At 41.7% G+C, this 72,089-nt stretch overlaps 1 long non-coding RNA gene across 1 annotated transcript; it reads right to left on the minus strand.

The window, feature by feature from the left end:
- Positions 1-25,480: 25,480 nt before the first annotated feature.
- Positions 25,481-55,616, minus strand: LOC134807380 (uncharacterized). The gene is made up of 3 exons (XR_010147676.1): positions 55,197-55,616; positions 53,463-53,570; positions 25,481-27,951 (listed from the first exon to the last, which is right to left on the minus strand). It is a non-coding gene; the product is annotated as an uncharacterized LOC134807380 (long non-coding RNA).
- Positions 55,617-72,089: the final 16,473 nt, after the last annotated feature.

The raw sequence follows: 72,089 nt of genomic DNA on the forward strand, positions 1-72,089 counted from the left end.
AGGTCCTAGCCTCTCAGATGCCACAGTCACTGGTGCGGGACTCTGGGGTCCTGCTCTCCTGCTACTTGTCCCCAGGACCCCTCATTATCGCTACCATTATGAGGAAAGCAGGAGGGGGTCCCCTTACTGCCCCACCAAGCCAACCGTATTCTCTAGAAGAGCAGGGCTTGCGATCCTAATGATAATCTCCATCCACATGTGTTCCCTGCTGAACAGTTTTCAAAGTGCTGCTTTTCCAAGCATTAGAAGGAATAAGTTCCTCCTTATGCTCACTCCAGCCTTGTGAGTACATGACTCTATATTCCTGTAGTGCAGCTAAGGAAATGGAGTCCCAGAGGTGACCTGCCTTGCCTAAGTTCAAACCACAAAAACTGGCAGAGAAGGACTTCTCCTCCAGTGGTCTCTTTTCCACCATGCCTCCAGAGCTGTACGGCAGAGTGGGGGACCCGGATTCTCCCTGCAGGTGGAAAAACCAGCTGTGCACACTGGGCTTAATACCAAGAACTGCTCACCAGATCTGCAAATTCCTTTTCCTCCCCGGGAAGCCCAGACCGTGTGGGGGCTTAGAAACCAAGTTGAGAGATGTAAAGAAACCCAGGCAATGAGGTCTTAAAAAATAAACCCTTATTTTAAGTATCCATTTAAACAAATGGATGCTAAGTATCTTTCTATTTTTTTTTTTTTTTCCTCTTGCCATCCACAGGTGCAAGAGGAGGGGCGGGGATGAGGGGAGGAGGGAGGAGGACAAGAATGAATGAAAGGCAAACAAATTCCCCCACTCCAGGCAGCAGCATAAACCACTTATTATTAACAGAGGCCCCAAGAGAGTCTTGTTTTTAATATAATTTGGATTAAGCAGAGAAGGAACACGGGCTCCCACACACACCTTGGCATGATTAAATCAGCTACAAAGGCTGCTAGCCTCCCCTCCCCCAAGGGCTATCACTGGGGCTGGAAATAATTCCAGCTTCTAGACAAGGGATTTGGAGTCCAGGCCATCTCTGTGACCCAAGGAAGTCCAGCACATACACGCTTGGCCAGGGCCAGATAATGCCACCCTCCAAGCAGACCACCAATCACTTATCATGTCACTACCCAGGGATTCTACCTCAAAATCGGTTTTCTGTGTTCTCTGAAGACAATGAAGAGCACTTACCCAGAAATCAGTAAGCTTGCCATCAGGTCCTAGCTCTGTCACTCCACTAACAGTGTGAAATGACATTCCTTCTGTCTGAAAAGCTGGCCTGCAAGGGCACTAAAGCCTCACTCAATGCTGGCACTTCATGAGATAAGAAGTGTGCTTTTTCAAGTCCTGCTGTGCAATGTTATATTCCCACCCTCCCACCCCAAGGACCCACAGAGTGTCCACCACAGAAAGATATCTTTAAAATGTTTATTAAATGAATAAAGAAAGGAACTTCCCCTTTTATCCTGTAAGCTCAGCAGAAGATTTTTGTGTCTGAGCTCTATCACATTTCTTCTTCAGGGTTCTCTGTGGATATGGAAGATCCTAGCTATTGAACTATCCAGTCCCAGAGGAGGGACTGACATGCCAGGTTAGAAAAAGGGTAAATCTATAGCTTGCATTTATATATATTCAGGGGGTAGTGCTTAAAATACTTAAAAACTGGTATGGCACCGATAAATCAGGACAGATGCCTGTTTTGGCATCCAGTACTGCCTCACCAGGGATCTGTGAGTATATGGAACAACAGGCATGCATTTATACATGCTGGGTGCTTGGTCTTTGGGCTACTGTGAAGCATCTTAGAATACATTGCTGTCAAGCTGGCAAACCCCTAGAAAATAGGTTTGAATGTTGTCATTATCCGGAGATATCTCTGTGTCTCTCACTGTGCTTGACTGTATTACTGCTCAGCAAATGTTCATTCTTTTAAGCCCCCAACCCCCTGGGAAGAGGTGCCTCCCACACATCAGATATTGAGTTTGACCATGCCACTTGCTTTGGCCAATGGAATGTGAGTAGATACAGAATACAGACCCAAAGCTTCTAGAAGGGCTGTATGATTATGGTAGACCTCTTGACAGTCTGCTCTCTACCATAAAAAAATATATATATACTCCTTCAGCATAGTCCTGGAATGAGAACATACATAAAGCAGGCATGAACTTGACTCTCAGCCCAATACCAAGTATAGCCAGGCCCAGCAGAATGACAGCTGACCTGCAGAGCATAAGTAAAAACTATATGTTAATTGCTATGAACCATGAGGTTTAGAGATTGTTATCATAGCAAAAACCAACTCATATACTCACTTCCTTGATCCTTGGCAGGTCCATTCAAATGTGATCCAAATGTTATCATTCAGGTATCATGAAGTAAAGACATGGATGAGCTTTAGAGGCAGGTAGACCTGAGTGCTAATCCCAGCTCTGACATATACTAGATGTGTGATGTTAGGAAAGCTACTTTAGTCCTCGGAACCTCAATTTCTTCTTCTATAAAATGAGAGTGATGGAAAGCACCTCATAGGATTTTTATTAGCAGTATTACGAAAAATGTACACATGTGTATTTGGGGGACGTTTCCCTTATGTCTCTGAGCCTCAAGGTTGCCAATTGTTAAAAAAAAATAATAAAATGTAGCTATAAAGCTACACAGTCTCTAAGTTTCCCCCTTGCTCTAACAATTTCTGAGTCCAAGTGCATACACATTTGCTCATTCATTCATTCATTCACTTGCTCAACAGCTATACTTTGGGCAGCCTTTCTATGTAAGCACTGTGTTAATGCCATGGGAACACAACACTAAAGACCAACAGGTTCCCTGGCCTCATGGAACCCACCTGTACATCTCCTACCTCCAGCAAAACTCACTACCAAAGCTAAGAGCTTACACATTAGTGAAGGACGCAGGCATCCAGTATCTAATTGGCTTTCAATGTATGTATAGAGGGCTGCTGGAGCATGTAACAGGGAACCTGACTTGGTGTGGAGGCAGGGTAAGTGTCTCCAAAGAAGGAAATTAGAGACAAGCACTGAATGATGAAGAAATTAGCCAGGGCCAGGGCAGTTGAAGGAAGAGGGGTCCAGGCAGAAGGAATAGCATGTTCAAAATCCAGCCTGGTTGAAGAGTAAATAAAGGGAGTATTGTCTTGAGAGAGAAGAGGAGGAGACAGATCATATAGGTGCATTGCAAGCCATGTCAAAACTTTGGACTTTCATCCTAAAAAAAAAATCAGGGGCCTTGAGGATTTGAAGACAAAGAGAGATAAGATCAGGCTTGCCATTTGCAAAGATCACTCTGACACACCTAAAACAAAGTGATTCAAAAAGGGTGGAAGTGAAAGCATAGACCAGTTCCAGCTAAACCTGAGCTTTAACATATTTACCTCTGTTTCCTCCCAGATGTGACTAAAAAGGTGACAGTAAAAGGATGAAAAAAGGCATAAAACTACAACAAAGAGAATGGGAGATGAGATAAAAGTATGCAAGAGATGTAAACAAAATTTTCAAATTTGGGAGGAAAATGGAAAGAGCACAAATAAGTTTTGCAGACTAAAAAGAGCTGGGCCTAACTGCCTGCGTGAGTAGACTGGAGAAGGCGAGAAGCAAAATCTCAGAAGTCATCACTAAAGAACTTATCTGTGTAACCAAACACCACCTTTTCCCCAAAAACTATTGAAATAAAAAATAAATTTAAAAAAAAATTCAGAGATGATAATTCTCAAAATTTGATTCTCCACACACCCTTTCCACCCTTTCTCAGAAAGCCACGGGAAGATAGCTCTGCCAAAACAAGAGGAAACAAACAGAAAGCTCTGGGATCCAGAGGACACAGGAGTCAACAAATAAGAGAGCACAGGAGGTGCCTAGGGGAGTGAACAGAGCTCCCAGAGTGAGTCTGTACAACAGAATAGAAGGTGGCCCGTCTGGATTGGAGCAAAAGGCAGGGCCTCCAAAAGAATATCTTACTGGAGTTTTTTAATATCCCGAGAAAAGAATTATACTTTTGCCAGAGAGTTGGGGTAAATTAATGGTAAATACAGAGAAACTAGGCAAATGAAAACCAGAAAAAAAAGGAAAGAAAAGAAAAAACAAAGTTAGTAGTAACAAAATAGAAAAACAGAAAATTATACCTAAAAGGAATTCTAACTATGATTCAGCACATGGCTTAACTGTAAATAACATTCATATAATCATAATAATATAAACAATGAATAATTATTTAATCCAACAAACTGTGATGTAGCTATATTAGAAATGAGAGAGGAAATGGGAAGGAACAAAGTGAAAGAGCCAAGTCCACATTTTTTATTACGGAAACTCTATAAATAATATGCAACACTTTAAAACATTAAGAAAAAGCAATGCGAATGTGTTGTTTAGAAATTAAGAGAAAAATGCCAAAAAAGCTAAAGAAATTCAAAGTGGTTGCTTTGTCTGAAACTGAGGCTGGAAAGGACTGGGGAATTTTGCTTTTCAGTATTTTAAAATATAAATCTCTTAGGATGTTTGACATTTATGGCTGTACATTTATATTTATACACATGTGTTACTAATAAAAACAAAAACTAAGTGAAAGGGAAAAAAAACAACACAGTAAGTAGCTACACAGAGGAGCTTATGAATAGATACCTACAAGACAAATGGCTAAAACAGGGGAATGTTAAAGAAGGGGTATTTGCGGTTTGGAATGAGTTTTGCAGTGACGTTATTACACATACATGGATACAAAAATTGTGGTATCTCAACTTTTTGAAGGAAGTGAAGATGATGTGTTTTGGAAAATTGGGATAAATGACTCAGAATATTACCTCTAATGATGAGGAAGAAAAAACTAATGTTGAAAATGCATGAAAAGAGTTTAAACGAAAAGATTTCATGAAATCATGAGGGTGGGGGAAACTGCATTTCTAAGTTCACATGTGATTTTATATAATATATGACTTTAATAATGCATATGTAAGTGAACTAATTGATAAGCTAACTTTAAGTTGGAAAAATATGAGATTGAAATACACAGGAATATGAAGGAAAAGCAGGGTCAAAAACACACCATGCAAATGCATGTTTGAAGCTGAAATGCAGGGTAAAAAGTGTTAATCAAACCAAACAAAAAAGTGCCTTATGTAAAAGGTACAGTTCATGATGAAGGTCTAACATCCTTGAATATCTGTTCAATAATAATGTAACATCTCAATTCATAAAATAAAAACTAAAAATATTAATGAGAAATGGACACACATTTGTTGACTAATACCCACTATTGGCAAGGGTGTGGAACAACAGGCACTCACATTTTAGGGTTGACAGAGTAGGCATTCTATGAAGGGCAATTTAAAGTGTTTCTCTAATGTACCAGAATACAAATCTTTGGCCCAGAAAGTCTGTTCCTATAAATTTATCCTTCAGGATAGACTTGTACATTGTGAAAGGCCATTGCAGAAAACATTTATTACAGCATTGTTTATAATGAAAAAACGTTGAAAACAGTCTAAATCCTCTCTACTCAAAGGGTGGTCAAGAAACCAGAAGCACCAGCATCACATGAGAACTTGTCAAAAATGCAAACTCTTGGGTCCTACCCTACAGAATCAGCCTCTACATTTCTTTTTTTTTTTTTTTTTAAGTTCTGGGATACACGTGCAGAACGTGCAGGTTTGTTACACAGGTACATATGTGCCATGGTGGTTTGCTGTGCCTATCAACCAGTCATCTAGGTTTTAAGCCCCACATGAATTAGGTATTTGTCTTAATGCTCTCTCTTGCCTTGCCGCACACCCCCCGACAGGCCACAGTGTGTGATGTCCCCCTCCCTGTGTCCATTTGTTCTCCTATTCTTGCCCCAATTAAGTCAGTGTTTTTCCTCCTTCTCATTCCCTGGTGATCATGGTTGGCACTGACCATTTTCACCTCACTTAGCTCCTGGAGGAGGTAGTTAAAGAAAGGAGCTGGGAAAGAAGTTACTCCATAGTCCCTAGGTCCCACTAAAAAACAAATAAATAAATAAATAAATAAATAAATAAATAAATAAATATGCAGCCCAAAGCAGCCCTTACCTTGTCCATACTTCACAGCTTTGTCTGATCTGATGCCCACATAGGACATAGACATGGAATGATCTAATAGGTCAGAGTCCTCCCCAAACTCTCTCTCTCTCAAACATATATGCGCGCACACACACACACACACACACACACACACTTTGTGACATTTTCCATCCCTTCCCACCACCATTTATTCCCAGACTAATAGGTATCAGTGCCTCCCCACACCCAGACACAACTTATACACACAGGAGGCACAGCAGCCCTGCCAGATCCCCATAGAGGGCTGGATGTCAAAGTCAGCATTTGTCACTTGCAATTATCTTCTCCTGGGTCAATAAAATAACAATCATTTTGTAAATGACCAGGAGCTAACAGCCCCTAAGAGCTGGCTCAGAGGCAAGTATTGATTAGGCTCCAGGGCCCAAGTCTCTTCCCACAGGGCTCAGCGCTGAGCCCTGAGTCCTGGGAGCAGCCCCCTTCAGACAGTAGGAGGAAGGAAGAAGAGTAAAGAGTGATTAATGGCACAATTTACTTCTTCTTTTAGCCAAATGATTGACAGGAGGGAAAGGTAAAGTGGCCCAGCTGTCCCATGCAGGCCTAGCAATCGATCCCACAGGCCAATCTCTGCCTGCACCCCGGAAGCCTACGCCTTGTTATGAGTGATGAGGAATTAAATATTGGGAGTCTGAGAAAGTGATTTCACGTAACCTTTTAGTCCGGCATAATGTTCCAATTATCTGTTGCTGTGTAACAAACCACTCCAAACTAAGTGGCCTGATTTTATTATGCTCACAGCTTCTATGGATCAAGAATTTGGACAGGGGACAAGATGAAAAGTTTACCTCTTCTCCATAATGCCTGGCATGAGAAATTCAAACAGCTGGGGGCAATGTGAACAGCTGGGGGTTGAATCATCTGGAGGCTTCTTCACACTCATGTCTGGGACCTGGCCTGGGATGACTTGAAGGTTGGGCCCAGCTGGGACTGTTGCCCTGGTACCTACATGTGGTTTCTCCATCCGGCTTGGACTCCCCATAGCATGTTAACTGGGGTCCAAGAGGGAGCATCCCCAGAGAACGCACCCAGAGGGTAAAAGTTCCAAGACAGCCAGGCAGAAGCTGCATGCCCTTTCATGACCTACTCTCAGGTCTTCACTTCCTCTGTATTCCATTGGCCAAAGCAGTAACAACCCCAAACAAATTCAGACAGAAGGGGACATAGATGCCTCCTTTTAATGACAGTAGTGTCCAAGAATTTGAGGCCTTCATTTTTTAAATCATGGAACATGGGATCCTTTAAAATGGGGCCCTTCTAGAACAGCTATGTGAATTAGCTGAGACTAAAGAAATAAGGCAAGGAGCTAAAATATAAACCAAAGTTTTTAAAAGATTGAATCAGCCTAACCTTTCCTTGAAGCAATCACACCTTGATCTAAGCCCCCTCCATCTGTAAAAGGGAATAATAGCCCTTTCTCTACCTACCTAGGAGTAGGAATACATTGAAGCAAGTTAGAAATTCAGTCTAAGGCCAGCTCACCAGTGGAGTTCAAGCAAGCATGCTGGGCTCTGGTAGAGTCAACATGGCAGTGTGCAGCCTGGCTTTGCAGTATTAGACCAAATAAAGAAATAGATGAAGGCAAGCTGATCTGGTTTTTGGGGGTGGGGCCTTCAGACCCAACCACCACCACCACCTTCCCTATAACTCTTGCCTCTGCCATTTGGTTAGCAACTATTCTTTCAGATTGCTCTTTCCATTTTGACTAGCTCTCATTTAGAAGCTTTTGGACCACCCCACCTTTCACCGGGCCCATGGCAGAGTCAGAGAGCCTTCTGTACTTTTTTTTTTTTTTTTTTTTTTGAGACTCTGTCTCTCTCTGTTACCCAGGCTGGAGCACAGTAGTATGATATTGGCTCACTGCAACCTCCACCTCCCTGGTTCAAGCAATTCTCCTACCTCAGCCTCCCAAATAGCTGGGATTACAGGCGCCCACCACCATGCCTGGTTAATTTTTGTATTTTTAGTAGAGATGGGGTTTCACCATGTTGGCCAGGCTGGTCTCCAACTCCTGACCTCAGTTGATCCACCTGCCTCGGCCTCCCAAAGTGCTGGGATTACAAGTGTGAGCCACCGCGCCTGGCCCTTCTGTACTTTCATATCCACAGTGAATGCCAGCACTGAGCATTTTGGTTACTGTATTGCTTGTGACTCAACTAGGCCAGATGTTCCTCAGCAACAGGGATTGGTTCCTCATGGTGCACACAGCCCAGTACTTTTAAATATTTGTGTAATTTAGTGCACAAAACAAAAGATGTTTCTTTTTGGTCCAAGCTCCACTCTCTGGGAATATCCAGCATAAGCCTGACTCTTCTCCCGCTAAATGGGCCTTTGGGGAATGCACTTTCACTTCAAGCTAGCCAGTCCCTGTTCCTGAAACCCTGGCTTCAAGTCCTCTTCCCTCCTGATCTACCCCTACTTCAACCTATACAGCCATCCCATGCACTTGTTTCCACATAGTCCACTTGGGACCTCATTCATGTCTTGCCACACTCCAGATTCCCTCTACATGCAGCATTCCCATGGCCAACACCCCTAGTGACCTTAGCCCTCAACTGAAGCTGGACTAGGAAGCGTGATGCCATAGCAAGATGGATGAAGGGGAAACAGAAGACAATGATTACCTCTGGGACCTTGGATAAGTCACTTTGGCCCTTGGGACTCAACTTCCTAATCAAGAGCCCTTCTAGCTCTAAGGTTGAGTGAAGCCAATAAATATGAGACCTTCCCTCCATGTAACAAACTGTTATCATATGCAACATGCCAGGCTCTGGGCTGGGAGCTGAGACCTCATGGCAAACCAGAGACAGTTCATATAGGGAGAAGCATCCCATACCCCTTCCCACACTCCTGCCAGCCCATGAAATAGGAGCTGATACCTGCTTATAACTACTAAACAGAGACTGCTACTTCCTCTTCACTTTCCCTCACTTTTTCTGCCCTCAAAAAAAAGAGTGGCTATCCAATCATTTTGAGATTGGAAAAAGGGTCAAGCAGATATGTGATGGCCACATTTTGACTCACTTTTTTGGAATCGCCTGCTGGAGTCCAGACACATCCTTCCTTCCCATTTAGTAACGCCTCTGAGGCAGACTTTGCCCTGCACCTGAGGCCTGCAGTTTTCCTGCTGTGCTGCTGTGGCTAGGAGTCTAAACTCAATCCGGGAGGAAAGGAGTAGGAATCTCATTTTGTCTTTGGACCAAAGTCACTCTCTCCAACATAGTTCTATTAATAATAAAACTGGCATGGTACGGTGGCCCTATCCAACTCTGTGCTTATCTCCCAACTCAAAACTCACAGCTAGATGGCATGATTCATTATCATCTCCTCTTCCCCCTCAATTCCCAAAGCCTTAATTCTCATGGCAGGAAAGCCAGACCAGCCAAGGCAGCTGTAATCCAGCATAACCGATGTGCTGTTAGGGATCAGCCCACGCTGCTGTGAGAACACAGAAGGCTCACCCAGCCCAGTCCCGCAGGTCAGAGAAGGCTTCCTGGAGAAGCAGAGGTCCAAGAAACAAGACAGGGAGCAGGAGCTCAGCAGGTGACAAGGGAGCAGGGACTGTACCCAGAAGATGTGCATGGGATGGATGCATGGTGCCCACTCTGGATGGGTGCTCAAAAGAAACAGCAAGTGCTGCATCTGCTTGTAGGGTAGAGACAGGATCAGACGAGGGCAAGGCTGGGCACAGAGAGCCCATTCAGAAGCCACCACAATCACCTAGGTGGGAGCCGATGGTGGTGTGGACTCAGGCAATGATCATATGGAGGGAGAGCTGGGGAAGAAGTTGACACATAATCAGGAGGTTAATTTATGAGACTTGGTGACTGACATGCTGAAAAGGTGAGGGAGCAAGTGGAGCTGAACCACAGTGGGGTGGCAGGGCACATTTCTCCTTGAGCATCTGGCCGTCAGCCAGGCACCTCTGAGGGCAGCCTGTAGGGACCCAGGGATGCTCCATCCCTCAGCCACTGCCTGTTTCTGGCTTGAGTCTGCTCTTCCTGTTCTGGCTGGGGCTGAGAAGGGAAAAAGGGGGAGAGAGGAGGGTGCAGCACCCTGATACTGAAGGCACATTTTTATTACCTCACTAATGCTCCCCTAATTAGTATACCCAGAGGCTGCGCCTGCCACTTCACTACTTTCACTGCTGATTTGCCCCTTGAGACAAAAGGAAATTGGAATTAAGAGGAGACAATGGAATTGCCAGCAGGACTATTAGCTTCAATGAAGCTAATGAAGGGAGTGGGAGGGGGAGGAGAGGAGAGCCTAGGGGGCACTATGACTCACTCTAGGAGCTGCCAGATGGACAGATGGAGACTAGGGGAGGGCTGTGACTGGAAGGACTCTGCCTTTCTGGGCTCCAGAAGTCCTGGGGGTACCCCAAGGTCAGGGGTTCCCAAGGTCAGGAAGTGTGATCCGATGGGAAGAAAACAGGAATTAGAAGTTGGACAGGGACTTCCTCCAGCAAAGGGAGCACAGAAGGGTGACAGAAAGAATGCAGGAAGATATAGAGGGGCTGCTTCATCCCTGAGCCCCTGGAGAGCAGTCCAGGTATTGGGCAGTCCCCAGTACCCTCAGGCAGAAGCAGACCCCAGTCCTCTGCCCCTTTAGGGGCAGATAAAGGGGTTGCATTTCTCCAACAGGGGGCCCAGCTGAAACTCTACCTGCCCTCTGGTAGGTAGCAAGCTCAGTCTTCTACCCCAGGTACCTGTCCATAGACAGCCAGATTTCAGGACTCAGCTCAGGTCCCTAAAGCTCAAAGGATACAACGTGGATGGAAAAAGCAAAAATATTTGCAGCCCAAACCAAAAGAAAAAAGAGAAGCAACATTCAGGTCAGGGCACATCTGCAGGATTGTGTGCACACACACACACATATATACAGGCTCTCACACACTCGCTACATGCCCACACAGCTAATCCACCCACATGCACACATATACCCAAATTCAAATGCATGTAGGCACACACACGCACACCTGTGCACTCACACTTGCAGGCTCACCAATCTGTCTTAGGAGGGGCTATCACTAATTTGGTAATGACTGTCTCCTCTGCACATCTTTCACAGGCCAGCTCCCCTTCCCCACGGCTTCAGGCTGGGTTTGTTGCCCCAGACATCTGGCTGGTGTTCAGCCCTCCCTGCTTTCTGCATCACTGGACTACTTGGAGGAAAGGCAGAGGAAAATGGTCACTCCAGCAGTGCTGCCAGGACACCAGGACCCTGCTCCATACACCTAAACCTCAGCTTGCCTTTCCCGTGGAAGTAAGGAGATGAAGCACTCAGAAAACACAATGCAGTTTCATTTTCAGGGTGGGATTTTTTTCCTTCTATGTATCTCATGAGTCACTAGATTAGCACCTTTCCAATTACTGGGAGGCAAAAGCCCTATTATCATAGAAACCCTCCTGCAGAGTGACGGCTCTATTCTTTCTGACGGCAGCAGCCAGTCCCACAGAGAGCTGCAGAGCTCAGCAAGCTGGGAGCCTGAAGTTCCAGGTAACTTCATGTCCTCGTTTCAAAAGTGAACTTTAAAGAACTCACATCACAGCCTTAGCAGACTTCTCACACCCCACAGAACATGCCAGGACAGCCCAGGAAGGAAGGCTGAGGAAGGTTCAGGAGCACATCCCAGAGGCTGCACACAGGGCCCGGGGCTGCCTCGAACACACTCTGCAAGGGTCTGCAGCACTGAACGTTCTGTCTGAGCTGAGGGAGAACTGCATGACACAGAGAGCATGTGGCTCTAAACTATTCTGGGAAGAGTCACTGGAGATCCTCGAGAGGCCTCGAATTAAAGTAGTCGGCCTCACAATCAGGTGGCCCTGTCCAGAAGGGGTCAGATGAACAACTGGAGAGGCCAGACCTCAGTCAGGTTCAAGGCGTTATGCATCTTAAAGCCACACCATGGGCAATGTGCTGAGTAGAAACCTTGACCTGAAATCACCATTTCCTCATGACATGGTCTTGAACCACCAACGGCCCCTCTCTAAGCCTTCATTTCTCAATTACAAACAGGGAAAGATGTTGTATACTCTCTTCCTGCCATACTGTTCTCTTTTCTCAGTGGAGATTACATACGGATCCATTAAGACAGCCAGCTCTATCCAGCTGGTAGCTTCAGGCAGGGATGGACCTCTCAGCTGTGCAAGGAGCCTGGCTTCTTCCCCATTATCCTGATGCCCATGTCCCCAACACCCTTCTCCCATGATCAGCCCTGGACCCCAGTAGCGGGTGAACAAATGTATCTGGACAGTTTATTGTGTGCCAGATGTGATACAAGATGCCAGGTAGATGAGATGAATAACAGTAGCAATAGACACTCTATGTGGAGCACTTAACCTGAGCCAGGCATTGCATCTAGATTATTCCATTACCTCCTCCCACAGTCCTGGAAGGGGATGTTGTTATCTCCACCTTACAAACGAAGAAACTGTACCTCAGAGAGTTTAAGGAATTCGACCCGCAGGATTCAAACCCAGGAAGAGTTTGAATTAAAATCTGTGTTCTTACCTCTAAGATATGTCACTTTCCAATATATAAGTGCAGGAATTGGCCTCCCAAAATCTCAGATTGCTGGGCATCTTGACGGTAGCACCCTTCCTCAGACTGCTGTCCTTCTCAAGCTGTAGGTCATCCAGGTTGATAGGTGGTTAACCTGAGACCATGAACCTCCAGGGTGTAAGGGACTTCCTGCTCCATGGGTTTCTGGAGCCTGGGGAACCTCAGCCTCACTGAGGACATAGCCTTCGTAAAGAAGGGAACATCTGTATGAGAGGCAGGGACAGCTTGCTTCCTTGTCCTGTTTCCTCCCTTTTTCCCAAGGCTTAAAAGATGTGCAAGGTCAGCTCAAGAAGGGTAAAAGGACAACAGCCTGAGGCAGAGACACAACTAGGAGCCAGGAGAACTAGGAGGGGTCTGAGGCTTCGTGGCACTCATGAGCCACAGACCTTGATAGGCCCCTGTTTATCCCACATTCCCCCAGTTTATATGTTCCAAAGGGAGTTTTAGTAGCAATTTTAGTGCAGTGTTGTCCTTTTGCTTTGGGGCTTGGTGTTTGCCTGTTAACAACCTTCCTCCCACCCACCCTCTCCCCTTTTAATCCATAACTGAATTCCATGCTGGAATTAGGAGGCTCTGCCTCTTTCTGCTGTCACCAATGTCTTTGGGTGCTCTGTCTAGGTTTCTCACCAGCTCCAGGGCAGCAGGCCTGTATTGCTCAGTAGTTTGCTGTTCCCCAGCAAGACAGTCACTGCCACTCTCCAAACTCAGGTCAGAGATGGACATGGGGATACTAAGCTACTCAATACAGAAAGAGATCAATTTTTTTATTCTCTATGTAGTGATTTAGCAATGAAACTCCTCTTTTCAGAGACACAAATAAGACCCCAAATATGTACTGATGGCCACGGTTTCTAACATTTTTCAGAACTAGTTTTCCCTTATGCAAGAAGGCCATTTATTAGTAGTAACATTCAATTACTTTGTATAAATAGCCGACTCCATTAAGGAAATAAGAAATGGCAGCAGTGCCTACCACATTAATTGTTTTGGTTGGTTTTTGTTGTTTTTCGTTTTTTTTTCTCTCTGTCTCTCTCTCTCTTCCCCCCCCCCCCCCAGCTATAGCTTCTGTAGCTTAGTGGATGTTAATTGCATAATTAGAATTAGTTGCATTAATTAATTAGTTAGAACATTTAATATTCCCCCAATGGTTCCTCTGAAGTCATTTGTGCTTAAGTCTAACTCTATCAAGGAATAAAAGATCTCCATAAATATTGTGGTAAAAATTTTAATTATATTTCAATCACTCAGTATTTATTTGCATTAGTTACGAAAGCCTCCTATTCTTGACTGCCTATCTCAACTTCTCAGCTCTTTCTTAGACCATTCATTAGCCAAATAACCATGTTGCTACTTGACAGACTTTAGATTGCAGCTTCATGGAAGCCTGAAATGTCTCAGGGACAGGCCAAACCAGAGAGCAAGTGTTACACAATCGCTCCAGCTAAATTGGACAGTCTTCTCTTTCCACCACGTGATGGTTAATACTGAGTGTCAACTTGATTGGATTGAGGGACACAATGTATTAATCCTGGGTGTGTCTTTGTGGGTGTTGCCAAAAGAGATTAACATTTGAGTCAGTGCGCTGGGGAAGGCAAATTCACCCTTAATCTGGTGGGCACAATATAATCAGCTTCCAGCAAATATAAAGCAGGCACAAAAACGTGAAAAAAGAAAGATGGGCCCAGCCTCTCAGCCTACATCTTTCTCCTATGCTGAATGCTTCCTTCCCTCGAACATCAGACTCTGGGTTCTTCAGTTTTGGGACTCAGACTGGCTTTCAGCTTGCAGACAGCCTACTGTGGAACCTTGTGATCATGTAAGTTAATACTTAATAATTATATATATATATATATATGTCTATATATATAACCATGAATACTAATATATACTATTAGTGTGTGTGTATATATATACACACTAATATTTGGGGAATGCACTTTCACTTCAGGCTAGCCAGTCCCTGTTCCTGAAACCCTGGCTTCAAGTCCTCTTCCCTCCTGATCTACCCCTACTTCAACCTACACAGCCATCCCATGCACTTGTTTCCACATAGTCCACTTCGGATCTTGTTTATGTCTTGCTACACTCCAGATTCCCTCTATATGCAGCATGCCCATGGCCAACACCCTTAGTGACCTTAGTGTGTGTGTGTGTGTGTGTGTGTGTATATATATGTATATATATGTGTGTGTGTATATATATATATATACACACACTGTTAGTTCTGTCCCTCTAAGAGAACCCTGACTAATATAGATTTTGGTACCAGGAGTGGTTCTAGAGGAACAGTATATTAAGCATGGAGTTCTTTCATTGGTTTTGGGGTTTCTGGAGTTGGCTGCTTAATATGATTAGGCCCCAAAATGCTAAGGACTCTACTTCTAATAGTATGGAGAACACTGATAGTCCTTGGCTATCTGTGTGCCAGAGGATGGGAAATAAATCTGACTAAAATTCAGGGAACTTCTACCTCAGTAAAATTTCTAGGGGTCCTGTGGTATGGGGCCTGCCAAGATATTCCTTCTAAGGTGAAGGATAAGTTGCTGCATTTGGCCCCGCCTACAACCAAGAAAGAGGCACGATGCCTAGTGGGCTTATTTGGATTTTGGAGGCAACACATTCCTCATTTGTGTGTGTTATTCCAGCCCATTTATCAAGTGACCCAAAAGGCTGCCAGTTTTGAGTGGGGTCCAGAACAGGAGAAGGCTCTGCAACAGGTCCAGGCTGCTGTGCAAGCTGCTCTGCCACTTGGGCCATATGACCCAGCAGATCCAATGGTGCTTGAGGTGCCAGTAGTAGATAGGGATGCTATTTGGAGCCTTTGGCAGGCCCCTCTAGATGAATCACAGTGGAGGCCTCTAGGACTTTGGAGCAAGGCCCTGCCATCTTCTGCAGATAACTATTCTCCTTTTGAGAGACAGCTCTTGGCCTGTTACTGGGCTTTGGTGGAAACTGAACATTTGACTATGGGTCATCAAGTCACCATGCGACCTGAACTGCCTATCATAAACTGGGTGCTTTCTGAGTCATCAAGCCATAAAGTGGGTTGTGCACAGCAGCATTCCATCATCAAATGGAAGTGGTATATATGTAATGGGGCTCAAGCAGGCCGTGAAGGCACAAGTAAGTTATATGAGGAAGTGGCTCAAATGTCCATGGTCTGCACTCCCACCACCCTTCCTTCTCTCCCCCAGCCTGCATTGATGGCCTCACAGGGAGTCCCCTATGATCAGGTGAGAGAGGATGAGAAGACTAGGGCCTGGTTCACAGATGGCTCTGCACGATGTGCAGGCACCACCCGAAAGTGGACTGCTGCACCACTACAGCCGCTTTCTAGGACATCCCTGAAGGACAGCAGTGAAGGGAAATCTTCCTAGTGGGCAGAACTTCAAACAGTGCACCTGGCTGTGCACTTTGCATGGAAGGAGAAATGGCCAGATGTGCAATTATATACTGATTCATGGACTATAGGCAATGGTTTGGCTGGATGGTCAGGAACTTGGAAGAAGCATGATTGGAAAATTGGTGACAAAGACATTTGGGAAAGAGGTATGTGGATGGATGCCTCTGAGTGGAAAAAAAAAAAAACGTGAAGATATTTGTATCCCATGTGAGTGCTCACCAATGCGTGACCTCACCGGAGGAGAAGTTTAATAATCAAGTGGATAGGATGACCCATTCCGTGGACACCACTCAGCCTCTTTCTCCAGCCACTCCTGTCATTGCCCAATGGGCCCATGGTGGCAGGGATGGAGGTTACGCATGGGCTTCGCAACATAGACTTCCACTCACCAAGGCTGACCTAGCTACAGACACTGCTGAGTGCCCAATTTGCCAGCAGCAGAGACCAACACTGAGCCCTCGATATGGCACCATTCCTCAGGGTGATCAGCATGCTACCTGGTGGCATGGTGATTATATTAGACCACTTCCATCATGGAAAGGGCAGAGGTTGTCCTCACTGGAATAGACACTTACTCCGGATATGGGTTTGCCTATCCTGCACGTGGTGCTTCTGCCAAGACTACCATCATGGACTCACAGAATGCCTTATCCACCGTCATGGTATTCCACACAGCATTCCTCTGACCAAGGCACTCACTTTATGCTTAAAGAAGTGCGGCAGTGGGCTCATGCTCATGGAATTTACTGGTCTTATCATGTTCCCCACCATCCTGAAGCAGCTGGATTGATGGAACAGTGAAATGGCCTTTTGAAGTCACAATTACAACACCAACTAGGTGACAATACTTTGCAGGACTGGGGCAAACTTCTCTAGAAGGCTGTGTATGCTTTGAATCAGAGTCCAATATATGGTACTCTTTCTCCAACAGCCAGCATTCACCTGTCCAGGAATCAAGGGGTGGAAGTGAAAATGGCACACTCACCATCACCTCTAGTGATCCAGTAGCAAAATTTTTGCTTCCCTGTTCCCACTACATTACATTCTGCTGGCCTAGAGGTCTTAGTTCCAGAGGAAGGAACACTGCCACCAGGAGACACAACAATGATTCCATTAAACTGCAAGTTAAGATTGCCACCTGGACACTTTGGGCTTCTCCTATCTTTAAGTCAACATGCCAAGAAGGGAGTTACGGTGTTGGCTGGGGTGATTGACCCGGACTATCAAGATGAAATCAGTCTACTACTCTACAACGGAGATAAGAAAGAGTAAGTATGGAATACAGGAGATCCACTAGGGCGTCTCTTAGTATTACCATGCCCTGTGATTAAGGTCAATGGGAAACTACAATAGCCTAATCCAGGCAGGACTACAAATGACCCACACCTTTCAGGAATGAAGGTTTGGGTCACTCCACCAGGGGGGGAAAAAAAAAAAAAAACACAACCTGCTGAAGTGCTTGCTGAAGGCAAAGGTAATCTAGAATGGGTAGTAAAAGAAGGTAGGCATCAGTACCAGCTATGACCACGTGATCAGCTGCAGAAATGAGGACTGTAACTGTCATGAGTATTTCCTCCTTCTTTTGTTAAAAACAAAAGAATGTATACACTAGTACTAGAAAATATCTTCATTTTATTTCCTTTTCCTCTATCATGTGATATAAGATTTATTGACTTCACGTCAGCATTTAAGTATTGTTAACTTTATGTAATAGTATTTGATTTGGGGATTGGTGCATTTCTGGTTGTATGAAGGATAGTTGTATTATGTTAGTGTAATTATGACCTTATTATTGTCTTTATTTGAAGATTATATATGATCTCCGGAGATGTGTAGGGGTTCAAGTTGACAAGGGGTGGACTTGTGATGTCAACTTGATTGGATTGAGAGATACAAAGTATTAATCCTGGGTGTCTTTGTGGGTGCTGCCAAAAGACATTAACATTTGAGTCAGTGAGATGGGCAAGGTAGATCCACCCTTAATCTAGTGGGCACAATCTAATCAGCTTCCAGCAAATATAAAGCAGGCAAAAAAAAGGTGAAAAAAGACAGATGGGCCTAGCCTCTCCTACATCTTTCTCCCATGCTGGATTCTTCCTGCTCTTGAACATCAGACTCCAGGTTCTTCAGTTTTGGGATTCGGACTGGCTCTCCTTGCTCCTCAGCCTGCAGACAGCCTGGGATATGGGATATATATATCCCATATATATCATATATATATATGTATATCCTGTTAGTTCTGTCCTTCTAAGAGAACCCTGACTAATACACACCATATTTTCTGTGAACCAATAATAATAATAATAATAATAATATGAAATAACTATGTAATGCGGATATATAACTTACCGGGAACTATGCTGAGTGTGTTATATACATTATCTAATGTATTTCTCGCATCAACTCTGGGAGAAATGTATTATTATGGCAGTTTTACTGGTGACGAATCTGACCAGTAAAACTATGTATTTTAAGGCAAATTGTATCATTTGCCTTAAAATTATATCATTTGCCCTAAAATGCATAGCTAGTAAACAGCAGAGCTGAGATTCAAACCCAGGCTGGTCTTGTTCCAAAGTTTATTTACTTACCTATGCCCTTCCATCTTGCTTTCCAATCTACCACAACCTAGGCCTAGAAGGGATGGCATATTGGGTCAGACCATGGTTCTTCCCAGGAGGTTTCAAGTCTCTAAAGATCACCCCCAATGGTTATTTTCTGAAGAAGGTACTCTCATGGGGTGTATTCTCTAAGCAAAATGCATGGAGCCTGCTCTGTCACCACTTACCTCCCTTATCAGCCATTCCAGCCAGTCTGGCCTTCTCTCCGGGTCCACTGAAGCCAAGATGGCGCCACTGCACTCCAGCCTGGGCAACAGAGAGAGGCTCCACCTCGAAAAAAAAAAAAAAAAAGAGAGAGAGAGATTAGGGGTATATATTACAGGCAGAGAAAGACACTAGACACATGCACCCATAGAGAGATGACCAGTTGGGCATACACCAAGAAAGTGACCATCTGCAAGCCAAGGACAGAGGCCTCAGAAGAAACCAAACCTGACAACATTATGATCTTTGACTTCTAGCCTCCAGAACTATGAGCAAATAAATTTCTGCTGTTTAAACCACCCAGTCTGTGGTATTTTGTTATAGTAGCCCTAGCAAACTAACACGGTGCTCTTCTGTGGAAAAGGACTTGTTGAAGGTCTGGCATGATGGAGAGACCAGCTGGGACGCTCACATGCACAGATCAGATGCAGCTGCTACTACAAGTTATTTATTTATTCTTTCCTCCCCTTTACCCAGAAAGCTCCAGTGCTCCTGAGGGGGTTGCCTGGGGGTGAAGAGGAAGGGAGGTCTACAGGAATAAATAGAGAAGGCCAGCCTCCCTGTTTAAGGTGAGTGCAGGGTCAGCTCCTAGGAGATGAAATGGTATTTGCAGTGGAGAAGTTGTTTATCCTGAGGCACCAAATGTTGTACTAGGCTGAACCGGGCAGTGGCGCCTCCAGCCTATCTTACCTTGGCTCAGACCAACTTGGGTCTGGGAGCATAGGCCCATGCTGCCAGCTCCCTGCCCTCTCTGAGGCCCACATGCACAGCAGCAAAAGCAGGTAGACTAGAGGATAAAGCCCCAGCCAGGGACACCAATGATCAAAACATTCAGCTGGTTTCTTTTACATGATGTTGCCCAAGTGACTCACCTCTTTGTCATCATCTACTAAATGAGGTCCCCCTTCGTGCCTTCTTAGCTTGGTGTGAGGGTAAGCATGATCATATCTCTGCAAGTGCTTTCAGAGGGCACCCAAGGTCTCTGTAGTTCTGAGGACTATTGAAACTGTTGTGTTATTACTCTTTACAGGAAAGTGTGGTTGGAAAACTCAGAAAGATGACAGAAAAATCAAGAAGCAGACTGAGAAGACTTGGGGTCTTAGAGGCTGAAGAAACTCAGAAGGCCCAAAATGAAGTTGAACTTAGTTGTTATGGCCCAAGAACTGACTCTGGGTGGACAGAGGGGTCTCTACAGCCTTGAAATGTCATAGTCATTTACTCCTCCTCAATTCCCACCCTCCAAAGAGTTCAGAGCTCTGTAAAGAGGGTAGAGGTTCATCTTGATTAGTCTCTGATTTTTAGAGAAAATAATCATTATCATGCCATGTTCTCTGTGATGGCCACCTCAGATGGGATGCAGGTGGTGGAGTAGAGGCAGGCTGGTGTACAGGAGAAGTGGAAGATGGAGTGATGGATAATAGGTGGTTCTAAAGGCTGGATCCAAGACTAGCTTAGGATGCAACCACCATACAATACTGTTCTCCATCCAGAAACCTACCAGGGCCATCAAGCAAAACCTTTGGAAAAGAGAAGGCACAGACAGAACAGTAAATTATAAAGAAGCTTGTTTTCTTGCAGTCAGGCTGGGACAAACTTCAGCAAGAAGAATAGTGAAATTCAACAAAGACAGATTTTCCCCACCCACTTCATGCCAAAGAAGGACAATCACATGCCTACCTCTCAGAAACTTTCTCTAGAAGGGGAGAAAAGAAGGGGAAAAGAGATCCCAAAGTGGAAAACCATTTCAGCCTGTTCTTTTTTAACAGCTTTATTGAAGTATAATACGGCGTACCTTTTTTTAATTTCTTTTTTTTTTTTCCATTGAGACAGAGTCTGACTCTGATGCTCAGGCTGGAGCACAGTGGCACGATCTCAGCTCACTGCAATCTCTGCCTCCTGGGTTCAAGTGATCCTCTCACTTCAGCCCCCCAAGTAGCTAGGACTACAGGCGCATGCCACCACGCCAAGCTCATTTTTGTAGTATTAGTAGAGTCGGGGTTTCACCATGTTGGCCAGGCCGGCCTCGAACTCCTGACCTCAAGTGATCCACCCACCTCAGCCTCCCAAAGTGTTGGGATTACAGGTGTGAGCCACCACACCCAGCCTCAGTGTAACTAAAGTGTAAAATGTGATGAGTTTCAACATATGTGTGCACCAGTAAAGCCATCACCACAATCAAGATAACAAACATCCTCATCATACCTAAAATATCCTGTGCCCCTTTGTAATCCATGCCTGCCTCCACTCCCATCCTCAAAACACTACTGATGTGCTTTCTGTCACTATAGATTAATTTGTATTTTGTAGAATTTTTTATGAATGGAATTATACAGCACCTACTCTGCATCAATAATTTTTTCCTTGTTATTACTAAGCATCATTCCATTACATGGATATGTCACAATTTGCTTATCCATTCACCTGGCAATGGCCATTTGGGTTGTTTGCAATATTTGGCAGCCTCAAATAAAGCTGCCATCAACCTGTGTAAGAAGGTAAAAAGCAGGCCAATATTTGACTATGGTTTGCCCAGGGCAGGGATCATCTCTCCTTGACAACTCTATTCATGAAAACTGTAAAGCTTCCTGTTTTATAAGATTTTAGGGTTTAAGATCTTTAACCTTCATGGCCTCGTTAGGTATTCAGGTAGGTGATGTAGGTTTTAGGCATGATGGCAGGAAATGAGAACATGCTGATCACCTGCTACGTCCAGGCACTGCACTAAATGTTGTGGGGTTCAGAAGGGATATATGACATGCCCTGAAGGATCTTGCATTTTAACACTTTGCAGATGAGGGCACTGAAGCCCTAAGCAGCTGGGAACCTTGCCCAGGGACACTCAAGTGAGAAGAGTTAGCTAAGAAGCAGAGCCCAGGTAGTCAATCTTCCTGTCCAATGAGTCCTCCACACACATGCTGTGTGTGGGTCCCATCTGAACTGGATCATGACCAAGAGACAAAAAGGAGAGCAGGGAGGGAGCAAGGTAAAGAACAGGTATGCAAAGTTATATTCTACCCGATGACCCTCCTCCCCCGACACACGCCAGCTAGAGCTCCAGGAGACATCCCCCGCATCTCTGGCTCCATTTCCAACCTGGCTCATAACTTTCTACTCTTGTCCCTTTTCCCCCACCTGTGGCTAGACTGTTATCTGTGAGGAGAAAATGATGAAGAGGCTTTCCCACATGAGGAGATGGGTTCTGAGCCTTTCGAGCTGATCTAGGGCTCCCCTTTCTTGAGTTATTTTGTAGAGACAATTGCTAAACACCTTCCAGAATCAAAGTTCTGTTTTAGAAGGAATCCCTGTCTTGCTGTACCCACCATATTGCAGCGGGTCTTGCAGGTGGCCAAGTCAGTAGAAAGCTCCATGATGATTGGCTCTTGTCCCCAGCCTCCATGGGTAGGTACAGGTGGGAATAGAAGAGAGACACAGATTAAGAAGTCTCAGGCTCTGCTTTCAGGGCAGTCAATGTGGTAGGAATACAAGACCCCCACACGTATATCAGTGCTTCATTCCTTTTAATGGCTTTAGTATATTTTATTGTACAGATATGCCACATTTTGTTTATCCATTCATCCGCTGATGGACATTTGAAATGTTTCCACTTTTTAGTTATTATGAATAATGCTGCTATGAATATTTACATTTTGGCGTGCAGAGGAGTGCATACAACAGAGGCAATAAGCTCATCTTACAGCTTTGCAATAGCCATAGCAAGACTGACAGGCAGCAAGGGGAACTGGAGAGTTTGGTGGGCTCAGTCCGGGAAGGCCACCTGGAGGAAGCAGCTTTTGAACCACTCTTAAAAACTTCATTTTAATACAGGGAGAAGGGCCAGGGTGAGGTGGGCTAATGGGTAGGAGGGGAAAGACAAAAAGAAGGTATTCTACGCAGGCTGAGAAATACCAGACTTCCCTTGCAGAAGCTTGGGTATGGATTGGAGTATCAGGTAGATCAAGGAAGAAGAACAAGAACTAATCTTTGGTGAGTAGATTTTGTGCTTCAGGTATGATTCCTACATGAGCCTCATTAGTTCATTAACCTTATTCTAAAACTAAGCTTTCTATGGAAAGAGTTCAGGATCTAGTCAAACAGCCCTAAGTCCCCCACTTAGCATTTATGTGACTTTAACCTGAATCTCAGTTTATTTGTATATAAAATGGAGAATATAGCAGTGACCATCCTCTACTCCATGACATGCCATGGTACAGAGTGCACATCTAAAACACAGAAGCAATGCCAGAATAAAGGGACCTCCCACAAACCACTCAGGACTGTCTCCAGCATGCACCTTCCTCCAGCTCTGTTCTGTTCTGAGTGTTTTCAAGAGGAGTCCTTAGGAAGAGTCCTCTCTGAAACTCCTGAGCCTGCCCAGGAGAACCTCGCAGGCACCAAAAACACACTATCTGCCCAAGGGAAATAGATGGATCCCATTTAGCAGAAGAGCTCCTTAGCCAAACCACAGGAAAGCCTTGGCCACAGATCCCACAGAGACTTATCTAGGCTTGGGCAGGGGAAAGCGGTCTGCTTTTCAGGGCTGAAACACAGCCTGCAGCAGGGCTGCTGTCCCTGCTGCAGCATCCCCAGGCACGAGCTGTCTGGAAAGGCTGCCGCCCCACCAGCCACTCCAGACATGGCCCTTAAGCCTGAGCATGCTGGGGCCTGGGAGCCTCAGGGCACAGCATTTCCAGTCTCTGGCTGTAATCACAGCTAATTGAATGTCTGCTGATGCCAAAATTGGCTCCTGATTGAATTCAGAACTTTTGTTTAATTAATTATCATCCACCTGAGTACTGCTGCTTCCCTCAGACCAGGTGGTTAACTGTTTCCTCTCTTCTGAGACTCTTGTCTTCCCCCTGAGCCCTGACACTTATACTAAAGAGTTAATCTGCTTCCGGGGAGATGCCTCACTCTGGTTGCAAAGAGGGTGAGGCAAAATGTCAAGGAGTCAAGAAAGTGGAAAGGCACCCAGAATGAGAGAAAACATTTGCAAATCTGATAAAGGTCTAGTATCCGAGTACATAAAAAACGCTTACATCTCAGCAATTTTTAAAACCCCAATTAAAAAACAAGCAAAAGATGCAAATAGACATTAATATATGCCTTCTTTCAAAAAAAATTTTTTTTTGAGACAGTGTTTTGCTCTGTCGCCCAAGTTGGGGTGCAGTGGCACGATCTTGTCTCACTGCAACCTCCGTCTCCCAGGTTCAAGCAATTCTTCTGCCTCACCCTCCTGGGTAGCTGGGACTACAGCCACGTGCCACCACACCCGGCTAATTTTTTGTATTTTTAGTAGAGACGGGGTTTCACCATGTTAGCCAGGATGGTCTTGATCTCCTGACCTCGTGATCCACCCACGTCGGCCTCCCAAAGTGCTGGGATTACCGGCATGAATTACTTTTAACTTTGCAAAAAGATCATTGTCTATGTTATATCTGGGGATTTAAGTTTTTCATTTATATTGAGAATATTCATTTGTATTGATGTGGCAGTAGTGGTGAACTTTATAATTCATAGGCATCGGCACACTGGCAAATTTTTACAAACCAGCTTTCCAGAAAATAAAATGTCAGCATATGTAAGTTTATTACCAATTTTATTGATAAAAAGAATGTGTTGCACACAATTTACAAATAATAATATACAATCCTCTTTATTATGATTTTAATGTAGCCAATTGATTCTCACAGACTGCTTTTATTGATTTTTTTTAAATTATTATACTTTAAGTTTTAGGGTACATGTGCACAATGTGCAGGTTAGTTACATATGTATACATGTGCCATGCTGGTGCGCTGCACCCACTAACTCATCATCTAGCATTAGGTATATCTCCCAATGCTATCCCTCCCCGCTTCCCCCACCCCACAGCAGTCCCCAGAGTGTGATATTTCCCTTCCTGTGTCCATGTGTTATCATTGTTCAATTCCCACCTATGAGTGAGAATATGCGGTGTTTGGTTTTTTGTTCTTGCGATAGTTTACTGAGAATGATGATTTCCAATTTCATCCATGTCCCTGCAAAGGACATGAACTCATCATTTTTTATGGCTGCATAGTATTCCATGGTGTATATGTGCCACATTTTCTTAATCCAGTCTATCATTGTTGGTCATTTGGGTTGGTTCCAAGTCTTTGCTATTGTGAATAATGCCGCAATAAACATACATGTGCATGTGTCTTTATAGCAGCATGATTTATAGTCCTTTGGGTATATACCCAGTAATGGGATGGCTGGGTCAAATGGTATTTCTAGTTCTAGATCCCTGAGGAATCGCCACACTGACTTCCACAATGGTTGAACTAGTTTACAGTCCCACCAACAGTGTAAAAGTGTTCCTATTTCTCCACATCCTCTCCAGAACCTGTTGTTTCCTGACTTTTATTGATTTTTGCCAAACTTTTGTATCCATAGCCAATCTCTGATTGCAGTTGAGTTAGCGTAGTTCTCACAAATAAGATGGAAGTAAAGCAATGAAGATAGATCTTAGACTTCACTTGTTTGTCAACAGCATGAAAAATTTTATTGCTGAATTAGATAATAGTTTTCAAATACGAGACACTATTTTCATAATTTTTGTGCTATCCGCAATGTAACAGCTATAGACATAATGCTTTTTTTTTTTTTTTTTTTTGAGATGGAGTCTTGCACTGTTGCCAGGGCTGGAGTGCAGTGGCGTGATCTCTGCCTGCCGGGTTCAAGTGATTCTCCTGCCTCAGCCTCCCAAGTAGCTGGGATTACAGCCACCTGCCACCATATCCAGCTAATTTTTTGTACTTTTAGTAGAGATGGGATTTCACTATGTTGGCCAGGCTGGTCTCAAACTCCTGACCTCAGGTGATCTGCCCGCCTCAGCCTCCCAAAGTGCTGGGATTACAGGCATAAGCCACTGCTCCCGGCCGACATAATGCATTTTTAAGTTTAATCGCCATTACTAACATTTTCTCCATCATTTTCTTAAGTCTGACAATCATCCTGAAAAAGAAACAAACAAGCCTTGATTTGTAGTGTTTTTGCCCATTTTTCCAAAAATACTCCCACTGTGGCCAATTTCCTGCCATTAACATGACATCACTAAACACAGAGTTGAGATGAAGTATTCAGAAGAAATCATAATACAGAATTTCCACCATATAGATCCAATATATATTAATAACCTCAAGAGCATAGAGAATGGTAAAATGTAGTAAAATAATTAGTGATGAGCTTTTAGTATTTACTACTTTTGCTTTTAATATAATTTATTTCATTGTAAGCATATATAATTTGATTGTTAACAATTGCTGTGTTTAATAGCCAGTTCACAGAATTTCTGGTATGAGCCGGCTTCAGCACATCATTACAGTTTACAGAATATAGAAATGGAATTGCGAGAGTTAGAGATGGGATGCACAGGACTCAAGGTCTGGGTGTGGTCATTGATAAGACCCTGGGCTGTCTCCCTTTAGAGAGAGGGCGAGTCCTTCACTTTGTACGTGGATAGTTTCATAATGGTAACAGGATATTTTTTGACAGGGAGAGGGTTAGTGAAAATATGAGAAGAATGTATATAAATCTTGGGTAGCCACAATAGTGGATCCATTTATAGGTGTGTACTGGCTTTGGCTACTCTTTATACAAATACCCTTCCAATTTGGGGTGTAAGTCAGAAGTCTACCTGGGTGGCAGGCCCCTCACATCCACTTTAAAAGCCAAAAGAAGCCTCTGTCCCCTCAGTCTGCCCTTGGTCCTGCAGTCAGAATGTGCTGCCAGGGTTTGGCCAATGAGAACTCAACTTGCGTTGTGAATTTGCAGACAAAGTTTCAAAGACACAAATGACTGGTGGCAGCAGTAGTGATGACAGAGTAGAGAGGAAGTGGTGGTGGCCACAGTCCCAGTGGTGACGGAGTCAGTGGTCACAAAAAATCTGACCGCTCCTGAGGCATAAGCTTTGCTGGGTCTTCAGCACCCCGGTTTCCACTGGCTCCTGCAAGATTGTGGAACCAAGGTTCCAAGCCTTTTCATCCACCCTGTCAACTACCAGATATTTTTCCAGTACATTTATTTTCTGCTTAAGTTAGCCAGAACCCACTTCTGGTTTTGCAACCATAAGCCCTGACTGATATAGAAATCTAGTGTGTATGTGGGGGTGGGGGAATTGCTGGATTGAAGGGAATGTGCATTTTTTACTTTTATTCACATTGTGAAATCAAGTACCAAAAAAGCCTTTACCAAGTTATATTCCTACTAAAGTGTGGGAGAGCACCCCTTCTAAAACTGAGCACGATCAACCCTGTTACTCTTTGCCAAATTAAAAAGCAAAAGTGACATGTCATTTGGATTTGGATTTCCCTGATTATTAGTGAGGCTCAACATCACTTCATATGTTTTTTGCCCACGGTACTTGTATTCTCTTTATTATCTAAGTATGCCCTCCGTCATTGTTTCTTAGGTTATTTGATTTCTCTTGTTTGATTTATAGTAGCTATTTCCTTTGTCTGTCAGATACAGTCAGCCTTCCATATTCATGGGTTCCACATCCATGAATTCAACTGACTTCAGATCAAAAACATTTCAGAAGATAATGCATTTGTACTGAACGTGCACAGCCTTTTTCTCCCTTGTCATTATTCCCTAAACAATGCAGTCTAATAGCTATTTACATACCATTTACATTGTATTAGGTATTAGAAGTAATCTAGAGATGATTTAAAGTATACTGGAGGATGTACATAGGTTATATGCAAATACTGCCCCATTTTATATCAGGGACTTTAGCATCCATGGATTTTGGTATCCTTGGGAGGTCCTGGAACAAGTCCCTCAAGGATACCAAGGGATGACTGCATATTGAAAATATTTTCTCCCAGTCTCTTAACTTTATTTTTGATGTTTTTGTCATACTCAATAGTTTGAATGTTCCCATAGGTAAGCTATTGATTTCGTCTTGTTTTTGTTTTTTTGTTTTGTTTTGTTTTTGGCTTGTGGTTTTGTATCTTTCATAGCAGAACCCTTTCTTTGCCAACTTTTTTTTTTCTGTTACAGAGTCTGAATTCAGGCGTCATGGGTTCAAATCTTGACGCTGCCTTTTGCTGGCTCCATGACTGTTCATCTGCAAAACAGAGACAATGATAATGTGTAAAGCACTCGGCACTTTGCCTGGCATTTAGTGATCAAAATTTTGTATATTATTCTTATTGTTACTCAATATGTTTAATCCCTCTGGAATGCATTTTTATGGGTGGCATTAGATAAAGGGTTATATTTGTTTCCTAAGGATGCTATAACAATGTGCCACAAACTGGATGAATTAAACAACACAGATTTATTCTCTCACAGTTCTGGAAGCTGGAAGTCTAAAATGAAGGTGTCAGCAGAGCTGTGCTCCCTCTGAGACCCTGGGCAGAATTCTTCCTTGCATCTTCCTAGGTTTCTGGTGATGCCCACCATTCCTTGGTTTCCTCATCTTGCAGCTGTGTCTCCAATCTCTGCCTGTCATCACATGTCATTTTTTCTGTGTCTCTGTCATCGCATGGTGGTTTTCTTCTTCTTAAAACAACACCAAGCATACTAGATCTGGGCTCAAATCACTGTATCACTCAGGGTTCTCCAGAGAAATAGAACAATAGTATATTGGTATATAATACTATATATAAAAAGAGGGAAATTATATATGTATATATATGTGTGTGTATGTGTGTGTATAATATGATATTTTCATTCATCATATTCTACATAGAGAGAGAGAAATATTAGAGAGAGAGAGAAAGAGAAAGGAATTGGCTCAAGCAATTGTGGGGTCTGGTAAGTCCAAAATCTAGCAGACTGGAAATTCAGGTAAGAGCTGATGTTGCAGTCCTAAGTCCAAAATCTGTAGACATATTGGCAGGCTGAAAACTCAGGGAGGATTTCTCTGTTACACTCTTGAGGCAGAATTCTTCTTTTCCAGAAAAATCTCAGTGTTTGCTCTTAAAACCTTCAACTGATTGGATGAGACCCACCCACATATGGACAGTAAACTGTTACACTTAAAGTCAACTGATGGCAATGTTAATCACGCCTACAAAATACCTTCACAGCAACACCTACACTGGTGTTTGAATAACTAACTGGGTAACAAAGCCTAACCAAGTTGACACATAAGATTAACCATCACAGTCACATTCACAGATATCAGGTTCATATCTTTTTCAATATGTACAGGTAGATTTTTTTTTAATTCAACCCATAACAGTGGTCCACATTAATTTTATTTTCAAACAGACAGCTAGTTGTCCCAGCAATGGATATTGAAAAGCTGTTCCTACAGATTTGAAATGCTTACTCATGTCCATGAACTAAATATCTATGTGCATCTCCTTCTCAGATCTATATTCTAGTCTAATAATGTATTTTCCTCGTGTCAATGCTATACTGTTTTATTTCCTATATCTCTATTGTATGTTTTAATAAGTTAATCTTTCTTTTTCAAAATTTTCTTGTCTATTCTTTCATATTTGTTTCTTCCAGATGAACTTGAGAATCGGTTTGTTTAGTCGCCTAAATATTTCCCACTGGAGAACTTCTATTTAAGCATAGTGTGTTGACCGAATACTCCTATTTGTCTACTTCATAAAAATCCTACAAACATGAAAGTGAAGTAGAATAAACAGGTGTGCAAACACATCTAGATAATATAAGCTAGAGAGGAGTCAATAGTAGACTAGAAATTTTAGAACTGTTTTGAAGACGGAAAGTAGGAGAAGAAGCAGTGACTAATGAGGCAGAGCAGGGAAAACGCAGCCTTGTTGCCTGAAGAGGTAACTGTGAGATGTGAAGGTTTCCTTGGAGATGGGGTGGGGGTGGGGCAGAAGACTCAGAAGTAAAAGGCGGCGCAGTAGGTGGAGGTGTGGAGCTGCAAAGGGGATTGCAAGTTTCATCCTCTATTCTAACCCTGGGGATACCTCAGAAGTAAATGGAAAAGTACAGATTTGAAGAACCTAAGACTGTGAGGAACCCTAGGGAGACAGAGGGTGGTTCTGATCTGAGGATGGGGAGGAAAGAGCAGCTCAGAGCAGCAAAGCACCAGGCACCACTGTTGGGGGAAGGTCTCTGAGCTGTGTTTGTGCACCACACTATCCTGGGTGGATCGTGGCCCCCATCAGCCCCTACAGGATAGAGAAAACAACAGCTCCAGAGGGCACCACAGAAGGAGTAGGAGAAGTGCCAAGGAAGCAACTGAAACTGGGCCAAAAAGCAGGAGACAGCAGGTGCAGGACACCAGCAAGCCCCTGGGAGCTCTCTTCTCCCCACGCTCTTCCACATTCATCGGGCTTGTCAGTTAGGAACAAGGCAAACACAGTCCTCAGAACAAAAGAGTGCTCAGAACTCTCCCCTTACCCCGAGCAAGCAGGGTCCCCATTGAGCAGTTAGCAAAGGCTGGAGGGCAAGCAGAGGAGTAAGCACCTCTCATGGCCACGCTCCCTTCTTAAAGCCCACAGGAGCAGCACATGCTGTGGCCTAGGTTTGGGTCTCCTTCCCAGTAACAATTTAAGCCAAAAAGCTAATAACCCGCCGCCAGGGGAAAATGAACCCCCAAGCAAAAACTACCGGACATCTGAGAAACATCACCGTTAGAAAGAAAACAAACTGTACAACCTATAGAAGATAAATTAGAACTAATGAAACCACACAGATTAATAATTTAAAATAAGCGTAATAAATAAAGAAAAGGAAAAATAATGGTAACATAAAGCAGTTATAAAGAAGAACCAAACAGAAACATTGGATGCCAAAAATTTAATAATTGAAATAAAGAATCCAATAAATGACATAAATATTAAAAATGGATTCTGCTGGGATAAGTGAGCCAGATGACCACGTTGATGGACTCTCCCAGAAGGCACTGAGAAAAGACAAAGAGTTGGAAAATATAACAGAATTAGAAGCTGTGAAGAATAAAATAAAAGTGTCATCATCTGTGTAATAGGAAGTTTTGAAGAAAAAAATGAAGAAAGAGAAGTGTCAAAGAAAAAATAACCAAGGATTTTTTAGTATTAAAGAAAGATGAAAGACTTCAGACTGAAAGAGTTTATGGAATGTCTAATAAGATAAATATGATTTAAAACCTTGATACTTTATAAGGAAATTTAAAAACACAAAGTCAAAATTCTAAAAGCTGCTAAAGAAAAAGAGATGATTACCCATGAAGGAATAACAATCTGATTGATATCTAACTTATGTTCAACAATGACAATAGAGGCAAAAAGACAGGTACATAATATTTTTAAAGTACTAAAGAACTTCAAGCCTCAAATCTATATTCAAAAAAATTAAATAAGAGGATGTCATAAAAATAATCTCAGGCACAAAAGGCCTAAGGAAGTTAACAAGGAAAATTCTCTTCTAAAATATTCTCAAAGAATGTATCCCAGTTAGAAGAGAAATAAATCCATGAGACTACCATGAGATAAAAAGGAAACAAGAGTGGATACATAATATAGAAAAGTTAATTCAAGTATACAACAGTAGAGAGAGAGGGAGAGGCAGAAGAAGAGGGGGAGAGAGAGAGAGAGACAGAGAGAATCCAAAACGACTAATGGGCAGTGAACAAATGGTGGCTGCAAAGAGAGACCAGTGGAAAGTGAGAGTATTATTTTGTTATAGAGAATGATATAAATGCTATTGAGAATTGATGAGAAAAATAAACATAAATATGATTTTTAAAGTTAAATATAACTACCGAATATAGAGAATGGAATTCAAACTTTTCAAGCCCTCAGAAGAAAATTCTATTCAATGAAAGATGAGAAAGGAAAAAGGGAGAGGAAAGTAAAATATATTTAAATATAAATTAGAAATAAGATGTCTGAAATAAATCCTAACACAATTAATTACATAATTTGTTTTATGGATTGAATCGTGTCTCCCCTAAAAAGATTTATTGATGTTCTAACCCTCTGTGTCTGGTATTGTAACCTTATTTGGAATAGGGTTGTTGCAGACGTAATTAGTTACATTAAGATGAAGTCATGCTGGAGTAGGGTGAGCCCCTAATCTAAGAGGACTGGTGTCCTTATAGGAAGAGGAAAATGCCATATGAAGAGAGAGAGATGCCCAAGGAGGTGTCATGCTGCAATGAGGGCAGAGATTGGAACTGTGCAGCTGCATGCCAAGGAACACCAAAGATTTCAGCAAACTACTGGAAGCTAGGAAAAAGCAAAGAAGAATTCCCCTAAATATTTCAGTGGGAGCATAGCCCTGCCAACACCTTATTTCAGATTTCTATCCTCCACAATTATAAGGCAATGAGCTACTGCTGTTTTAAGCTCCTCAGTGTGAACTATTTTGTCATGGCAGCCTTAGGAAACTAACACAATTTACGAACAGATTAAGTTCACTAATCAAAAGACAAGCACTTGCAAATTGGGTTTTTTCTTTTGAAGCAATATCTAACAATAGGTTTTCTGAAAGGAATATTTCTAAAACAAAAGGTGACAGAGAGGTCACAAATAAAATGATGGAAAAGGTATATGACGCAATTTTGAACAAAATGAAACTGGGGAGCAGATTTAATGTCAAACAATAGAAGAAAAATATGAGCAGAAAGATATAACAATTGTGAACATATATCTGCTTAAAAACATACCTTCAATGTACAAAATGCAACAACCAGCAGAACTAAAGAGAGAACCATATAACAATTATAGCTAGACACGTTTTTTGTAGTCATCTGAGAAACTGATGGGATACACAGACAAAAAATAAGCAATTATAGAGGAGATCTGAATGGTATGATTCATAAACTTGAAATACTAATTATATGAGAACTTTACAACCATCAATAAGAAGAGAGAACATTTTTGAGCACACATAAAATATTCAAAAAATTTAACATTTACCAGATCACAAAGGGAGCCTCAATACATTCTCCCCAAATCATCATCATTCACATTGTTATCTTAACAAAATGGAACAAAATTATAAATTATGAATAAAATAACTTTAAAGCTTTGTACTTCTGTTAAGTAGTAACATAATAATGTTTGGGTTAATAGGGAAATATAAAAGAAATTATAAAATACTTGGAACTAAATGATAATGAGGGAAAATACATGCCAGAATTTCAGAGACACAGCAAAAGCAGACTTAAGAATGAAATTTATAGTTCTCAATACATTTACTAGGGGAAAAAAAAGCATTGAAAACAAATGAACTAAGGTTTTAACTAAAAAGATTAGAAAAAGAACAGTTGACTGAACACAAAAAATAAGAAAGAAAATAAAGATAAAGGCAGAATTCAATAAAAGAGTGACTATAGCAGCAGCAGCAACTACAAAATCGGTAAGAATAATTAAAACAAAAGCTGAACGTTTGAAGTGATTGCTAAGCTGTACTGACCTGCAGCAAAAGCTCATCAGAAAGAACATGCAAAAATATAAAATTCAAAAGGAAAAAAAAACTCCAGATATCAAAGAGATTAAAATAATTATTAAAAAATAACTATTCACTTATAAAATGAAAACTAAGACAAAATAGATATATTTATAGAAAAATATAGAATTTAAAATGAGCCCAAGAAAAATCAGAAATTTGAACCAACCAATAACAAAATATTGAAATGGTTAAATACAACAGAGAAGACACCCCTACCCCATCTCTAAGCAAAATAATAATAATAATATTTTTTAAAATTGCTCCTAGGCTAGATGGTTTTACAAATGATATTTCAAAAAACAAAGTATTCCTGTCTGGAAAATTTGTTCCAGAAAGTAAGAAAAAAAATAAAAGCAGCACAACTCATTCTATTAGATTAATTCTAAAACCTAATAAGAATAGAGAGGGGGGAAAAAACACAATAGTTCTTTTTTACTTACAGATCCAAAATAGAATATAAGCAAACTGAATTCAACAGCACATTTTTAAAAATCATGATTAAATAAGGTTTATTGCAGTAATCTTGAGGTAATTTAAAAACAGAAATCTGTTACTATAAGCCATACACTAGACCAAGGGAGAAAAATCAAATGATTTCTCAATAGATTCAGAAAAAAATATTTTATAGAAATTTCACATATATATATATAATAAAAACACTTAGTAAAATAGGAATTCCTTTAAGTTAGTAAAGGAGCTATGCCCAAAATATACAGTAAGCATCACACTAAATAGATAAGATCAGAAATAACACAAAAGATGTCTACTATTACCATTTCTGGATATCCTGCCTAATGCTATATAAAACTAATAATAATAACAACAGCAATAAGAGTTTTTAAGAATTGAAAGGGAAATGATAACATTTCTATGTTTTCAAGTTATATGCTCATGTATGAGAAGTCTCAATAGATCTGAAGACAAACTGAAAGATCTATTAAGTGTTCAACAAGGGAGCTAGATACAAAATCAATCTACGTAAGGCTAGGCATGGTGGCTCACACCTGTAATCCCAGCGCTTTGGGAAGCCAAGGCAGGAAGATTGCTTGATGCCAAGAGTTCAAGAGCGGCCTGGGCAACGTAGCAAGATTTCATCTCTACAAAAACTTTTTAAAAAATAAATCGATCTACAAAAATCAATAGCATTTTTACAGACTTACAAACACTAAAACAAGAAAATAAGACATTATTCACAATAGCAACAAAACCTCTAACATCTAGGAAATAAGCTAATAAAGAATGCACATTCTTCTAAAGAGAGAGCTTTAGAACTTTAGAACTCTACTAAATCTTTTAAGCTTGTTTAAAATAATGAAGAAAATGAGTAAAAGTAGAAGTAAAGGTAGAGCTCTAATTTTTCCCAAACTAATCTATCAAATCTATGCAATTGCAAACAAAATACTAGCTGAAATTTTCAGGAACTTAATAAAACAATCCTTAACAATTTGTTTAGAAAACTAAAGATGTCAACTTGCAAATATCAATTAAGAGTAACTAGCACACAATAATAAAACAAAATGTAAAATTCCTGGGATTCAACAAATAAAAACTCAACTGACAAGGTGATAACTGGATGGCTGAGAGGCATTAAAAAAGACCTGAATAAATAGAGAGACATAGAAACATAGTATTTGCCCAAATGTGTGGTAGTTCAATATTACAAAGATGTCTATTTTCCCTGAGTACATCTATAAATTCAGTACAATTCCAACTAAATTGATGCTGCTTAACACACACACACACACACACACACACACACACACACACACACCTTTTTTGGCAGGGAGTTGGGGGAGATCAAAAAAACAAGCAACAAAATCCTGTGCAAGGCTGACTAGATGGGTAGAATCTATTTCAACATGTATCTCTTCTCTGGGAAAAGAAATCTCCTTCTATTGCCTACAAAAATGTCCTGAGGATACCAAAAGGGACCAGATCCTTCTTTGCAAACCACAAATACTCTGCAACCACCTGTGGATATAGACGTCTGACCCTCATCATAGGCTGCTCTAAGAACAGAGTGAAGGTGGCAAAGAATGGAACAGTGACTCTGCTTGGCTTATTCAGAAAGGCAGGAATAGATTAGTCCTCTTTCCAGATGACTAGATTGCAGAGGGTCCATTCTCTGCTCTGGAGCAACCCAGCTACCCCTGCATTCCTGGGAAATAAAATCTCAGACCAAGAGAAGCCCTGCCCGGGAAGGAACCGCACTGTGCTGAATAACTACTCCCAGGAAGAGAAGAAACCTCTCCGGCCCTGAGCGAAATTAGAAAGAGGAGAAAACTCAGCTTCACTTTGCCTTCCAGTACCTTAGCTTCCTTCTTGCTCTTTTTGATCTTTCCCTTCTCTGAATTGCCCACACTCATTCACTAATTCAACAAATGTGTATATTGAGCTCTTCCTCTGTGCCAGACACTATGCTGGGCATCCAGGGCTCTGAGGAAAGCAGCCCAATTTAGGTACTGACCTAAAGGACTGGAGATATAACACGCTTCTTCTCCAACTTCTTTCAAAAGGATTTGTTGATTTAAGAGACCTCAGAGAGAAGGCAATGCTTAACCCAAAGTTACCACTTCTCTAATAGAGAAATTTCAGATCTTGCTGTTTATTGGAAAAGAGGCGATACTTTAGCCAACAAAAACCTTTCCATTATTCCCCAAATCAACAATAGCTAGCATGCAGCTCAAAAAAAAATTAAAAAGTGTTTCCAAAGGACATTTTCTCATTTAGCTATGCAGAGCAGTGATTACCACAGAGGGGGTGCCAGAAGATACATGGGGCACGAGAAAAGAATGTGAGAACTCCTAACCCCTTAGAACTGTTTCAGCCTATACATCTTCTACTTTCTGTATAAGCTTTATAACATATATTAGTACAAATTTACATGTACAAAATTTATAAATAAATACATAAGCAAAAACTAGGATGGGTGCTCAAAAATGTTTTACTGATAGGAAAGCATGATGGAAATTTTTTGGAGACCCCTAATATAACAAAGAGTTCAATCTCTTAACCCTAAAACCAGTCTTGGTAACCACAGTCCTAGTAGGTACAGGAGAAGTCAAGATCTGTGTCCCCAGACCAAGGTCTAGCTCAGTTAACTCTGGGTCATTTCATGCCGGTCCCATAGTCGGAGGAAAAATCTGGTAGAACAATGAAGGGAAATGAGCGAGTCAGAAACAGAGATTGGAGGGAGAATTGGATTTTGCAGGTCACTGGCTCATTCATGGGCAACATCCCAGCATCTAAAAATAGAAGAAACATCTGCAGTTTGCCTCTTGGAGCTGGGGCTTGGATGAGCCCCAGGACAGGCCCTGGCAGACTGCTGGTGGCCACAATGACAGCACTGGCCTCTTCAGATGACTTCATCAGAGAATGGCCAGGAGCCAAAGAAGAGCTACTTCCAGAGCCAGGGTCCTCACTGTGAAACAAAAGACCCAGAAATAAGTAGGGACCTTAGCTCTTTAACCAGAGATCTGGCTCTTTCTTGGTAGCAGGGTGGGGAAAAGAAAGGAGAAGCTGGAAAGGGTGTTCAGAAATCAGGGGGAGTCTCCTTGATCAAGGATGGCTTCAGAGTAGGTGATTGCTCAATGTCATTTTTCATTTCTTATCTGTGACTCTTCCTTTGGGTTCTCTGAGCCTGGCACATAGTAGGAATTCAAAAATACTACTACGCAAGAGAAGGAAAGTAAGAGTTTATCAGTGTAAGTCTTGAACTGAGCTCTGAGGAGAATTGTGTTTCTGATTAGTTTGACTTGCCGATGGGTATTCAGGAACAAAGGGAAGGTCCTGGCTGAATCCTAGGAGCATATTTGGGCCTCTGCTTTGTGAGAATCCATGAGGAAAGGAGAAAAAGGAAATCACAGCCTTCAACCTCCCTTTCTTAGGAGAAAGAAGAGAATGAATGAGGAAGCTGAAGAGCAGGAGAAATAGGAGAAGGGTTCTTGTCCATACTGAAGAAAAAGGACAACATTCAAGATGCCTAAAGAGGAGCAGGTGCTCATAGACAGGGTTCCCTCTTCATTCCCTGCCTGTTTGCCCAGCCCCAAACTTCCCAGGTCTCCCCTTCCTTCATTCCTTCTCAATTGACCCCTCACTTTCATCTTGCCAGTTTCCCAAAGGAATGTTTAAATAGGTATTACTCAAATTGGTGTTAATCAGTAACCAATTTGATAAACAATGTGTCTTTTCTCATCCTCTACTTCCCTTTGTTCTCCAAGAAAAGAAATGAAGTATCTCTGGTCAAGATGGGCAGTGAGTTCATGCTTGATAACTCCTGCCACTCCAAACAATATAGCAATGAAATGAAAAGTGAAAACGCACTCACAAAATACATAACAAGGTTCTAATATGAGATAAGCATCTGCATTGATCAGAAACAAAACAAAATATTAAAAAGTGATCCTCAATGTGTTCATGTCCTTTGCAGGGACATGGATGAAGCTGGAAACCATCATTCTCAGCAAACTATCACAAGGACAGAAAACCAAACACCGCATGTTCTCACTCATAGGTGGGAATTGAACAATGAGAACACATGGACACAGGGCGGGGAACATCACACACCACAGCCTGTCAGCGGGGTGGGTATTGGGAGAGGGATAGCATTAGGAGAAATACCTAATGTAAATGATGAGTTGATGGGTGCAGCAAGCCAACATGGCACATGTATACCTATGTAACAAACCGGCACTTTGTGCACATGTACCCTAGAACTTAAAGTATAACAATAAAAATGAAAAGATAAAATAATTTTAAAAAGTGAACCTGAATGGAGCTGTGAGCTTGCTGGGCTCTGGGCCCAGGTGGAGGGAATGGTAGCTAAGAGTTCAGATCCTGGGGAGAAAGGAACTTAAAATACTTCACAGGAAACAAGGAACTTGAGTCAGGAGTTTTTACCACCTTACTCCTCTCTTAGGTTGCAAAAGGAAGCTAGAAAATATTACTGACAATTGCTGTCTAAGGGTACACATCTTTGTAAGCTTCAGCCTACAGATGTGGGAGTCCAGAGACACGATCTCAGACCAGGGTCTGAGTTCTGTGACAACCCACCATTCCCTGGTCGGGGAGAACTCTGAGTAACTATTAAAACACTCGGTTCTGGAAGAGGGACCAAGTAAGCTGGGAGGAGATGCAAACCACTAGACAAGAAGGAGTAGGGGGAACGAAAAAGAGAAGGTGACAAAACATGAAAGAGATGGAAACTTTCACTGAAAATATTTTCTTCACAGAATACTTGCACATCTTTTGATAGGTTTATGTATAAGTGTCTTATTGCTTCTTTGGTACTGTGAATGATATTTTTTTTCTAATTATGTTTCTGATTGGTTATTGTTTTGTGTAGGAATGCGATTGTCTTTTTATGTTGTTTTGGTATCCAGCCAAAATGCTAAAACGTTTATTAGTTCTCATATTTTGTAGATTCTTTTGGATTTTTGGTGTAGACAGTCATAGCATCTACAAATAACAGCAGCTTATATGTTTCTTTCCAATCTTTTACTTCTTATTTCTTTTTCTTGTTTTATTGCATGGGCTATGGAACTGAAGATAGTTGCCCTTATTCCTGTCTTTAATGGGAATATTTCTACAATATCACCATTAAGTATATTGTTTGCTGTCTGTAAATCTGTTAGGAGTATCCTTGGTCAGGTTAAGGAAACCTCCTCTAATAATCTACTAAGAATTACCTGAGATGTATTTAAAATGCACATCTCTGAACGCTATTTGATCAAAGAATCAGAATTTCTAGAGATGGTGACTAGAAGTCTAGAGTTTAAGAATTACTACATTACAGAAATTGTTTCTTAATGCTTTTTAATAATTTTCATTTTTAATAATTTAGAATAATTCTGCTGTCATGACCTGCCTGAAGCACTTAACACTGCTTGGAATTCCCCCTTCTCTTGGTGTTTGCATCTGCAGCAAGCTGTGTCTTCCCCCACATTACTACCTGTTTTTTGGAAGCTTCATGTGTCCAGTAAAGAGGAACCTAAGAATTTGAGATAAATGTCTTATCTGATCTGTATTTGCCTGATTTTGGGATTATAGTCTTAACCCACTTATCTCCATCATCCTGAATACTGCACTCCCAGGCTTTGTAATTTGAGGCTCCTCCTATCCCAGAGTCTGTATGAGCTGAGTTTGTTATTAGACATGGCCCAATCTCACCAATAAGACTAGAGTCACTTCCCTTGTGTATCTCTTCCTATGAGGCTCCCTCCATGTCCAAGTTTCATAGTATAACTAAACTGAAGCTAACCAGGCACTGACTCGACTACCAAATGGGTGGAGCTATTGCTGTCAGGGATATACTACAATTTCTAAGTTTAGTATTTATTATTTTATATTTAGGGTTATCACTTTTGATATGAAAAAATTAGATGCATATCACTTTCAGATATAACACATCTCCAACTCTCCCCAGTTATCTCTCCTATAAAAGACTTACCTATTAGCAACTAATACCAACAGACCCCCAGTCATGCCCCTTCATCCTCACTCAACTAGTTATATCAGCTATTTCAGATATTGGATTTCCTTTTTATAAAAGGAAAATGGCAGCCCAGCTGTATCATGAGATTTCTACAGAAATGATGGTTATCCCACATGTATTTAATTTGTGGTTCATTTTGGGGAGAAGCCACTCTCACAATCAGAAGACAGCCCCAGCTTTTGTACACCCAAGGGAATTGAACTGACTTTGCTGATATGAATTCAGGTTACAGAACAGTATCACTTCATCTCATCAACAGAATTCAAGTACTATTTCAGAAACAAGAGAGAGCTATTCTATAGATTTCCTTCCTAAATCCTCAGTCCCTTATTTCTTTCTAAGTCATGAGTCTTAAATCATAAATCTGACTGTAGTACTTCACAGTCAGTTTCAACTCTATAAACCTTATATTAATTCTGCCTAAGAGCACATGAATGCTAATATTTTCAATTGTATGAAATTTTTGTTATTGATGTTATAAATCTGAGTTTTAAAAGTAGCTAACTTTACAACTTTTAGAAATTTTCATCATACTTTGAGACCTCAGTCTCTTCATCTTTCAAGTAAAAGGGTTGGGCTGGATCTCTAAGTGCCCTTCTGGCCCTAACATCCTATGGGTCTGGGTGCCAAGGCTTTAAACAATGTCCAGTGAGAAAATAAAGAGGGTGCAAACTCTGACCCTGGGCTGTGAATGAGTATGCTGCTCCCAGATTTACCCAGAAGGATGTTCTGTGCCTTAAAGAGTGGCCAAGTGAGTTTATGGTCTGGTTATCTTGGCTATTTGCTCTTTTCTAGAATTGCAATATGTGAATAAATTTAAAACACTTTAGTTTTCCAACTAGTAAATGTAGGTTGAATTGGAAAATGGAAATTTTGAAGTATTATTATTTGCAAAACACAATACTACAACTCAGTTCTTCATTTATATTGCATGGATCAAAAATAAATTAAAATGAAATGACAAAAATTATTGGTGGAAATATTCTTTAAATTACTTGAAATGATTTGGGTATCTACAAAAAACTAATTCTAGATTTAATTTTTTTTTTTCATTTAGGTCTGTCTTCAGACTAGGATTTCAAATTTAATTGGGGTTTTTAGAGACCTAAATATTTCAACTAAAATATCAACCACTGCCTTTGACAAAATTCAACAACCCTTCATGCTAAAAACTCTCAATAAATTAGGTATTGATGGGACATATCTCAAAATAATAAGAGCTATCTATGACAAACCCACAGCCAATATCATACTGAATGGGCAAAAACTGGAAGCATTCCCTTTGAAAACTGGCACAAGACAGGGATGCCCTCTCTCACCACTCCTATTCAACATAGTGTTGGAAGTTCTGGCCAGGGCAATGAGGCAGGATAAGGAAATAAAGGGTATTCAATTAGGAAAAGAGGAAGTCAAATTGTCCCTCTTTGCAGATGACATGATTGTATATCTAGAAAACCCCATTGTCTCAGCCCAAAATCTCCTTAAGCTGATAAGCAACTTCAGCAAAGTCTCAGGATACAAAATCAATGTACAAAAATCACAAGCATTCTTATACACCAATAACAGACAAACAGAGAGCCAAATCATGAGTGAACTCCCATTCACAATTGCTTCAAAGAGAATAAAATACCTAGGAATCCAACTTACAAGGGACGTGAAGGACCTCTTCAAGGAGAACTACAAACCACTGCTCAAGGAAATAAAAGAGGATACAAACAAATGGAAGAACATTCCATGCTCATGGGTAGGAAGAATCAATATTGTGAAAATGGCCATACTGCCCAAGGTAATTTATAGATTCAATGCCATCCCCATCAAGCTACCAATGACTTTCTTCACAGAATTGGAAAAAACTACTTTCAAGTTCATATGGAACCAAAAAAGAGCCCGCATCGCCAAGTCAATCCTAAGCCAAAAGAACAAAGCTGGAGGCATCACACTACCTGACTTCAAACTATACTACAAGGCTACAGTAACCAAAACAGCATGGTACTGGTACCAAAACAGAGATATAGATCAATGGAACAGAATAGAGCCCTCAGAAATAATGCCACATATCTACAACTATCTGATCTTTGACAAACCTGAGAAAAACAAGCAATGGGGAAAGGATTCCCTGTTTAATAAATGGTGCTGGAAAAACTGGCTAGCCATATGTAGAAAGCTGAAACTGGATCCCTTCCTTACACCTTATACAAAAATCAATTCAAGATGGATTAAAGACTTAAATGTTAGACCTAAAACCATAAAAACCCTAGAAGAAAACCTAGGCATTACCATTCAGGACATAGGCATGGGCAAGGACTTCATGTCTAAAACACCAAAAGCAATGGCAACAAAAGCCAAAGTTGACAAATGGGATCTAATTAAACTAAAGAGCTTCCGCACAGCAAAAGAAACTACCATCAGAGTGAACAGGCAACCTACAAAATGGGAGAAAATTTTCACAACCTACTCATCTGACAAAGGGCTAATATCCAGAATCACAATGAACTCAAACAAATTTACAAGAAAAAAAACAAACAACCCCATCAAAAAGTGGGCGAAGGACATGAACAGACACTTCTCAAAAGAAGACATTTATGCACCCAAAAAACACATGAAAAAATGCTCATCATCACTGGCCATCAGAGAAATGCAAATCAAAACCACAATGAGACACCATCTCACACCGGTTAGAATGGCAATCATTAAAAAGTCAGGAAACAACAGGTGCTGGAGAGGATGTGGAGAAATAGGAACACTTTTACACTGTTGGTGGGACTGTAAACTAGTTCAACCATTGTGGAAGTCAGTGTGGTGATTCCTCAGGGATCTAGAACTAGAAATACCATTTGACCCAGCCATCCCATTACTGGGTATATACCCAAAGGATTATAAATCATACTGCTATAAAGACACATGCACACGTATGTTTATTGCGGCATTATTCACAATAGCAAAGACTTGGAACCAACCCAAATGTCCAACAATGATAGACTGGATTAAGAAAATGTGGCACATATACACCATGGAATACTATTCAGCCATAAAAAATGATGAGTTCATGTCCTTTGTAGGGACATGGATGAAATTGGAAACCATCATTCTCAGTAAACTATCGCAAGAACAAAAAACCAAACACCGCATATTCTCACTCATAGGTGGGAATTGAACAATGAGAACACATGGACACAGGAAGGGGAACATCACACTCTGGGGACTGTTGTGGGGTGGGGGGAGGGGGGAGGGATAGCACTGGGAGATATACCTAATGCTAGATGATGAGTTAGTGGGTGCAGCGCACCAGCATGGCACATGTATACATATGTAACTAACCTGCATATTGTGCACATGTACCCTAAAACTTAAAGTATAATAATAATAATAATAATAAAATCAACCACTGAAACTGTCTAACAATGAAAGAAATATGTGAAAATTAATACATTTATTTAGTTAAATGAATAAATTTATTTAGTTAAATTACTCTCATTCTTTAGTTATAGGAACAGACACCAATGGTGTGATTACTCCTTAAAGACTAGGCTAATAAAATATATGTGTTCATGTGTTTGTATATGCTTATACAGACATGTGTATGTACCTTCCCCCTGAACACCGTCCCTACCCACAAATACACATACACATCACTTTACTGAATGTCCACAGTAACATTCTGGGAGACTTTGAAAAAGTAAGAGTCTATTAGTAAATTACTCTAAATTTTACATACTCTTTTCGTCTTCATAATTTCCCAATTCAAATCACAAAAATAATTTTGGAACATTCGCAACAACTTATATTGTAAGCTATAATCTTACAAGGAATTTATATTTCAAATGTTTCATATTTTATCCCATAGGTAACAGAAATTAATTTTCAACTTACAATAAACTGAACTTATCTTTATGGCAATGTCTGAAAGTCAGAAAAAAATTTAACCTTTAAAATCCATTACTTATTAACATTAGTTTCACTAAAGTTGGTATACAACCCCCCCGCCACTGCTGAATTTGACTGGCTATAAAAATAAAATAAAGTCCATTAAAACCTCTAGTTTTTGTTTTCCCCTTTTAAAATTTACTTTAAAAATAAACCCTAGACTATACCCAAAGACAAGAATATACCCTAAGGACAAAAAGAACAGCTGTGTTAGTCTGCTGGGGCTGCCATAACAAAATAGTTTTTTGGTTTTGTTTGTTTGCTTGTTTGTTTGTTTGTTTTATGAAACAGACTCTCACTCTGTTGCCCAGGCTGGAGTGCAGTGGTGTGATATCGGCTCGCTGCAACCTCCACCTCTCAGGGTCAGGCAATTCTCCTGCCTCAGCCTCCCAAGCAGCTGGTATTACAGGCACGCACCACAACAGTCGGCTAAATTTTTGTATTTTTAGTAGAGATGGGGTTTCACCATGTTGGCCAGGCTGGTCTTAAACTTCTGACCTCAAGTGATCTGCCCACCTCGGCCAAGATTAAGTCCAGCAGAGTTCCCTTTCTGGTGAAGCCTCTCTTTCTTTTTTTTTTTTTTCTTTCTTTTTTTTTTCCTTTTTTGAGACGGAGTCTTGCTCTGTCACCCAGGCTGGAGTGCAGTGGCGCGATCTCGGCTCACTGCAACCTCCACCTCCCGGGTTCAAGCGATTCTCCTGCCTCAGCCTCCCGAGTAGCTGGGACTACAGGCGCCCGCCACCATACCCGGCTAATTTTTGTATTTTTAGTAGAGACGGGGTTTCACCATGTTGGTCAGGATTGTCGCGGTCTCTTGACCTCGTGATCCGCCCGCCTGGGCTCCAAAGTACTGGGATTACAGGAGTAAGCCACCGCACCTCGCCAAGGCTCTCTTTCTGGCTTACAAATAGCCTCCCTCTTGCTGTGTCCTCACATGGCAGAGGGAAAGAGAGAAAGCTGTCTGGTATCTCTTCTTACCAGGGAGCTAATGCCATCATGACCACCCCCCACACAACATCTTTCCCAGCCAACTCCTACCGTGACCTCATCTAACACTAGAACCCATCTCCAAATACCATCTCATTGCATATTAGGGCTTCAACATATAAATTTGGGAGGGGACACAATGCACTTTGCATTCAATGTGTAGAAAAAGCTTAAATGTTTTTAATAATCACATTGTTGATAGAAGTGTTAGCATATTTGGAGACTGTTGTGGGATAAAGCAAATGAATAATTTTGTTGCTATCATTGAGAACCAGTATTTTCTGCATGGAGGAAAGGAGGTGCAAATGTAACATCAAAACATTTGAGTAAAAACCTTACAGTCCTGAATTTGAATTGGGAGTATCAGAATAAACTAATAATATATTTTAAAAAAATATTTTCTAACTTTAAAAGGGTCTAAAAACAATGACTAAAAAAGCCAGTAGCAATGAGCACTTCTAGTACCTAGATTGTGGTCTTTAAAGCCATTTCTTTTAAAGCCAAAATAAACCAGGGCTCTGAGGAAAAATGGCTGATTCTAAGTCTTGGCCAGAACTTTTGCAAGCTATGCCTAAGACATCTTATCTTACCAGAAACCTATCAAAGATAACTGGGGTCATGTCAAGAAAACTCAAGAGCCAACTTGAAGAGGTTGATATAGGCCAAAGACAGGAAAATCCAAGCATTAATAAGAACACGATTATTTAAACATTTTAAAAGTATGTTTAAATCATGAACACATAATGTTACATCAAAAAAAAAAAACCTCATTGTGACAGTCATCTTTGGAGCATGCTGAGAAACCAACTCATTATTTGGAAATTGGCAAATAAGAAAAAGAATCAAGATCAATCTTGAAAAGTAAGTAGTTGATGAGACAAACCTTTTTTTTTTTTTTTTTTTGAGATGGAGTCTTGCTCAGTCGCCCAGGCTGGAGTGCAATGGCATGATCTCCACTCACTGCAAGCTCCACCTCCCAGGTTCACGCCATTCTCCTGCCTCAGCCTCCTGAGTAGCCAGGACTACAGTCGCCCGCCACCACACCTGGCTAATTTTTTTTGTATTTTTTAGTAGAGACAGGGTTTCACCGTGTTAGCCAGGATGATCTCGATCTCCTGACCTTGTGATCCGCCCCTCAGCCTCCCAAAGCACTGGGATTACAGGCAAGAGCCACTGTGCCCAGCCGAGAGAACCCTTTTAAAAATAAACGTGTGTTAGCTAATAAATGAGGAAGGAATGATAGAATTTGAATATCAGTGTTTTGTAGCCTCCAATGACAGAATGGATTTAGTTCTGCACAATTCAATATGGCAGCCCCTAGCCACATGTGACTATTGAACACTTGAGATGTAGCAAGATTGAGTTGATATGTGCTGTAAGTGTCAAATGCACATTGAATTTCAAAGACTTCGTGTATAAAAATGAAAAATATCTCAATAATGTTTATATTGATTATATGTTGAAATGATAGTATGTGAAATATATTGGGTTAAAAACAACTTTTTATTAATTTAATTTAATTTAGTTTTTAAAACAATTACATTTAGGAAGAATAAATTTCAAGATATCTATTATGCAGCAAGGTGACTATAATTAATGACAATATATTGTATTCTTGAAAAATGTAAAGAGAATGGATGCTATCTGTTCTCACCACAAAAATGGTGACTGTGTGGGGTAATGCATTTATTAATTAGCTAGATTTAAACACTCCACAAGGTATATAAACTTCAAAATATGTTATACACTTAAAAAACATAAAATACTGTCAATTTTTAAAAATTAAAGACATACATAAATGTTTAAAATTAATTTTACCTGTTTTTCTTTTTTTTTTTACTTTCTAAAAACCTGGTGTTAAGGAAAATTCAAAATTGAGGCCACCGTTTGGATAGACTGCTAGGCCAACTGCCTGTAGCCACATCACTGAAACTTAAGGTATCATGATTTTCCTGAAATATTAGCTCTAACCACGAACACAACTTAGGTTTTTCTTTCTGAATTCTGAACCAATCAGCTACAGATAAATAAGCTAATACAGACTTACTTGTCCTAAAAGGAATATAAGTTTTAATAGCCAATCACAACAAAGATCAATGTACTTCCTCATTTAGGCTTTTGAAGCTGCACTGTGACTGCTGTGAGCCAAACTGCTTGCCACTTTCGGCGTCAACTCTGCTGCTTATCAAACCAGGAGACTTTTGGGGATTTTTTATGCACAATAAACTCTTAAAATTTTAACTTGATTTGCTTTTATTTTTGGCAATGGCTACCAGAAAATTTTAAATAACATATGTGGCTTGCATTATATTTTTGTTGGACAGCACAGATCTAAGCACTAAGCACTAATGGCTACTAACAATACAAAATGAGAGCTAACCAAATAGCATATGCCTCCTGTTAGAAGTACAAACACCATCTCTGAAATATTCTTACCAAAAAAATGGACCCTGAATCTGATCAAGATTTTATGTCTTGCTACCAAATTGCAGTAAATATAGACAGCAGAGAAACAAAGTAAATGACACCATAGGCGTACAACCAGCAAAATCCAGAAAACAGGAAAGTCTACAAACAAATGATCCTGTTTGTTCAACAGATAAGTTGCAAAGGGGGAACAAAAAGCGGAAGAGGAAACCAGAAAATGAAAAGAGATTTTAAAACATACCAACTGGTTACAAAGCATGGATCTTATTTGGATCTTGGTTCAAACAAACTATACAAAGAAATAAATTAGGATACAATAAAATCAATTTGAACACTAACTGGATATCTGGTGATATAAAGGAATTATTAATAATTTAGGTAGTGGTATTATAGTTATTTTTTAAAATTGCTTATCTTTAAAAATACATATGGAAATATTTAAAAATAAAATGTTAAGATTTCTGGGATTTGCTTCAAAACAATTTAGAAGATGGAGAGACAAGAGTGGGGATATCAACACCTGTGAAAAGAAGGGGAATAGAAGATAAAAGAAATAATTAATTTTTTTTTAAAGTAGAGGCTTAGTCAGCCCTTCCTGTCTGTGGGTTTCACATCCATGGATTCAACCAACTACAAATCAAAAATCCTTGAGGGAAAAAATTGCATCTGTACTTAACATGTACAAACTTTTTTTGTATATGTTTAAAATTTTCTATAATAAATGTAGTGTGGTGGGTCCCCCACCGGGTATATATCCACTGCCTGAACCCTGAAGGCTAGGCAGTGAGCCAAGGTTGTGGTGCCCAACCAAAGAGCAGGTGTCCCCGAGAAGCCCAACATCATGGAGAGTATCTGAGAACCCTCCGAGGAAAACAGTCCCATTGCTCAAACACAGTAGGCAAAGAGCCTGAAAACTAGCTTAACAGCAGTTTAGAGACAGGAGGGACGGGCGGGGACAATGCAGATCTCTAGCACTGTCCTGCTGCTGCCCAGTGTCTTATCCAAGGCATTCTTTGGTCTCTCACACCTTCCCAGTTTGGGAGTTGAGGGAAGGATGTTATGGTCCCAAGTTTTTCTCATAACAAAAAAAGGTAAAAACAAGTTTAAAAGTCATAGAAATCGTTATTAAAAGGAGAAAATTAGAAAAATCAATAATCTCACCATTCTAAGAACAGGGTTACAGAGTTAATAATTTGTTGTATTCCCTTCTGGTATTTTTTCTACATATTTTTATAGATATAATATTATATTTCCTACAAATTATATCCATTTGCATATAAATATATATATTTACAGTGTATGTGTGTGTATACACACACATACAGAAATATACATACATGCCATTTTCCATCCTGTTTTGTTGGCTTAACATTTTATTCATTCAGCAAATGAATATATTTAGAAACAAATATTTATTGAATAAATGAGTTATATTTTCATGCTGCCTCATAACCTTTACATCTATCATCTTTAACAGCTGCATAATGCTTCATTAAGAGGATGACATCATTTACTCAAGCAAGTGCCTTCTCAATTTAGTAGTAGTAGTTGAAAGCTCAGGCATGAAGCCAGAACTGAATTCAGATCCCAACTATGTAACTTACTAGCTACGTGACCTTGTGCAAGATACTTAAACTCACTAGACATTAGTTTCCTGCTTTCTAAAATTGGTATGGGAATAGTATTTAACTCAAAAGTTTCCTGTAAGGAAAAAAGGAGCTAATATATGTATAGCACTTAGCCTGGAGTCTAATAAATAGCAAACACTCAACCTGTTATTGAAAAAATTGGTTTTTTTCTCTCTTATTAGTAATATCAAGGTAAACATTTACATACATATCATTTCTTCTATGTTTTGGATGGTTGTATTAGGCTGGAATCCTAGAAAAGGAATTACTAGAGCTAAGTAAATAAGCTCTTCTATGGCTCATGTCATATTTGTGCCATTGCATTTGCTAAATTGCTTTCCCAAAGAATTGTACCGATCTTCAATGCCATGTGTTTCACTATCCCTGCCAACACTAAATATCATTTAATTTTTTTTCTTGTTCTTTTTTTTTTTTCCTTTTAGAGATTGGATTTCACTCTGTCACCTAGGCTGTACTACAGTGGTGTGATCATAGCGTACTGCAACCTCAAACTTCTGGCCTCAAGTGATCTTCCCACCTCAGCCCCCCAGAGTGCTGGGATTACAGATGTAAGCCATCACACCCAGTGTTAATATTAATTTAATAGAAGTCTCCCATCTTTTAGGACTGTGCTCTTTTTATACTAAAAAAATTATTGCAATAAAAATTACATATGTAAATAACATAAAATTTGCCATTTTAAGCATTTTAAGTGTACAATTCAGTGGCATTAATTACAGTCACAATGTTGTGCAACCGTCACTACTATTTCCAAAATTTTTCATCACCCCAAAAACAAACTCTGTTACCATTAAACAATAACCCCGCATTCCCATCCCCTAGCCCTTGGTAACCTTGAATCTGCTTTCTGCAGGTTTAGGAAAATGTTTATTTTAAATTTTTAAAATATCTAATGTTGGCAGGGATAGTGAAACACATGGCATTGAAGATTGCTACAATTCTTTGGGAAAACAATTTAGCAAGTGCAATGGCACAAATATGACATGAGCCATAGAAAAGTTCATTTACTTTGATCTAGTAATTCCTTTTCTAGGATCCCAGCCTAAGATAACAATCCAAAACATTCACCATAGGGGAAATGATATGTATGTAAATGTTTACCTTGAAGGGAGAAAAAAGAATACAATTTTTTCAATATGGTCATATCCATAAGAACACTTACTTTGCATATAGTCAATATCACTATACATATATTTTTTTCACTTTCCTTTTGCCCTGGACAATAGGGTACATCAAGATGTCTAACTATGAGGCGAAAACCAGGAAGAGGAACAAGTTTAGGAGGAAGCTTACAAGTTCAGATTGAGACAGATTGAGTTTAAGGTGCTTGTGGAATTTCCAGATGGAGACGTCCAGGGGACACTTGGATATATTGTTCTAGAGTTCAAGAGAGAGATATGAGCTAAAGACATAAATTGTGAAGTTATCATTGGTAGCAGTGGAAGTCATAAGTGTAGATGAGATTGCCCAGGAAATACATTTAGATTGAAGAGAAGCAAACAATAGAACAAACCTTATATTCACAACAAACACTTTTAAAGGTTTACAGAACTTCAGACTACAAAAACTTGTCTTCAAAACTGAAGAGAGGGAGATTAAACTCATAACCTTGGTTACTTTAGGGCAGGGAGTTAGGGGAGAGAGAATAAGGTTGAGGAGACTTTAGCCTTTTCAGCAGCATTCATTATTTTTTTAAGAAAAACATATTTATGTTACTTAAGAAATAAAAAATAAAAAGTTAAAATTAGACAAGTGGATTATAAAACCCAAGGAGTGAGCACATGGAGTCTTGTATACAAAGCAATCAGCTTGTTTGATGTGGCCCCAGAAAAGGGATTCCAGTGACTGTGCAAAGAGATATAGCAGGCCTGGCATAGTGGCTCACATCTGTAAATCCCAGCACTTTGGGAGGCCGAGGCAGGCAGATCACTTGAGGCCAGGAGTTCGAGACCAGCCTGGCCAACATGGTGAAACCCCATCCCTACTAAAAATACAAAAATTAGCCAGGCAGGGTGGCAGGTGCCTGTAATCCCAGCTACTCAGGAGGCTGAGGCAGGAAATTGCTTGAACCTGGGAGGCAGGTTGCAATGAGCAGAGATCCAGCCACTGCACTCCAGCCTGGGCAACAGAGCAAGACTCAGTCTTAAAAAAAAAAAAAAAAAAAAAGAGATAGCAGTCAGTGGAATACAATGTGTGAAAAATTAATGTGACTCTCAGACTGAAGGAGACAAACCCAAAGACCCAAAGATTTTAGATGTTTCCATTGAAATCTGTTCCAGAACTCGAGGCAAAATCCTGTATTCTGGTGATGGGGAAAGTCAACTCTGATGCCCAAATGTGGAAGTAACCGGCAACTCTGGTCAGGCACAACATTATTTTTTCAGTTTAGGGCCAGGGCCAGAAATTCTTCTGCATGCTAGTCATAGGATTGTTTTATTGATGTCAAAGATGAACTAAGAATTACAGCATCCACTTATTCAGTGCCAGTTCTACGGCAGAGATTCTGCCAAGGCTTTCATTCAAATCTCACAACAATCATTTGATGTGAGTATTGTTTATCCTTCATAGAAAGACTCAGAGGATTGAATTACTCACTCAAGACCACATAGCCCATAAATGACAGGGTCAAGATTTACACCCAAGTTGTATTAATTCCAGGACACTTACTTTTATACATGATGTTAATATTGTATCTCTACAGCATCTCTATTAGAATCCACATATGTACTAAAATTGAACCTGACTCTAAGGTGAGTCAAGAACATTCATAACTACTTACTCTTTGTCAATCATCTTTTATAATGCATCATTTTGGGTTCTACTTTGATGCCTTGCTGCTTGGCCTGGTCCTCAAACCAGCAGCATGGGCATCACCTGGGAGCTTGTTAAACATGCACAACCTGAGGCCCTGTGAATCAGTCAAAACCCATGCTTTAACAAGAAATCCAGGTGATTCTTATGCAAATTAAAGTTAGGGAAAAACAGCCTTAGTAAATTAAAACATGAAGGGTTCAAAATATTATAATTGATTATACAAGGAGTCTTCCAAAAGTTCATGGAAAATGCAATTTATGAAAAAAGCCTGAATGAATTTCAAATTTTTGCACCAAAATAAACTTGCACAAACTTGTTATAATGTGTCTGAACAGGATCTATTTGGAGGTACTAAGAAAAATAAGACATCAGTCTGAAAAGAGCTCCTATCAAAACAACATAAATTCTGCTAAAAGGCAAGCAAGGAGAAACATCAAATTTATGGTGAAGCTTGGGGGGAAGAATGATGAAATCATTGATGCTCTACGAAAAGTTTATAGGGACAATGGCCCCAAAGAAATCAGCAGTTTACAAATGGATAACTCTTTTTAAGAAGGGACTAGAAAACTGTTGAAAATGAAGCCTGAAGCAGCAGACCATCCATGTTAATTTTCAAGGAAAAAATTAATCTTGCTCATTCCCTAAATAAAGAGGACTGATAATTGACAGCAAAGACAATAGCCAACACCATAGCAAACTCAATGGTTCGACTTACACAATTCTGACTGAAAAGTTAAAGTTGAGCATTTCCACTCAAAGGTACAAAAATTTATGTGTCCAGATCAGCTGCAGACAAGAGCAGAGCTTTCAGTGGAAATTTCAAACAAGTAGAATTGAGATCCTAAAGCATTTCTTCAAAGAGTTGCAACAGAAGGTGAAACATGGCTTTACCAGTACCATCCTGAAGACAAAGCACAATCAAAGCAATGGCTACCAAGAGGGGCAAGTGGTCCAGTCAAAGTAAAAGCAGACTGGTCAAGAGCAAAGGTCATGGCAACAGTTTTTTGGAATGCTCAAAGTATTTTTCTTGTTGACTTTCTGGAAGGCCAAAGAATGACATCTGCTTATTATGAGAGTGTTTTGAGAAAATTAGCCAATGCTTTGGCAGAAAAATGCCCAGGAAAGATTCACTAGAAAGTCCTTCTCCACCATGACAATGCTCCTGCTCATTTCTCTCATCAAACAAAGGCAATCTTAAGTTCCTATGGGAAATCATTAGGCATCCACCTTACCATCCTGCTTCGGTTCCTTCTGACTTGTTTTTGTTTCCTAATCTTAAAAAATATTTAAAGGGCACTCATTTTTCTTCAGTTAATAATGTGAAAAAGATTACATTAGCATGGTTAAATTCCCTGGAGCCTCAGTTCTTTGGGGATAGACAAAATGGCTGGTATCATGTCTTACAAAAGTATCTTAATCTTGAATGAGTTTATGTTTTAAAAAAAAAGTATATTTTTTAAATTTTTATCTTTTATTTCCATTTTTCATGAAATGTTTGAAATTCCCTCATGTACAATTTAAAATCCAATTCGTAATTGATCTAAGCCTCTCAGCATAACATCATATGCTACTATTCTTTCTGTTAAGGAGTATCGTATTTATTAATTGAATAAAATAAAGTTTGGTAAAAACCCTTAGGTAGACTTCATTTGGTCCATGGGTTGCAGATTGGATAGTCAGGTTTCTGGCATCCTATTTGAACCTCCAAGGAATTCAGTCTTCTAATTAAGACTTAGAAGATGGGCCAGGCATGGTGGGTCATGCCTGTAATCCCAGCACTTTGAGATGCCAAGGCAGAAGTATCGCTTAAGGCCAAGAGCTTGAGACCAGGCTAGGAAACATAGTGAGACCCCATTTCTAAAAATATTTAAAAATTACCCAAGTGTGGTGGCACATGCCTGTAGTCCTACTTACCCAGGAGGCTGAGATGGGAGGATCACTTGAGCCTAGGAGGTCGAGGCTACAGTGAATTATGATCACACTACTACACTCCAGCCTCAGTGACAAAGAGAAACCCCGTCTCTAAGAGAAAAAAAAAAAAGGACTTAGAAGGTGGAACCTTCCCAACTTAGCTCCCAAGTCTTCCTAATTCTACGATACTCAACTCTCCCAACCCACTTCAGAGGTGAACTTATCTGCTCTGTTTTAGAAGTTAGTAGTCCTCATCTGAATCTGTGTGCTCCTCAATATTTCCCAGATCCTTTGCCATAGGTTGGCCAAGCTTTGAAGTCTTGGCTTGTAGGATACAGGAGAAAATGATGTGTGTCACTTCTGGGCCTGGTCCTCAGCAAGTCCCACAATAGATGTCCCACCTGAACAGTTAGCAGAGCCATAAGGAAAAAGGAGCCTGCCTGGGTCCCTGAGACACCACCTGGAGTGAAGCTGCCCAATAGAATAAGACACATCCCATTAACAAAAATTTTGTGTTGATGAACCACTGAGATTTGAGGGTTGTTCATCTCAGTGGCTAGATAACTGTCCCTAACACATACTCCAGGCTGGAATTCAGCCCAGGAAGTCAAAAAGGTGAGACTTTCTGAGCATTTGAGACAAGAGTGAGTGAAAGTAATTGCTCGTATATTACTCAGGGTCACTCTGATGCACAGAATGGCGTTCTGCCAGAAAATAGCATTTAAAGTGTGTTGGTTTTTACACTATGTTTATAAACTAATTTAACAACTGGTGAATTAAAGTCCTGCATTATAACAGAAATGAAAATCATATCTGAAATTAGAGAATTGTTAATGTAATCCAACAGTTAATTATTTGCAAGGGTTGAGGGGGGTGTTAGTGATATATTCAGTATTTAGGTGTTTCTTGAACCAGTTAAAGATTCCTTTTTATATAAATGTATAAATGTTGGTTATAGCTTTCTCATTAGGATTAATGGTCCTAATTTATACACTTACTAGATTTGAGTAAGTACATATGATTGTACTAGTTTAGATATATTATCTCAAGTGGGACATAAAGTAAAAAAACTATTTCTTGAAGCAGCAAAGAGCACACATAAAAGATACTTTTGAGAGCTAGATACTGAACTAGATATTTTGAGAGCTAGATACTGAAATAGATATTACAAAAATCACAGAAATTACATATAAATTGATTTCTAAGAAAGGAAACAATAAATATTATGTGTTGTGTTATACAAAATTAGAGCATGTGTTTATGTCCACATTCACTGTGATTTTTATTAACACTGACATGTGTTGAAGACAATCCATTAGTGTTTCAGTAAGAGTCCAAATATTGAGTAGAATGTCAGAATTGCTTAGCTGTTTGTGTAGGAATTTTAAAACAAAATCAGGTTTGTTATAATTTATTTGTTTTTTAATAAATCTGTAGACTTGCCCCTCTTGGGGAGGGCTTTGGATGAACAGTTAGGGCTTCATAGGGTTTTGGAGCCAGGAGTGACAACAAAAGCATTTTTAGAAGATAAATCTTTTACTGAGTGCAGGGTGGAAAACATGCGGAAGAAACTGGAGGTGTCAATAAGCCAGTTAGAGGGCTTTACAAAGATTCAGAAAGTGTGAGGACCTGGAGCAATAGCAGTGAAATTGGAGAAAGACAGGGGAAATAAATATATTGAAAAAGGAGGTATAGCTGGCGAAAAGGAAAAAAAGAGAAAATATATTGACATCTTACACCTGGGTACCAGGGAGGACAGAGGCCTGTTGGGGTGTTAAGAGGAGCTGCTGGGGAAGAAGGAAGGTGACAATGACACTCCATGGTTGAAAAAGCCAGGACAGCAGAGAGGACATCGTTCTTGGAGGGAAAACTGTGTTTCCAAGGTGTAGAAGCTGAAATATGGTCAGTATGTCTGTAAAACAAAGAAACACGTAGGCCACCCTGAGAGGGGCTTCCTGGAGACCACCATGGTATCCAGTAAAGAGCACAGCATGTGGGGTCAGGAGGATCTGCTTCTGAACCCAGGTTCTCCCCTTATGAGCTATGTGACCTTAGGAAATTGATCTAACCTTTCTGGGCTTCAGTTCCTTCTTCTGTAAAATGAAATCAACAATAGATTCGCTGTTCATTAAACAGAAGTAATTATTTCTTCTTGATTCTTTTTCTAATATAATTTTTTATTTTTTAATTTTAATCTATTTATTTATTTATTCTGAGACTGGTTTTTGAGACTGGCCAATTTTCGTATTTTTGGTAGAGATGGGTTTGCACTATGTTGCCAAGACTGGTTGTGAACTCCTGGGCTCAAGCAATTCTCCTGTCTCGGCCTCCCAAATTGCTGGAATTATAGGCATGAGCCACTGTGCCCAGCCACTGTTCTTGGTTCTTTAAGACTATTCCCCAAACATCTTCAAAATAGCCTTTCTTAGAATTGCAAGGGAAATCATTTTTAATCTCCTCTCCCTTGGCCCATCTGTATAACAAAGATAATATTGTTTACATCTGTGGTTCTCAAATGTTATCTGTGCATCAAAATCACTTGAAATATTTGTAAGATACAGATTCCTGTGCCCTAATTCAACAACTTCTGATTCAGTACTTCTGGGCAAGAAGCCAGGCATCAATATCTTTCTAGTTAAGAACCACTAATTCACATCAAAAAGCTGGAATGGAGATGAAATAAAATGAGCATGGCAAACCCACATAGCACAGTTCCTGGCACACAGTGCTTGTTTAATAAGTGGTACTGGTTGGGAGTGGTGGGGTTGGTGATGGGGTGGGCCATGGAAGTGGGCAGGGTGATGGTGGGTGATGGTGATGAAAGTTGGGTTATGTTAATGGAGGTGGTAAGTGATGATCGGGGATGGTGGATGGTGGCGGCCAGGTTGTCGAAGATCCCTGACTCAGCCAGAAGATTGAAACTTTGGTGGAGCATGAAGGAGGCAGTGAATGATGGGACATTCCCAGTGGAAACAAATGTTCATTCTTGCTTCCATTAGGGATTTGTTCCTGGACTAAATAAGAGGAGAGGCAGCTCTTTGGAGATTAATTCTCCTTTCCTCTGAAGTAAGAAATACAACTGAAACTACAAACTGCAAAACTGTATTATGACCTGCAAAATAGATTAATTGTATCAAACCATATCTTGCAACACCAGCAAAGATCAAACTACTTTAAGACCAGCACATTGGTGTGTTGTATGCACAGAGGCTTGATGCCAAGACCATGGGGAAAAGGATTCAGCAGTGACTCTGGACTCAGGCTTTAGAGACAAGACCCCTGACTATTCCAGAAATTCACTTTGTTTATAAATTCTGACCAACCCCAGTCCAGACTTCACTCACAAATTTCTACCCTACGACCACTCTATCACAAAAACCCATTAACTTCCCCATTTTGAGCCACCACTGAGTCTCTGTCAAAACAATGCTCCCTCATGCCGTGAAAGAAAGAGCATTGTTTTGAGCATTATTAAACATGCCATGAAAGAGGGAGCATGGTTTCCCAGTGGTCTTTGGAAGAGGGTTTCAACAGGCAGACAGGCACCCATGCCTCTTGCTCTTAGACTGTCAACTTGGTTCATGGAAACAGCCTGTCCAGCACCTGCACTCACTGAGTATGGAAAATGGCTCATTGTGGACCAAACACTTCAGAGCAGCCAGTGAGAATCAAAATTTTGGGATGTTTAGCTAAATATTCAAAGTTAAATGTATTAGAGTCTTTTCCTATATGTTTTGAAAAGCAGCCAGGGGTCCAGAGGAAACCTCCACAGGACACTTGCCTTTCAATGCTTGGAGCTCTCTGGGCACTTCTTGTGGAGAAAAGGTGGGTAGAAAGGCAGGGGCAGCACGTTTCTTGTCTGAAGGGCCCATGGCTGGAGGAAGAGCATCCTTGAGGAGCCTGCAGGTGGTGGCAAGGAGAGAGGGGTACTCTGAGGGCAACCTAGAGCACCTACCTGCTTCTCCTTCTCAGCCCCAGCTCCTGCTCTAGAGGGTTTCACATTCGCTAACCCCTCCAGCCTTTGTCCATGTTGCTTGTGAATCGATGTCTTAGTCTGCTCAGACAGCTATAACAAAATACCATATTCTGGTGGCTTAGAAACCACAGAAATTTATTTCTTACAGTTCTGGGAGCTGGGAAGTCCAAGGTCAAGGCTTCTGCAGATTTGACATCTGAAGAGGGCTAACTTTCTGGTTCATAGATGACACTTTCCCACTATGCCCTCGCTTGGTGGAAGGGGCAAGGCAGCTCTCAGGGATCTCTTTCATAAGGTCACTAATCCCATTCATGAGGGCTTCATCCTCATTACCTAATCACCCCCAAAGGCCCCATCTCCTACTACCATCAACTTGGGGGGTTTCAACATAGGAATTCTGGAGGAACATGAAAATCGAGCCCCTAGCAATAGGTATTAAGGTTATGATGGTTTAATATTCAAACAGAAAGGAGTGAACCATGCAGGCAAATGGGAACTTCTTTACCATTCGGTTTGGGAGATTTACCATTACCTCAAAGCAGAACTTGAATAGCCAAATTTATGCAAGTACGTTTTCCTTTTATTTCTTTCTTCCAGTGAGTTGTTTCAAAAATATCTTAGTAGTTGTCTGCATAAAAGCCTTTTGTGGTTTTCTGATAACCTAATGCTGTCCTCCATACCCCAACATGTAAAATATGGGCCCTCTCAAGGGTGACCCCATCTCCCTGTTGCCTTAGGAGTCTGTTCCCAGTGTAATTATAGCCTCTCTTTCACTCCCAATACTGCTTCAGTTTGGGTAATAAATTATGTGGTGACCCTAGTAGTAATCTGATATTGTCAAAGGAGAACTAATGATATGGAACATGTGTTGAGTATGCAAACTTTTAAAATTATTTTTTATTGAGCATTGTGTGTGTGTGTGTGTGTGTGTGTCTATAGACACATATATTTTCAGTCCTCACCAACCCTCTGGGAAGTTAAGCAAAATTAATGTTCCCATTTTATATTTGAAAAAAATCAAGGCACAGAATAAATAACTTGCCCAATATTGCACAATGCAACTTCAGAACCTGCACTCCTTACCACTATTTATTGCTGCCTCCTGAGATGCTGGATCTTTACTCCAGAGAATCTGGGTGGTCAGAGAAGGTTTGATTTAGACATGGTGGTCCTGAAACTTAGGAATAAGAGAAAGAAGAATTCGAAGTGGAAAAACAGAAAAATAGATGGTCCCCTCTTATATTTATTTCTTACAGCTGCCATTTCTAGGGCTGCAGATGGCAGTCCTAGGAAATAAATACAGGATGTCTTGATAGCTGAAGACAACAGAAATTTAGGCCAGGCACAAAGACTCATGCCTGTAACCCCAGTGCTTTGGGAGGCCAAGAGCTTGAGACCAGCCTGGGCAACATAGTGAGACCCCCATCTCTACACAGAGTTTTTTAAAAATTAGCCAGTCATAGTAGTGCATGCCTGTAGCTACTTAGCTACTCAAGAGACTGAGGTGGGAAGATTGCTTGAGCCCAGGAGTTTGAGGTTACAGTGAGCTATGATCATGCCACTGCACTTCAGCCTGGGTGACAAAGTGAGACCCTGTCTCTAAAAAAATTATATAAATATACATATATTCCTCTCACAGTTCTGGAGGCTAGAAGGCCAAAATCAAGGAGGAGGACCCTCCCTTGCTTCTTCCAGCTTCTGGTAGCTAAAGGCACTGCTTGACTTCTGGTAGCATCACTTCAATTCCTATTCCCATCTTTGCCTTCTTCTGTGTGCTTGTGTCTCTAATCTTCCTCTGTCTTTATCTTCTAGGAACATCTGTCATTGGATTCAGGAACCACCCTATATTCAGAATGATCTCATCTTGAGATCCTTAAGTTAACAATGTCTGCAAAGACCCCTTGTCCGAATAAAGTCACATTCACAGTTTCCAGGAATTTGGACCTGAATATGTGTTTTTGAGTTGGGGATCACCATTCAACCCACTAGGCCTCTGGGCATACATGATAGGGGATGTAGCTCCTGTAATCTGTATAAACCTAGGTCTAAATGTATTCCTTTGAGCCCATCTTGAGAGGCCTTTTTTTTTCCCTCTTCAGAGTTGCTTAACTTTTCCTTGTTAAGAAAACTTCCCAAGTTACCAACAGCAAGAAAGATTTTCATCATTTCTAGAAAACCCCAGAACTGAAGGGAGGCCAAGATGTTAGAAGGAAGCAACACCATTCCTCAACCTAAAAGCCCTGATTTTCTTCTGCCTGCCTGGACATTCTCCACCAAGCCCAAATGTCACTCTTTGAGGCTTCCTGAAACCATCCTCTCACACACCCCTACTCACAACATCATCAGAAACACAGTCAGCTTTCTGCTGACTTTCACTAATCAGCTGTGTGACTTCAGGCTGCTCTTCAAGTTTCTAGGCTTGTTTCCTCCTCTGGAAAGAAGGAAAAAAAGAAAAAAAGAAAGAGAGAGGTGGGGAGGAGGGAGGGAGGGAGGAAGGAAGGAAGGAAGGAAGGAAAAGGAGGAAGGACGGAAGGAAAAGGAGGAAGGAAGGAAGGGAGGCAGGGAGGGAGGGAAGGAAAAGGAGGAAGGAAGGAAGGAAGGGAGGCAGGGAGGGAGGGAGGGAAGGAAAAGGAGGAAGGAAGGAAGGAAGGAAAAGGAGGAAGGAAGGAAGGAAAAGGAGGAAGGAGGGAGGGAGGAAGGAAGGGAGGGAGGAAAGGAAGGAAGAGAAGAAGGAAGGCAGGCCAGTCTTGAAGGTCTCTAATATCCTAGCCATAGCATTAAGGATGTTGAGCCAGGGAACCACGTCTCTAAGATCTCCATCTAGTCCTTATTTCCCTGCTTAGAAAATCATTGCGCCTTCTTCTCCCAATCTAGGCCTGGTTTGCCCTCTCCTCCTGCCTCCAAAGGGCTCTCTCCAAAGCTGATCTTACTCACCCCTTAAACCAAGTCTTCACTACCTCTTGCAGATCTCTGCCTCCAGCCAGAACTCCCCAGTTCTAATTTCCAGGCCCAGAGCTCTTTTCTCTTCCCTGAAGGAGACAGAGCAGAATTCTCTATTCCTTTACTCATCTCTTGTTTCCTTACCAATAATTAACTTTATTATTATTTAATAAAGATACATAGAGGATATTCCTAGCAAAGCGCAACAAATACTTGGCTCCAAATATCAACATTTGGAATTCACACATCCCACTATCACCAGAAAGTGATTATTAGCAGGAAGAAATTGCTGTAGGGTTTTTATGCCTTTCCTGTTAGAGGTAACAGATGGTTCCCAACAACAAAAAAAATACCAGTCACTCTTGATAAAATATGTGCACACCAAACTGAAAAAACAGAGATGGACAGCAAATTGGCAACCATTACCACTACAGTTTATATTTGGCATTTGAAGACACTGATTGTATATACAGAAGTCACATCTTGCCATAATAAAATCTTTTCTTGATTTGAAAAAAAAAAAAAAAGCAAACAGGATAGGTGCAGTGGCTCACGCCTGTAATCCCAACACTTTAGGAGGCTGAGGCAGGTGGAGCACCTGAGGTCAGGAGTTCGAGACCAGCCTGGCCAACATGGTGAAACCTCGTCTCTACTAAAATACAAAAACTAGCCAGGTGTGGTGGTGCGTGCCTGTAATCCCAGCTACTTGGGAGGCTGAGGCGGGAGAATCACTTGAACCCGGGAGGCAGAGGTTGCAGTGAGCCAAGATCGCACCACCACACTCCAGTCTAAAAAAAAGCAAACAAATCTTTATATGTTCAGTATTTTTTCCACCAGACTTCAAGCTCAACACCAGACTTTTCAGTTCAAAACCAAGCAAATGGTAATCTTGCTGCCTGTAAGGGCCTAGGGCTAAAAGTTAACCACTTTGACATCCTAAGGAACATGAGCTGGGGACGCCAGCACCATGAGTTTCAGGGGATCAATTGCTTCAAGTAGCTGCCACCCTATGTCTACCTTCCCTACCTCCTTCAGGGACTGGCTTTGAAATTTCCACAATGGCCTCTCATCTTGGTCTGCGCCATAATGTCAACAGTGTTAATAAAATAAAATTTCCCAAACTTGCTAAGGGGAGCAGCTGTTTCATTCCCACACCTGCTACCATCCCTACCCCAGCAGAAGGGCTATGAGCTACAGAGCCAGTCCTGTGTTCTCTCAGCCCACACCCGCCCTGCTCAGAAGCTCAGCCAATGGGATAACCTTTGGGTAGCCACAGGACTACTCTCCCCACAGATCTCACAGCAGAACTGGAAAGGTTTCATCAACGGCTAGGAAGCAGAAAAACAACAGGTAGGAAAAGAATCAAGTGAGTTGTTCTCTTTCAAGCCTGCCCTAGGGAGTCTCTGCAAGCCATTATTCTGAAGCCTAGAAGCAATGCCCTCCCCAGGGTGCCTTGCTTGCACAAATACTGAGAGACAAAACAAAAATGCTCAATTTCAGTGCTTCCAAGAACCCCTGAAGAGGCTGGAGTTCCCTCCAACAGCACGGTGGCTTTGTGTGTGCAAAGCAATTATAGGAGTTGGATGTCAGAGAAAACGGGGGTGAAATCTAAGCACCACCCCAATAGAAAGTACAGATGTTATTAATCACCACCTTGCAGCTCCTCTAAAAGCCCAGATAGCTCCAAAGTGAATAGGTTTCCATTCATTCAGCATTTAATAACAGGTGTCAAGTGTTTCAGCAGCCCCTGTCCTATTAGAACTGTTTTGATGGGGAAATAAACAAGCAAATTTGTGATCTTACAACACCTGGTAAATTTTCTCAGCCACACACAAGTTGAGGTGTTGAGCATGCAGAGACAGCAGGGAAGACCCGATGCCCAAGGCAGGAGGCAGTTCCCGGAGAAAGTCATATCTGAACAGAAGGAAGAGGATCTGGCCAGGGGATCGGGTGAAGCAATAGGTGTCCAGGCAGCTTGCCCTACACACTGGGAGGGACAAACTCTGCCATATTCTATGTCATTAAAAGAAGTTCAGTTTAGCCGGAACAGAGGACAGGAGGAAGGGCTAGTGAGCAAAGAGACTGGAAAAGGAGGCCATAGCTGGGTGTTGGATCGCAGGCGCCATAAGAAGTTTGGACATCTAAAGGTATCTGGAGAGTCCGCAGCGCAGGAGGAGGAGGAGAGGAGCAAATGACGGGATTGGATCTGCAATTTGGATGATTTCTCTTCCAAGGAGCACCGTGCCCTTGGACTCTTTGTTGTCTTTGACACTCGGAGCTGCTGTCGTGGCAATTGTTAAAAAATGAAACTTTAAGAAAATGAAAACCTGAAGGTACCTACCAGTAAGGCTGTTTTCATTTATGAGGGGCTGCTGTATCAGGTAAACATAGAAATATTTTGTGATTTAATACAATGAAGTTTTTCTTACTCAGATAAACTCTAAACAGTGGCAAGGTGAGTGACAATGAGCACTGTGCTCCAGAGATGGCAGGGTCCCTGTCTGCTTCAAAGCCATTTCAAAGGTTGTCCTGGACAGCAACATACAGCCCACACATTGGCAAAGAGAGAGGGAAGCATTGAGAGGGGAGTCTTATGGCTCAAGCCTGGCAGCAGAGTGCCTTACTTCCACCCATAATCATACACCACACACAGCAGTGGTGAAGCCTGGGAGAGCCCCTCCATCCCATTTGAACTGCCGAAGAGAGAGAGAGAGAAACAAACAAACAAACAAACAAACAGAAGAGGATGGAACTCTGGAGAGCAATAAAACAATCTGTAAGCCAAGGATAAAAAGAAGCCACAAAGAAGATTGAGATGGGTAATCAGACAACTAAAGACAAAAACCAGAGTGGAGACAGAGATTAAAGGAAGAGGGAGTTCCAAGAAGGGGAACAAGAACACTTAACCATCTCCCCATCTCATTAGATGGTGCTGTGGATTAAAGGAGCTGGGAAATGTGAAAGTGTTATCAAAATGGTGAAACACTGTACCCATGTGTGAGACAGCCTCTGATAATTTGTTTGCCTCTGGGGCCTCTTGAGAGCCCCGCCTGTAACATTCAGCCCCTGGAATTGCCAGGCCCCACCCTGCTCCCTCCCTTTCTGCACTCCCAGCAGATGGGGTAGCAGGGAAGGTTGAACAACCACCACCTGTGGCCTGCGAAAATGCCCTGTGGTTCCAGAACCTCAGGCAGAGTCTCCAAAGTTGAGCTACCCCTAAATCCCCAAGAGGCCGTAAGGGGTTGCATCTCTAAGATACAATGTCCTGGGCTCTCCAGGGAAATACCCACCCCTTGATCACACTGGACCAGACTGGGCTGCACTTGTACTTGCAGAAGAGAAAGAGGAGAGAGAATAAATACAAGAAATCTTTTGTACAGGAGGGTGGGGTGGGAGGGTTGGAGGAGTGTTTCAAAAGCTTTTCTAAATTTAATATGTCATTTTCTAATTGTATTTCATAATTGTGTAATTATCCCTAAGTATTTTTCTTTAAGTAATAGAACTAGTAATTACATCCTAATTGAATGTGTAATCTCATCATTAGGATAGGTAAATATATAATAGTGTGATGATGATAAGGTAATTAAAATTCCAAGGATGACTCTGCCATAAAAACCTATGACATGTTCCTGCCTCTGTCCCAGGATTCCCTTCTCTAGCAGGCTTTGAAATCCCACCTGGACAGAAGAGATAAGCTCCAAGGCCTAAGAAACGTGTAATGAGACAGCACATTTCCCAGTGAACATACAGGCCATCTGGAGCAGTATTGTCTGCCTCTCTCTCCACAACCCTTCCCAAAATACCTCCTTGGGATTTCCCACTTTTACATCATTCCCCATTAGGAAGGAAGCCTAGACTTGCAGAATGGCTGGATATGGGCTGTCTGACTCCCCCGACCCTGCCTGAATGCAGAGCTCTAACGAGGTAGGTTGGCCATGAAGCCAGGCTCAACTGATGCACAAAGGAAAAATAAATATATCCCCTCTCACCCCAGAGCAGCTGAGGTACCCACAACAAACATGGATCTGTGTGTGAGGCTTCTGCATGGGCAGAGGCTGCTATTTTTAGGGAGACCCACTGATTAGGATTGTGCAGGAGGTTCCAGCCGCCTGGATGGCCCCATGATGGAGGCCAAGGGCTGGCCTCAGGCACAGCACCAGCTTCCTGCCCCATCCATGACAAGAACTCCCTCCTCGACCAAACATTACTCATTACTCCTTACTCTGATGAGCCCCCATCCTTGGCCAACAGACTCCAGTTTTAGCAAAGAATTTATTGAGAATCCCCCCATCTTGATATCAAGTTCCTCTTCCCCACACCCTGCACACCTAGGCAAGTTCCTCTTAGTGATTTTCCATCTACTTCCTTACCCTGTCATTGGCTATAAATCCCCACTTGTCCCTTTTGCGTTTGGAGTTGAGTTTACTCTCTCTTCCCTGTTGCAATAGTCTTGAATAAAGTATTTCTTGCCATTTTGGACAAGCATTTTGTGTATTTTTTTTTCTTTAACTGCTAAAACCCAGGGACATGGACCATGAGCAGACCTGTCTAATCTGAGATGACACTCATGGCCTTACCTAGAGGGTGACAGGTATCCTCCTGGGGTAAACTGAAGATGCTAAAGAAGCACAGATGAGAAGGGACATTTACCTGGACACAGTCAGTGGGAGATGGGCACAGTAGAGGGGTCAAGGTAGAGGGGAGTGTGAGGTGGTGGGTCACCATGTGCCTCACTGGGGAGGTGATAACATGGCCTTTTCAACAGGGTAGAGACCATGAAGAAGACAGTCAGCAGAGACAAGGCTGGAGGGGGTGGGCCGAAGAGCCTTACAACCTTCATCAAAGTTCAGACTCTCCTGAGGATGGCATTCTTTACTAATTTGGAAAAGGTGTAAGTCCAGATGGATGGAAAGATGGACAGAAAGATGGACTGAAGGACTGATGATGGATGGGAAGATCCTGGATATCACAGGTGGACCTAAAGCAAACGATAACCTGGCCTCCACCAAAGCTATGATATTCTTCTTCTGATTCCCTAGTCCCAGAAAATCAGGGCCAGCAAGGCAGAGACTAGGACCCAGGCAAGGCCCAGTGCTCTCTCTGCTCTGTGTGACCCTCCTGAAGAAAGCAAGGGCTTCCCTTGTCTATCTACTACTTCTTTTTCTATTTTTATTTTTTATAATTTCAAATTTAATTTTAGATTCAAGGGGCACATGTGCAGGTTTGTTACCTGGGTATATTGCATGATGCTGAAGTTTAGGGTGCAAACGATCCTGTCACTTAGGTACTGAGCGTAGTACCTGATAGATTTTCAACTCTTGCCCACTCCCTTCCTCCCCACTCTAGTAGTCCCCAGTTTCTATTGCTGCCATCTTTATGTCCATGTATACCCAATGTTCAACTCTCACTTGTAAGTGAGAACATGAGATATTTGGTTTTCTGTTCCTATGTTAATTTGCTTAGGGTAATGGCCTCTAGCTGTATGCACGTTGCTGCAAAGGAAGTGATTTTATTCTTTTTTATGGCTGCATAATATTCCATGGTATATATGTACCACATTTTCCTTATCCAGTCCACCATTAATGAGCACCTTGGTTGATTCCATGTTTTTGCTATTGTGAATATAACAAATAGTAAAGTGTTATGATGAACATATGTGTGCATGTGTCTTTTGGGTAAAACTATTTATTTTCTTTCATACAATACTTCTTAAATGCACTAGTCACTTCACATAGACACACACATTCCAAAGGCCTCACATCACACAACAGCACCAAAGGCCTTTGACTTCTATGTCCCAGAAGGACCTCTCCAAGCCAACAGGCTCAAAGAGAAAGTTTCTATCTTTCTTTCTTTTTCTTTCTTTCTTTCTTTCATTCTTTTTATTAAGAAGGAGTCTCGATCTGTTGCCCAGCCTAGAGTGCAGTGGCACAATCTCAGCTCACCGTAACCTCTGTGTCCTCGGCTCGAGCAATTCTCCCACCTCAGCCTCCTGAGTAACTGGGATCACAGGCATGTACCACTATGCTCACCTAACTTTTGTATTCTTAGTAGAGACAGGATTTCACCATGTTAGCCAGGCTGGTCTCAAACTCCTGGCCTTAAGGGATCTGCCCACCTCGGCCTCCCAAAGTGCTGGGATTACAGGCATGAGCCACCATGCCCAACCGAGAGAATTTCTTAACATCAGATATGTGGATTGATTTTTCCCACACGATCCTATTAAAAAGTGAGGAAGCTGCCTTAAGATTTCGTTTGTGGCCCTCAGAAATCTCAAAGGCACATGGGGCTAAAACCTAATGTGACAGGGCAGAGGTGGGTCACAAACTTGCCTTTGGAGCAGGAACACTGAAGTGAGGCTTGAGTGACAGAGAGGAGGAGGGATGGTGGCTCCCTGCAGGGAACCCAGTGGAACCCCTCAGTGACAGCTTTGGCGTGGGAGGGAAGGGAAGGGAAGGGAAGGGAAGGGTAGATGAACGTCAGAAACTGGAAGACAGTAAGTGGAGCTCCTACCTAAGCATATTAAGTATTTTCTCTGCATAGCAGTCAGATGAGGGTTGAGCTGTGACTTGACCCACTGTCCCCAGATGTTAGCAATCTGTTACAAGACTCCCTAGTCACTTAGCCTGAAGAATACTTATTACCAGTCTTCTTTTTTGTTTTCTTCTGAGCTGTCTTTTTAATAACATGACAAATTCGGCCCACATGCATACAGAGATCCCCAAGCAGATGTTGGCAGCTTTGTTCCACCACGGCAAGGCTGTCAGGTGCAGGAAGCATAAAAACAGAGGCATCCTAGACACAGAAGGTCTTCCATGCCACTCCTGCAGGATTAGGGATTGGCTTCCTGACACTTTCTCAGAAGCCTGGGGTCCAAACTACAGGCACTGAGGCCACAAATGCCAGCCCCTGGCCAGATGGTTTAAACCCCATCCCACTTATTCAGAAAAGTAACAGTTGCCTGGGTTTAGACATTTTCCCTAGGAACATTTCTATAATCAGCTGCCTCAGAGGCACACATAATAGGGCACATGTTAGTAACAATACAGCAGTGCATTAAAGTAAATTACATTTTAAAAGACATTATCTACCTCAGAAGTCTCTCCCGCTAGGTCTAGAAGGTAAGGCTGGACAGCTCCCAGCTGAGTCATTACCAGGGGCTTCTTTGGAGAAATCAGCTGGTGCGCAGGAGCAGAGGGAAGAGAGGGAGGGCCTGGGAGCCTGAAGACGCGCTGAGATCCCTGGGTATAGCTGGGGTCCTGAGACCTGCCGTCCAGCTCCGGTGTCTCTGCCTCCGGCCTTGTGCCAAGGCTTACATGAGGAGCACCGGGGGAGATGAGACGGGAATGTAGGACACAGGCCAGGTCATGAGGTCCTTATATGCCATGCTGAGGGGCTTGTGAATTAGCCTGTAGATGATGGGGATCATTGATGGGTTTTAAGTTGAGGGGAAGATATTTTACTTTCAGATAGATCGCCTTTATTGTTACATAGAGAATGAATGAGATGGGAGAGAAACTGGAGGTGGAAGGCTATATGGGAGAATACTGCAAATAGCCTGAGAAGAGATGACCAGGACCTGAACTAAAGCAACTGCAAGAAGGAGGGAAAAGAAGGAACACATGTGCTATTAAGGATACAGCACTTACATGGCTTGGTCACCAGGGGTATGTGGAGGATGAGAGGAACAGAGTAGATGGACATGACCAGGTAGATGGTGGTGCCATTCACAAACAGAGGGAATTTGGGAGGAGGGTTTGAGGTGGGGAGAGACAAAGATTCCATTTGTAGGCTTACAGACATGAGGCATCTGTAGGACATTCAGGTAGAGCTATACAGTAGGAAGTTGGAAATATAACTAGGACTTGGGAGAGAGAGCTGAGCAAGAGGTAGAAGTTTAACAGCCCTGAATGGAGATGGTAAACAATGCAATGGAAATGGATACAATCACCCAAATAGAAAATGTGGAGTGAGAAAAGGCCATGGACAGGGCCTAGGGAGCACCAGCATTTCAGGAGGGGGCATTGTAAACACGTCTGCAAAGGAGACTAAAAATGAATGGTCAGGAAGGCAGGATAAATAGGGAAGGCCCATTGGAATCTGGGGGAAAAGAGACTTCAAGCAATGTATAAGCAGCAATATAAAAGCACAAGCAATCCTTTCAAGATGTTTGGCTATGAATGGAGAAAGATAATCAAAATGCTACCAAAGTCCTGGCTCTGGAGGAGAGAAGAGGGGATGGAATTAAAGACGTGGGTACAGGGATTGCATTTGATGAGAGACTTCAGGGAGGGAGGTGGGTATTAATAACAGATGTAGGGAAAGGAAGTTATGGGTTGGGGGGTCATTGAAGTACCTTGCTGAGATTGAAATCCATACGTTTGCAGTAGATCCAACGTACACGGCTCTGTGATTTTCTACAACGTTTAAGTATAGGAATGATAATGGTAAAGGGTTAGACGTCTGTGGGATGAGAGAAAGGGTTAAGGTGGGTCAGGTGGAGAGGCTTAGGGTAGGATGGGGAGAGGGTTAGGGTAAGACAGGTGGGGAGAGTTAGGACAGTTCAGGTGGAGAGGGTTAGGGTGAGACGAGGAGAGGGTTAGGGTGGGTCAGGTGGAGAGGGTTAAGGTGGGTCAGGTGGAGAGAGTTAGGGTGGGTCAGTGAATAGGGTTAAGGTGGTTCAGGTGGAGAGGGTCAGGTGAATCAGGTGGAGAGCATTAAGGTGAGATGGGGAAGAGGGCTGTCTGTGACTGGTGATTGTATCCGTTACAGAGAACTCCCAGCTGGGCAGGGAATGGACTAAAGCCATGGGTGAGATGATGTCCTGGAGTTTCAGGAGTGAAGCCATGCTAGCTGATGACAATGTGCAAGGTTTGAGTGAAGGCATCAGTGAGATTTTTGAGCCCAGGAGATTAAAGATCCCAGAAGCCATGCACTAACTACTATACAATACTGCCTATTTTAAAAGGCTTAGAGACAACTGGAAAGAGAAGACATGCACATACAAAGCTCGGGTAGCCTCAGGATTGCGAGATTATGATTAGCTGGGGAACCCACAGAGGGCTGTGTGGAGCATATGCTACCTAAAATGGGCATCATGGCCTGGCTGGGTGGCTTCTGCCTGTAATCCCAGCACTTTGGGAGGCCAATGCGGGAGGATCACTTGAGCCCAGGAGTTTAAGACAGCTTGGGCAACATAATGGGACCTCATCCCTAAAAAATATACAAAAATTAGCCAGCTGTGGTGGTGCATGCCTGTAGTCCCAGCTACTTGGGAGGCTGAGATGAGAGAATTGCATAAGCCTGGGAGGTAGAGGCTGCAGTGAGTCGTGATCGTGCCACTGCACTCCAGCCTGGGTGACAGAGTGAGACCCTATCTCAAAAAAATTACGTGTGTGTGTGTGTATGTATATATGGCATCAGAGTAAATGGGCAATATTTGGCAATGCAAAGATTAGAGGAAGCAAGTCAGAGAGGATAGCATGATGCCTCAATTTTTACAAAGGCCTTCTAACTAGACTTCTTGACCCAGAGTTTCCCCCAAGAAGCTGAATATAGAGGTAGAAATGCTTATTTTAATCCTAGCTATTCTGCTTAAAAGTTCTTGACTTTGGACATGTCACAACTCTTTTGAGCCTTAGTTTTCTCAACTATAAAATAGAGATAAGAATATTGTTATGGGTTACAAGATTGAATGAAAAGGTGATTTGTAAACAGCATAGATCAATGATTCTAGACCTACCTAAATATTGGAATTACCTGGAGTGATTGCTAAAATACAGATTTCTGGTGACACTCAGCTATCACCAGCAGGAAAGAGGTCTCTTGACCTCTGTCTCTGCCCACACTCCAAGCTACTGCGCATGCCCCCATTGACTGAGCCTAACCAGGAGCTGGCCAGCAAAAGAGCATGCAGCTTGTGGGGCTCATTCTCCTGGCACACAAACACAAGGGGACAAACAGAATAATTAGCACTCTCCCTTTCTCCAAAGCTCCCAGAGACTCTCCACTGCCTACTAAATAAAGTCTAATCTCCATAACTGAAGGTTCAAGCCCCTTTATAATCTGCACCATCTTTCCACACTCTTCTTCCACTCACTGCTAACACAACTAAGGCTGCAATGGTAGTTGGTCAGCACCACATGTTTCCTGGCCCATTGGGTCTTCTGCCATTCCACCTGCCGGTATGCTTTCCCCAGCCCCTTTTCTCTTAGGAGAACCTTCTTAGCCTTGATTCAAGGTCTGTCTATGAGGGCATCTCTAATAACCTCCAACTGAGAAAGATCCTCTTCTCCCTCGGCCCCTCTCTAGAGATTGCATTTGTACCGTTTGTATGATTCACCAAGGCCCACCTTACACCTGCCATCAGTCCCTACCTTTTCCTGTGGTGAAGTCATTTGTATCCATGTATTACCTCCTCTATGAGATTGGAAGCTCCTTGAGGATAGAAACCATGCCTTTATGTCCTTCTGTTGCCCAGCCAGTTCCCAACATTGTGTTGGCTTATGACACCTCCACCTCCTTTCCTGGCTCACAGACTCTTGTGCCTTCTCTAAGATCCAGCTCAAATACCAACTCCTCTATTTCCTCCAAGCATAGCAATTTATCTCCCCATTTTCTCCTGCCAGAGGACTGTGCAATGTGTCTCTGTCCCCACCACACCTTCCCCACCCAGGGAGTCAGTGTCCTGGTTAGGAGTACACACTCTGCAGCCCATCTGCCTGAGTTCAAACCCTGAGACTCTATCACTCAAAAGCTGTGCAACATTGAGAAATGCCTATGCCTGTTTCTTCATTTTACTCACCATAGGAAATGAGTTCATATATGTAAAGCCCTTAGCATAGTGCTGCCATATATACTAAATGCTGAATAAATGTTAGCTATTAATGTTATCGCTTTAAGCTCCTAAAAGGCAAGACCTGTGTCTTAGCTTTTGTTTCCCTAGTGTATACACAATTCTTGATATTGATTGGTGCTCAGTATATATTTGTCGATAGCCTGAATGCATAGGCATTTAGAATTCAGTAAATATCTGGGTGGGTGGGTGGGTGAATGAAGGGATAAGTGGATGGGTGATCAAGTGTAGGTACTTTGTAAATGCTGCTGGTTTGCACAAATATGTGAATCAGTAGGTATTCACTACATGTTGTCTGGTTAGTTCATTGCTTAAAATAAATGAGTGAATGAGAAAAAGAATGAATAATAGGTATTAAATAAGAAGGTTGATCGGTTGCATGGTTGAATTAACAAGCAGATTTTCCACAAATAGCAGATGTTCCATAAATGTTGGCTGGCTGAGTAAATGAACAAACATTCCTAAAATGTAACAACAGCCTGGAGTCAAAGCCAAAAGGACACAGCTAGAGCACCGGTCAGAGAGAGGAGGTGATAGACCCTATCCCCTCCCCAGTAACTGCCTCAGAAATTGTCCCCTTGTCCCTGCCATTTCTGAAGTTCTCCCTGCAGCCCACACTGCTTCTACATCTGTCCTGGTGCTCATGGGTGATTCAGGAACCTGGGGTAGGAAGAATGGCTGGAGATGCACCAGCCTCCCCCTCTTCTCCCCACTCAGCCAAGGACCAGCCTACTCAAGACCCTGTGCCCCCAGTACAGGCCTCCATGCCGTGCCCCTCGTGAGAAGGGCAGTCTTCACCTCCGAGCACATTAGGAGCAAAGTCTGTATGACCTCAGTCCCGGGGGCTAATCACCTCACA

This window comes from Pan troglodytes, chromosome 9 (genome assembly GCF_028858775.2).
Source record: "Pan troglodytes isolate AG18354 chromosome 9, NHGRI_mPanTro3-v2.0_pri, whole genome shotgun sequence".
Taxonomy (NCBI): domain Eukaryota; kingdom Metazoa; phylum Chordata; class Mammalia; order Primates; family Hominidae; genus Pan; species Pan troglodytes.